The following is a 72,089-nucleotide window of genomic DNA, read 5'->3' as shown; positions in this document are numbered from 1 at the left end:
TGATGAATTAGGGCTAAAAAACGATTGAAAACGAATAAGCAAATAAGAAGACAAAGGTTTAACGTGGTTCGGAAAGTGTTGCCTACATCCACGGTGGAACGGAGATATGTTTTATTGATTATGATGATACAAAGGATTTTCTTCGGGTTAGCTAACCTAAATTCCATATCCTCTTAGGGTTTAGGATACATGTATTTATAGTGTTATGTAACCCTGATTCTGATGTAAACTTGATATGTAAGCAACTTTGGAAACAAGACTTCTGGAATCTTCTTTACGGGCTTGATTAGCGGGCTTGATTAATGGGCCTTCTGTGTATTTTATACACGGTACAAACATCGCCCCCTCTTAACCTCCAACTTGTTGGGGGTTAAGAAGTTTGGTTTTCCTTCTGCGTCGATCGTTGATGATGAAACTCGCCCCCAAGCATGAGTAGAAATATTACAAAGACGCCCCAACTGTAATTACCTGCAAAAAATTTGCTCACGTGCTAGGCGAGACCTTTTGCCACGTAGTGGACTTGTGATGCTCGAGATCTAGTCGGGTCTTTAGGAGAATGTAGTGTGCTTGCGGCTGGGGCAAGGCTTTTTGCTCGCAACATAACAAGGCTGAAGAGCTCTCTGATTGGGCAAGCTGGTTGTTGCTTGTGTTGAGTACGAGTCTTTGGACCCATATCGGGTATTGGGCTCGTGGTTTGACGAGACTTTGGACCAACATCGGGCATTGGGCTCGTGGTTGAGACGAGACTTTATGCTTGCCAAAGTGCAAGTCTTTCATACTTGCGTGCAAGACGAGATTTTACACTTGCGTTAAAAGCAAGGCTTAAGTGCTCACGTGCAAGGTGAGGCTTTAGATGCTTGCGATGTGATGCAAGGCTAAATATGGAAGAGTCTAAGAAATCCTCATCTCGAACTCGATCACGTCGCCATTCACGAACCTCGAACTCGATCATGTCGATATCCATGAACCTCGAACTTGATCATGTTGTTTCCAAAGTGCATATAAAAGTTTCTTTAACACTAGAATCTTTGCTTCCATGTTGTAGGGAATTGAAAGACGATTCCAACTAGCCAAAAATCACTCAATTCGGACTTAAAACGAAGAAGTTATTGAGGAAACAAGGTTTGAACGAAGCGCGCGTTGTTGCATACGTGGAAGTGCTGACTGGATCAGAAGGATGACGTGGCACTGCTAACAGGGACGACTTTGCTGACGTTGCATCATCAGTATCAAATAGCTACTGTACTGTTGCTGACGTGGCAGCCATGCTGACTGGACACTGTTGATGACGTGGCCCTCCTCATTGTTGACATGGCGCTGCTGACTGGATGGTGTTGCTGGTGTGTTAGTTAATGACTAGATCCTGCAGCCGATGTGGCAACGCTAACTGTACCCCCACTAGCTGATGTGGAAACTGGTTTGAACCGACCGATCTGAACCAAACAACACAATCTGAACCGGGTTGGATAGGAAGCTGGATTGAGGCTGGCGAGATCCTATGGTCCAGATTCCATTCATCTGACGGACTGGACTCTTTGGATGAAGAGTCATACAAGAGGCTGGATCAATATGGCTGTACAGGATAGATGTTGTTGTAACGCTTTACTGCAACGTTTATTTCTTTTACTGGTTCTCTGGATTTCACAACAATTTATGCTACTGTTTTCGCCACGCTTTTTTCAATATTTTGCAACGGTTTCTTCATCTTTCTAACGATTTCCGTACGACCCTTCTTTTTTTTTGGTTTGCTTGGAATTCGTGCAGGGCTTCTTCCACACTTTTCTCACTGATAAAACACGATTCTTTCACTCGAATCCCCTTAGTCGGCGCCAAAAGATGTTGGTGCAACAATTAATCACCCCAACAATCTTCGAGATATGTGTATGATGATCGAGTCGCCGCCGTTGATTAGATTCTCCAAGAATTGTTGATGGAAAGTGGAGGGGGTACCTGCAAAGACACTTCGATGCTAAAATCAACAAGAGTTCTATGCAAGTAAATTGTGGAGAAAAGGAATAGAAATTGTGTACCTTTTGAGTTGGATTTTAGCCTCTATTTATAGGCATAAAACCCTAATTTGGCTTCGTAATAACCCTAAATTTGTAGTTATCCAGAATAACCACCAATATTTGTACTTTTCCTTGAAGATTCTTGTCTATCCTGAAAGATCCTTATATATCTTGTCAAGATTTGAGTTTATCTTGGAAGATCCTTGTCTATCTTCACAAGATTTGAATATATCCTAGAAGATCCTTGTCTATCTTCATAGGATTTGAGTACATCTTGGAAGATCCTTATTATCTTCTCAAGATTTGTGTATATCCCCACAACATTTGAATCCATCTTGAAAGATCCATATTTATCTCTTCAAGATTTATAACTATCTTGGAAGATCCTTGTCTATCTTCCAAGATTTGTGTCTATCTCAAAATGACTTCTAAAATAAGTCAAGGGCTTCTAAATAAGTCATTTGGGCTTCTATAATAAGCTATACTGGGCTTCTATATTAAGCCCTTGGTTTCTACAATAAACCGAACCGTGCTTCTATAATAAGCCATGCAGGTTTCCTCAATAAACCCACGGGTTTCCATGAAAAACCAACTGGGCTTTTATAATAAGCCATGTGGGTTTCCTCAATAAACCCACGGGTTTCCACAATATATCGAACCGGGCTTCTATAATAAGCCATGTGGGTTTCCTCAATAAACCCATGGGTTTCCATAATAAACCAACTGGGATTCTATAATAAGCCATGTGGGTTTCCTCAATAAACCCACAGGTTCCACAATAAACCGAATCGGGCTTCTATAATAAGCCATGTGGGTTTCCTCAATAAACCCACGGGTTTCCTTAATAAACCGAACCGGGCTTCTATAATAAGCCATGTCGGTTTTCACAATAAACCCACGGGTTTCCATAATAAACCGAACCGGGCTTCTATAATAAGCCATGTCGGTTTTCACAATAAACCCACGGGTTTCCATAATAAACCGAACCGGGCTTCTATAATAATCCATGTCGGTCTTCACATAAACCCACGGGTTTCCATAATAAACCGAACCGGGCTTCTACAATAAGCCATGTGGGTTTCCTAAATAAACCAACTGGGCTTCTATAATAAGCCATGTAGGTTTCCTCAATAAACCCACGGGTTTCCCCAATAAACCGAACCATGCTTCTATAATAAGCCATGTGGGTTTCCTCAATAAACCCACGGGTTTCTTTAACAAACCGATGGGTTTCCATAATAAACCCAATGGGTTTCTTTGTCAAAATGTACTTTACCGATATCAAATAGCTTGTGCGGTACGCACGTACACTATTTTAATAGGGTACAAACACACTGCTCGGTCGAACTCGCAAGCGTTCCTATCTCAAGCTTGTTTGTCAATGTTAGTGATCAAAACTATAAGTTTTGATTTCTAGTTTACTTATAGATGTCTCGAACTAGGATAGATTGTGTAGTTGAGCATTAGACTTCATAGTGTTAATCATTGAAGACGAAGAACTACTAAGGAGAGCTTGTGGAACTTCATAAACAAAAAGGTATGTGGAGACTGAAACTCATCTATCACTTGGAAAGTTTATTGAAAAAGTGGGGGTCTAACAACACCACCCAATATTTCGATTAGCAATCTGTATGAACTAACTCCGAAACACTTTGCTAGAGAATCAACTAGACAGTCAGACTCAATCTAGATAGAAAGTATCTCAAGGACTTATCATCTCAATCTCTCGATTTGATCTTTAATCAAGCAAATAGAAATTTGCGAGTCTTTATCAAAGAGAGATAACTTGTACGGTACCAAAGACCAATGTCCAAGGATGAATCAACTACAATCAACAACCAAAGGTTGGATTAGAGAAGTTGATGATCACGAACGCACAACCTGTATTATTTCAATTATATAAAATATAATGCGGAAAAGAAATAACACAAACACCAGAAGTTTTGTTAACGAGGAAACAGCAAATGCAGAAAAACCCCGGGACCTAGTCAGATTGAATACACACTGTATTAAGCCGCTACAGACACTAGCCTACTGCAAACTAACTTCGGACTGGACTATAGTTTAACCCCTATCAATCTCCCACTGATACAAGGTACAGTTGCACTCCTACGCCTATGATCCCAGCAGGATACTGCGCACTTGATTCCCTTAGCTGATCTCACCCACAACCAAGAGTTGTTGTAACCCAAAATCACAGACTTGATAATAAACAGATCTGTCTCACACAGAAAAGTCTATAAAAGGATAAATATGTCTCCCACAGATAAACCCTAGGTTTTGTTCCGTATTTAGATATAAAATCAAGGTAACAATAACCAATTGATAACCGGTCTTATATTCCCGAAGAACAGCCTAGATTAATCAATCACCTCTCTACAATCCTTCCTGACTAGACAAGCGGATTGTCGAGGAATCACAAATAGTGAGACGAAGATGTTTGTGACTTCTTTATCTTGCCTATCATAGAAATCTCACGATCTCAAGCCAATCAATCGATTGTACTCGTACGATAGAAGATGCAAGATCGGATCACACAACTACGATAAAGTAGTATCGGTCTGGATTCACAATCCCAATGAAGTCTTTAAGTCGTTAACCTGATTTTGGAGAAGAAAATCAAAGGTTAATGGAGATCGACTCTAGCGGGCGCACTAGTAGCACACAGACGTGTGGGGATTAGTTTTGCACAATGCTAGATGTCTCCTTTATATAGCCTTCAAATCAGGGTTTTGCCTTAGTTACAAAGCAATCCTTATTCACCGTTAGATGAAAACCTGATTTAGATTCAAGCTAATATTTCTCAACCGTTAGATCGAAAACTTAGCTTGTCACACATACTTGGGTAGATATTTACTGGGTTCGTGAAAACCATGCCCAAACGTGTACGTGTATGTTGGTTCAACATAGTAACCCAAAAGGTTAACCATATGAGCATTTCATATTAACCTTGTTCTTCTTCACCATAACTAGTTCAATTGACTCAAATGGACTAGTTACACAGTTGTTCAATTGCTATGAGATCTTATGTAACTACACAAGACACAATTGAAGCAAAGATGATTCGATTCGATTGAATCGGCTCATGATCATTATAGCCACGGTTTGCATAAAGCATTCCTTAGTAATTTAATGTTTCATGTTCAGAGAACATCTTTAGATCATAACCTCTTAAGTTCACAAACAAGTTCGCGGACTTAAGTTAATCGGTTGAGTTTTTCAAACTCAGCAGAAATTCTCGGAAAGAGAACTTCCGCCAGTTCGCGGACTAAGAACACAAACGAGTTTTGGAAAATCCAGCAAAATTCTCGGTCAAGAACTTCCGACAGTTCCCGGACTGCGGGCTTGGCAATCCAATTCCACAATCCTTCCGATTTCTCTTGATCAACAAAGTTCGAAAACTTCGGTTCAAGGAATACATGGTTATGTAATCTAAAATCTCATTTCAATCATTGAGACATTCTCAGAGGACGTTATGTAGACGTTATTCACAGACCGATTCACGTTAGAGAAATTCTCAAAGTGATTGAAACTTTTCATGACTTTCGTCACTAGGTGAAGATAAACTTGATCAAAGCGAAACGCTTTACCAACTAACGATTTCGAGATAAAAGATAAGCAATGAATGCTCAGCTCGAAATGTCAAATGTGTATGATCTAGTCTATATAGCATACGACTTTTGTGTCATAAGAAGTAGGAGATAGAAGAGATAGACTTTTGAGTGATATATAAGTTCAAGTCTCCACATACCTTTTTGTTGATGAAGTTCCACGGTTCTTTGTATAGATCTTCGTCGTTGTATGATGAATCGCCATGAAGTCCTTGAGCTCAACTACACTTTTCTATCCTAGTCCGAGACTTATCTATGTAGGCTAGAAATCAAGACTTATAGTTTTGATCACTAACATTGAAAAACATGATTGAGATAGCAACGCATGCGAGGTTGACCGAGCTATGCTCTAACAATCTTCCCCTTTGTCAATTTTAGTGACAAAACTATTAATACATGTGGAATACAAAAAAGATAAACTTTAGTGGCTCCAATTCCATAGTCTAATATTCAACGTTCCTTGAAATCTTCGTCCTTCCAAGTACTCCAATGATCCCAAAGGTTGTAAGTTTAGCACCATCGTTGTTGAAAATCCGTAGCTATAACAATGAGAGAAATCGAGATTCTCGATCATTATTATACCGTGTCATAGTATTATTATATAACATCAAAGTCCAATTGTATCACGACTTTAACAATAATACTACGGTGATATGTATCACTCCCCCTTAGTCAATACTCCATCTCGATCATGGAAACCACTCCCCCTTACACAATGATCCGAAAACCATATGTATTTGTAGTGTGAACTACAATATTTCTCCCCCTTTTTGTCAATAAAATCGGCAAAGGTACAAGAATGGGATCATAATGAAATTTCCACAAGAGACATTTCATGACCAAAAGAAAAATACATACCAACTTAATTTAGATGCAATCTAATAGCCGAAGCTAACATCATTCATCAAGGAGTTTTAAGATACAAGATAACCCCTATAAAATTCCACAGCCGCACTCCCTGCAAGATATTACCATTAAGCACAAGTTCAAAAGAACTCTCCCCCGTTTGATGTCATTCCCGAGAGAACAACAAGAGCGACCTTAATTTCAAAAGAAAAGAAGGATTTTTTATTGGACACCAAAAACCATAAGAATGATTTTCTATATCCAAAGCTCAACCAATTTAATCACAAGTAAACCCATGATTAATTCAATTGGAATACGCAACTAAATCAAACCACAAAAGTGATCAATTTAATTGATTGTTCTCAACATAAGTAAACTTACGGAGCTACGACTAAGGTAATCATACGGAGATGACTAACTTAATCGTTCACATACTCAACATAAGGAAAAACTTACGGAATATACGACTGCATCAACCAATAGAACATAGTTAGTATAGCCGTTCATATACTCAACACAAGAACTTGTGGAATATATGAAAACTCAACTAAACTAATTACAAGAGAACCCATAATTAATCTAATTGGAATACAAACAACCAAACTAATCACGAAGGTAATCAATTTAATCTTCAAAAGTTTTGCTCGAAAAAAGAAGACTTTCGGAGCAAATAACTAAATAACCAACCAAGATGATTAATTTAGTTCATAGTGCTCAACAAATAACATCTTATGGAACAACCAACAAAGCCAATAAGAATAATCGACTTAGTTGTATCGTGCTCAACATAAGACACACAATGGAGCCTTCACGGTAATACAAAAAGAATGGATCAATGAAGATCAATACCGTGGAATACATACAAGGATCTATTCTATCTTTCCATCACTATATGCATAATGACATAATAGACTTTATCCTTGTCACACAAAAGATTCTATCCTATTTTCCATCAAATAAATGACTGCATAGGCATAACTTTTGTATCTGTCAAAAGTCCATTCGTCCTTTCACCAATACGAATACCAATTTATGAACGTCTTTACTTTTGACAGCATATGGGACCTTCAAGTTCACGGATGCAAACAATACATATCCCATAAACAATTGCAATATCACAAAATCATAAAGATTAATACTGTAATAACAATCTTTGCCATTAGAAGGTAGAATCAATCTTTTTCACACGTATTTATACCAGTAGTGGTTACCAAAAGCGTATAAAAATATTTCCTTAACAAAGAAGAACATACAAAGTCATTGACGACTATGCACCATAGTTCACATGAGATGATTGTGAACACTCAAGAATATATAGCAATGTGAACTACTATCCATTATTGAACTTCCTTCTTTATGATTCACCAACATCACTCTTGTAACAGCCACAAAATATCTTAGAATAGGATTTCTCCAAGAATCCCAGTGTCCAAGTCCAAGAGAATAGAACAAGTGCAACGAAACGGAGAAAACACTAAAACACAAGAGACAAGACAAAGACAAATATTAACTCATCCAAATTCAACAATTCTCATCTCCATTTTGAAAGTAATTCAATAAGTAAGAGAATGCAAAAAGAATGAGGTAAATCCGAGTTCGAACGAAGAAGTTACGACCAAAACAAGTTTACCGAATATCGACGTCAAGTATGCATACGGGTTTGCGAACTTAAACCCCTGGATTTTGATTTTGAATGTTGTTATGCATACTTGGTATGTGTACCATGTAGTCCAAACATCCCGAACTATTATTTTCAAACCTAAACATTTAAGAACCTTAAACACAGATCAAGTTAGGTAGAAATGAACGATAAGCAAGATTATTATAAGTATTCTAAGCAAATAAAAGTACAAATCTTTCTCAAGTTTATAGACATACCTTTTTATATGAATCCAATCGAATTCTACCGCCTTACCGAACATAATATGTATGCCCCAATTCTTGTGCTTCCATCACCGTATACAAAGAAGAGCATTCCTTGGTGAGGATGCACTTCCAACACAATCAAGTTGTGTTGGGGTGAACAAAGTCTTGCTCACCACAAGTGACCTTTGAATTATCATGAAATAGATCACTTTTAGAACCTTTCACATCCAATTCCATTTTTTCAAAAAACTTGTTAAGTTCCAACATCATGGATACTGCCTTTTCCATAGTCATGGAGTTTTCTGGAAGATCATTCCTTTTCACACTCAAAACATCATTGTCTTTCTTCGGTATCCACTTCTGAGTGCGTTTAGGAATGACCAAAACCTTCTTCCCATTACTCTCTTCAAGATTTTCCGGAAGAGAATTAGATTGACTATTCTTAAGCAAGTTAGTCTTTTTCCAATTGGGAGCATCGGATCTTGTCTTCGTCTTTACGAAGTTATCCTTTTGATAACCATTACGATTGTGAAAAGGCTTCGTATGACGTTTATAGGCAAATCTAGGATTATCACAGCACTGAAACCGTTGCCTAAAGGTTGGACGTTTACAACCCGTAATGTCAAGAGTGTTAGCCTTAACATATGGTCCCGGTTTAACAACTTCTTTCGACACCCAAACAAGAATATCATGAAGTTTTTCATTCCTTATACAAAAACGACATCTCCTTTCCAGGTGACCTTTGTTTCCACAATAATGAAAAATATAAGGAACGTTCTTACCCGGATTCATGTGTGTTGGTTTTGGAGGTTGATATACTTTGCTCTTTTGAACCTTAACTATCGGTGGAGGTATTTCACTTTTGCCATCAGTAGAAACCTTTTGTTGAGAAGAATCAGTACCCTTGACAAATTTTACCTCTTTACTAATACTTGGAGCATCTATTCCCTTATATCCCAATCCTCGTGTGTCACGATGATTTTTACTTGCTCCTAGCATAGTGGTTAATTTGCTTGAACTAGTATTGAACTTTTTCAAGTCATCTTCCAACGTCTTGATTTTATCAAGAGCAGAAGCTAAATCAGCCTCAAGGCGTTTTTCTCGAGCGAGATAAGCGCTTTCTCTGTCATCAAAACTTGTTTGCTGAGAGTTAAACCTTACTTCAGATTCTGCAAGTTTCTCTTCCAACAAAAATTACTTTTGATAAAGATTATCACATTCAAGTGACTTCATACGTAGGTTTTCCTCAGAATCCTTGAGGATCGATTTGTCAGAACAGTTCAAAACATAAACACCTGCGTAACATCTTCTCAATTTCCTATTTTCACGACAGAGAGGAGTCAGAAGAGGAGTGACATGAGAAGTTGTCATCTTCTTCTTTTCTAACGAGTTCAAAGCCTTCACACTCAGAGACTTCCTCATCAACATCTCTATCAATATCTGAATCACCTTCATCAGAAAGTTCATCCGACTGTTCTTCTAGGTGTGTTTCCCATACTTCAACAGGTTTTACATTAAGAGAATATTTAGATACTGACCTAGATGTGATAGTCCTCTTCGGTGAATCCAAGCTTTTAAAATCATCTGGTAATTTATGAACAGGTACGTCAGTAGAGATAGACTCGTCCATAATCAGATCGCTACAAACACAGACTTATGAGGTCTTAAACGTGTTTACCTGCTCTGATATCAATTGAAAAATCGGGGGTCTAACAACAACAACCAATATTTCGATTAGCAATCTGTATGGACTAACTCTGAAACACTTCTAGAGAATCAATTAGACAGTCAGACTCAATCTAGATAGAAAGTATCTCAAGGACTTATTATCTCAATCTCTCGATTTGATCTTTACTCAAGCAAATAGAAATCTGCGAGTCTTTATCAAAGAGAGATAACTTGGACGGTACCAAAGACCAATGTCCAAGGATCAATCAACTACAATCAACAACCAAAGGTTGGATTAGAGAAGTTGATGATCACGAACTCACAACCTGTATTATTTCAATTATATAAAATATAATGCGGAAAAGAAATAACACAGACACTAGAAGTTTTGTTAACGAGGAAACCACAAATGCAGAAAAACCCCAGGACCTAGTCCAGATTGAATACACATTGTATTAAGCCGCTACAGACACTAGCCTACTGCAAGCTAACTTCGGACTGGACTATAGTTGAACCCCTATCAATCTCCCACTGATACAAGGTACAGTTGTACTCCTACGCCTCTGATCCCAACAGGATACTGCGCACTTGATTCCCTTAGATGATCTCACCCACAACCAAGAGTTGTTGTAACCCAAAATCACAGACTTGATAATAAACAGATCTGTCTCACACAGAAAAGTCTATAAAAGGATAAATCTGTCCCCCACAGATAAACCCTAGGTTTTGTTCCGTGTTTAGATATAAAATCAAGGTAACAGGAACCAATTGATGACCCGGTCTTATATTCCCGAAGAACAACCTAGATTAATCAATCACCTATCTACAATCCTTCCTGACTACACAAGCGGATTGTTGAGGAATCACAAACAGTGAGACGAAGATGTTTGTGACTTCTTTATCTTGCCTATCGGAGGACTCTCACGATCTCAAGCCAATCAATCGATTGTACTCGTACGATAGAAGATGCAAGATCAGACCACACAACTACGATAAAGTAGTATCGGTCTGGCTTCACAATCCCAATGAAGTCTTTAAGTCGTTAACATGATTTTAGAGAAAAAAATCAAAGGTTAATGGAGATCGACTCTAGCGGGCGCACTAGTAGCACACAGACATGTGGGGATTAGTTTTGTACAATGCTAGATGTCTCCTTTATATAGCCTTCAAATCAGGGTTTTGCCTTAGTTACAAAGCAATCCTTATTCACCGTTAGATGAAAACCTGATTTAGATTCAAGCTAATATTTCTCAACCGTTAGATCGAACACTTAGCTTGTCACACACACTTGGGTATACGTTTACTGGGTTCGTGAAAACCATGCCCAAATGTGTACGTGTATGTTGGTTCAACATAGTAACCTAAAAGGTTAACCATATGAGCATTTCATATTAACCTTGTTCTTATTCACCATTACTAGTTCAATTGACTCAAATGAACTAGTTACAGAGTTGTTCAATTGTTATGAGATCTTATGTAACTACACAAGACACAATTGAAGCAAAGATGATTCGATTCGATAGTATCGGCTTATGAAAATTATAACCACGGTTTGCATAAAGCATTCCTTAGTAATTTAATGTTTCATGTTCAGAGCACATCTTTAGATCATAACCTCTTAAGTTCACAAACAAGTTCGCGGACTTAAGTTAATCGGTTGAGTTTTCCAAACTCAGCAGAAATTCTCGGAAAGAGAACTTCCGCCAGTTCGCGGACTGAGTTCGCGGACTAAGCACAAAAACGAGTTTTGGAAAATCCAGCAGAAATTCTCGGTCGAGAACTTCCGACAGTTCGCGGACTTGGCAAGCCTATTCCACAATCCTCCCGATTTCTCTTGATCAACAAAGTTTGAAAACTTCGGTTCAAGGAATACATGGTTATGTAATCTAAACTCTCATTTCAATCACTGAGACATTCTCAGAGGATGCTATGTAGCCGTTATTCACAGACCGATTCACGTCAGAGCAATTCTCAAAGTGATTGAAACTTTTCATGACTTTCGTCACTAGGTGAAGATAAACTTGATCAAAGTGAAACGCTTTACCAACACACAATTTCGAGATAAAAGATAAGCAATGAATGCTCAACTCGAAATGTCAAATGTGTATGATCTAGTCTATTTAGCATACGACTTTTATCTCATAAGAAGTAGGAGATAGAAGAGATAGAATTTTGAGTGATAGATAAGTTCAAGTCTCCACATACCTTTTTGTTGATGAAGTTCCACGGTTCCTTGTATAGATCTTCGTCGTTGTATGATGAATCGCCAAGAATTCCTTGAGCTCAACTACACTTTTCTATCCTAGTCCGAGACTTAGCTATGTAGGATAGAAATCAAGACTTACAGTTTTGATCACTAACATTGACAAACATGCTTGAGATAGCAAACATGCGAGGTTGACCGATCTATGCTCTAACATTTATTTCTACTTTATCTCCTATATTGAGTCATAAGTCGTATTACGATATAGTTTTCTATTATACACATTTGAGATTTCCAGATGAGTTTAACTCGCTTACATATTTCTCGGAATATGTGTTGGAAAGCTTTCGCTTCGACCAAGTTCATCTTATATTCTTGACGAAAGTCAAAAGATAATCATTTGAAAATTGCTGAGTAACATCTTACATGGTTTGTGTGATACAATCATTTGGCGTAGACTTGGAATGCTTCGTTATGATTATTTCAATAACTTGAAAATTACTTTGATGCTAATAGTGTGTGAGAACGGCTATTGTCATCCTCTAAGAAAGTTTCAATGATTGAAATAAGAGTTTAGAACACTTAACTATTATTGGATTGTGACATTGTGTGCACTCTTGCACATATGTAATCCATGTCTGGGAACCATAGTATGCGTACCCATATGCGTACCTGTTGGTTTGAGAAGTCCGGGAACCTAAGTATGTGCACCCTATGCGTACTGGCGTAAGGTTCATGTCCAATATTTTCTGTTGGGATTGGAGGTATGCGTACCCATTCGCGTACTGGCGAAACCCAATTTCAGTCCGGGTATTTCAAGTATGTGTACCCGTTTGGGTACTTGAAGGTTAAAGTTCTAAAATCGGTTATGTACATGAACTAATACATTTATATAATAAGGAATGCATTCTTTGCAAACCGTGACTATAATGTTCATGAATTGATTCGAGTGAATCAAACCGATTTTGCTTCAATTGTGTTCTTGTATACTTCTATGAGAATATAGCAATTTAACAACTCTTTAACTAGTTTCATTTGAGTCATTTGAACTAGTTATGGTTAAGATGAATAAGGTTGATATGAGAGTGTTCATATAGCTAACCTTGGTTAACTACAGTTGAGCCAACATGGTGTACACGTTTAGGTACGGCTACATAAACCTAAATGAAGGTGTTTGAGGGTGAAAACGGTTTCTGCTGATTTTGGTAATTTCGCGTGAGTGGGTGAGAAACGAGTCTAAACCCTAAACAATGTACTGCAAGGGAGTACTTTAGATTCGAGAGATCAATCTGTACAAATCCGGCCTAAACCAAGAAATGTCTGTTCCAGACTTGCTTCGGTCACAAAGTGAAGGAGAAGGGTTGGTTTTAGGGAGGGAAGAGAAGAAAGTGTTGAGAACTGAATAGTTGATTCTCGAAGAGTAGTTGTTTGACTTGTATCAAAAAGTGAAAGCTAACATATGGGAAAGCTAGCAAGTGATTTCTGAGTGTTGTATGCTCCTGACCAAAACTTGTTGTTTTGTGGAAATAGGTAAGACCTATTTATACAAGTCGTAATCCAAACGTACTCTGGTCTCGTAAGAAATAGAAACGGCTGAGTAAAGTGGAAGGAGGTGGTAACGGGTAACGTCTGGAATTGATGTTCCATAATGAAAGAAATGTTTCACCATTATTCCTTGCATTTACTAACCGACTCATTCTTATGACACTTTCTTGTAACGGGTGTAGTGTACGCCGCACGCTGTAAACCGCCAAACCAAAACCCTAATGAGCATCCCCCATTTTGTGACATGTGTTGATGTCTCGAGTGTTTTTGTGGAAAACGTGTAGCATGTTGTTGTTGTTTGGAAAGTTGAGCTTGGGAGATTTGTCGGCTCGGTGGTGACCCTCGATGGTCGAGATTTTTCATCTTTAGAGGAAGGGTAGTCGTTGATTATTGCAACCCTTCGCTTTGTAGCTAGCATCATGAAAGCATGGCCGGCATGACTTTGACAGAGTTAGGCGTGGCCAAGCTAGGATTTTGGAGTGGTTTAGGCGTGGCCAAAAGTCAGGCTTTGGCATAGTTTGGGCGCGACCAAAATTGGGGCTTGGTGTTGGGCCAAAGGTTGTTGCGTGTTAGCTAGTGACTTTGGACGGCTAAGATCTGTGTCCCAGATGGTAGGATGGCCGTTGATTTTTGCGGCCCTTCGTTTTGGTAGCTAGCGGTACGAAGAAAAGGCTGACATGGTTTTGGCATAGAGTAGGCGCGGCCAAAATTAGGGTTTTGGGAAAACCGTGGTGTTTGGCCTCGGGCCGCAAGTTGCCATGCGTTGGTCGTTGATTTTTGCGGCCCTTCGTTTTGGTAGCTAGCGGTACGAAGGAAAGGCTGACATGGTTTTGGCATAGAGTAGGCGCGGCCAAAATTAGGGTTTTGGGAAAACCGTGGTGTTTGGCCTCGGGCCGCAAGTTGCCATGCGTTTGGTGGCGAACTTGGAGGGCCGAGATCTGCATCTCAGATGGAAGGGTGATCGTTGATCGTTGCAACCCTTCGTTTGGCAGCCAGCGGCATAGTTTAAGGCCGGCATGGCTTTGGCATAGAGTAAGCGTGGCCAAAATTAGGGTTTTGGGAAAACCGTGGTGTTTGGCCTCGGGCCGCAAGTTTCCATGCGTTTAGTGGCGAACTTGGAGGGCCGAGATCTGCATCTCAGATGGAAGGATGGTCGTTGATCATCGCAACCCTTTGTTTGGAAGCCATCGGCATAGTTTAAAGCCGGCATGGCTTTGGCATAGAGTAGGCGCAGCCAAAATTAGGGTTTTGGGAAAACCATGGTGTTTGGCCTCGGGCCGCAAGTTTCCATACGTTTGGTGGCGAACTTGGAGGGCCGAGATCTGCATCTCATATGGAAGGGTGGTCGTTGATCGTTGCAACCCTTCGTTTGGTAGCCAGCGGCATAGTTTAAGTCCGGCATGGCTTTGGCATAAAGTAGGCGCGGCCAAAATTAGGGTTTGGTGCAAACCGTGATGTTTGGCTTTAGGCCGCAAGTTGCCATACATTAGGTGGCGAACTTGTGTGGCTGAGATTTGCATCCCAGAAGGAAGGGCAGCCGTTGATTATTGCAACCCTTCGTTTTAGCATGGAAATGTAGCTGGTACGGCATGCCATTTGCACATGTGATGCGACAGGCATAGTTGGCATGCCTTGGCGCGGAGACGTGGCTGGCATGGTTTGCTATTGGCACGGTGGTGCGGCCGGCATGGTTGGCATGCCTTGGCGCGGAGACGTGGCTGGCACGGCATGCCATTGGTACATGTGATGCAGCAGGCATGGTTGGCATGCCTTGGCGCGGAGACGTGGCTATCATGGTTTGCCATTGGCACGGTGGTGCAGCTGGCATGGTTGGAATGCCTTGGCGCAGAGACGTGGCTGGCATGGTTTTCCATTGGCACGGTGGTGCGGCTGGCATGGTTGGCATTCCTTGGCGCAGAGACGTGGCTGGCATGGTTTGCCATTGGAACGACGGTGCAGCTGGCATGGTTGGCATGCCTTGGCGCAGAGACGTGGCTGGCATGGTTTGTCATTGGCTCGGTGGTGCGGCTGGCATGGTTGGCATGCCTTGGCTCTAGACGTGGCTGGCATGGTTTGCCATTGGCACGGTGGTGCGGCTGGCATGGTTTGCATGCCTTGGCGCAGAGATGTGGCTGGCACGGTTTTCCATTGGCACGGTGGGAGAATTAGGGTTAGGCATATACCGAGGTGATGTCAGTTAATACTGAAGGGTTCTTCCGTGGAACATGACACATGCATATAAAAAAAAGGTACCCTGGTAATTCTTACGCAAGCACGTTGATTGATTCAATAAATTTGCTATTGGTCATAGTGATGTCATGTCAGATATACGGTTTTACGATTTTAACCCTAAGCTAAAAACCACCATCAACAGAAGGTACATTTCATTTGTGCGTAACAAGCTAAGTTCGATCTAACGGTTGAAAGATATTAGCTTGAAACTAATCAGGTTTTCATCTAACGGTGAATATTGAATGCCTTGTTACCAAGGTAATTTAGATTGCAAACTATATAAAGGAGAACTCTAGCAACTGGGAAACCTAATCCCCACACCTCATGTGTGATGCTAGTTGCATAAGCTAGAGTCGATTCTCCTTTAACCTTAGGTTTTTCACGAAATCCTGTAGGTTAACGACTTGAAGACTTTATTGGGATTGTGAAGCCAGGCCCAACTATTTTCTCTGTAGTTGTGTGATCTGATCTTGTTGTTTCTATCGTATTGAGTATTATCACTACAAGAAAAGTCGTTTTTAGTGGAAAAATATTGTGTCACGAAAGTCAATTTCTTCGTTGCAAAAAGAATTCAGCGATGCAAAAAATTTCATCACCTATAGCGAGTCGTTGAAAGTGTTCTGTGACGTCCTTAAGAAAGCGTCTCCGAATTTTTTTAATTAGCGACATAAAACTTTTTGCCACCAAAACTATCTTTTTGTGAGCAAATAAAATTGACACTGTTCACTAATTTTGTGACGAAGAATTTTGTCACTCTAGGTATGTTTGGTGAGGAAAATATTTTGTCACTTAAAATAACTTTAGCCGTGAAATTTGGTCGTCTCGAAATATACTTATTGTGAAGAAACAAATTCGTCACATAAAATAGTTTTAGACGCGAAATTTTTTCGTCTCAAAAATATACTTATAGTGAAGAAACAAATTCGTCACATAAAATAGTTTTAGCCGCGAAATTTTTTCGTCTCAAAAATATACTTATAGTGAAGAAACAAATTTGTCACATAAATAGTTTTAGCTACAAAATTGTTCATCTTAGAAAATATAATGCTTTAGCAGCGAACTAACTTTCATCTCAAAATAAAAATTCAATAGCAAAATTTAGTCGTCTTCAAAAGTACATATAATGACCAATTATGATTGTCTCTTCGTCTCCAAACAACTTTACTTACAAATATAGTTGTCTCCAAAACTATTTTTCCGACGAAGTCATTCGTCTCAAAAATTTATTAGAGACGCAACACCAACCTCACCACAACTATTTCCTAGCAAAATTATTTGTCCCTAACTATTTTCTTTACATGCCAAATTAGTCACCAAATTTTCTTTGGTGACTAGCATATATTATCATCCATCATTCCAAAGAGATTTATTACACAATAATTAAATAATATTAGTTGAATAAAAAATAATTAACCGTTAAAATAAATTATTAAAACAATATCCAAACTGAAAAACATCTGATAAATAAACTCTACCACTAAATAAATAAACACTTTCACCAGTAAAAATCAAATACCAGACTATACCCCGAGTCTACGCATCAGATGTTGTTTTCAGATCATGTTTAGTGTGAGCTTTTCATTGTCTTCCTTCAACCTTTTGATAGCCTCATTTTGCGCGCATAGTTGGTCATCTTGAGCTTGAATTCAGTCAGCTTGCGCTTCTATCATTCATGAAGTGCTTCACTGTTATAATCAGCAGTGGTTATAGCACGTCGTCGTCGCCTTCGCATTCTCTTCAAAACTTCAGCACATACTTTTGATCTCAGTGGGTGGTGTATCTCCCTCTTTATTGCCTTGCTGCAATAGCTCACTAATCTTGTCCTATATATATATACAGTAAAGAATAATTAACACATTATGATGTGTACCAGAATGTCAAAAAAGTAGGTAATTCAATTCCAATGATGTCATAGATTAACCAAGAAAAGACAACAAATATTGATTGGATGGGTTTGTGAATCATATTAGTTTAGAGACACACAACAAACGAACATTAATACCGTCTACTTGCCCATCTGATGGGAGCTTCATCAGAAATCAAAGCCATCGTGCCTAGTCCTTCAGTGATATATGTACGGGTGTCGTTTGAATCTCAATTTCTTCTGACCAACACATCAGTTCAACATTAGATTAACTCTACAAAGAAAGGCATGTCTAAGGAAATGAGAAAGGCATAGGACCCAACTCACATGAAGCATAAATTTTAAATATAAACAATTTCCACACATGAGTAACATGATAATTAATTAGCTAAAAGCATAACCAAGCTTGAGTACAAAAAATATTAGAAGGGGAAAAGTGAAAGGTATCCTTTGTGTCATTCAGTCAGCAGATATGCTTCTTCTCAGTGCATATATGATTTGAACCCACCACTCCATAAAGTTATCATAATATAGTTGTCTACATAATCATGGATTGAAGATGATATTTAAGATTGCACGAACTGACTCTTTACTTAGGGAATTGTGTGACATAATATTTTACGAAGCCATCTGAAGTAATGATCTTAGAAAAAAATTATATCAAAATCACAGGGGGAAATTAGGCTAAGGCAAAGGTTTGTGCCAGCTAAAATAACATTCCTTCCATTTGCAAAAGTGTGTGCTAAAATTCAAGATAGCAAGTTAATACTCTATGCTACAGTACACTGGAGTTAAAACGGCATTCTAGAGAACATTTTATGCTTACCATGAAGGAAAACAAAAAGTAAAAATACAATAAGGTGGACTAAGAATTTAATCACAAAAGTTTGAAACAAAACACCATAAAGGAGTTAGAGCATGGTTTTCACGAAGTTTGAAACAAAACACCAAGGATAAAAATGGAAGAAAATCCCATACATGTGCAATAATATAACTTGTAATCTTAGAAAACAATTAGGGTGGTTTTCACAAAGAAGAACCCATTATGAATAGACTTTCTTATTTTGTTTACCACCAACATACTTAGCTGACTTTGAAGATGGTGGTGGAGCTTTCATCCTTTTGGTGCCTGAATTAAAAAATACACAAAATCAGTATATCAATCTGAAATAGACATCTCGAAGAATTATTAACAGCCTGCAACATGGTTTTCCCTGCAAACTACACCATTAAAACGAGTCGATAAAAGTTTTTTTACAAACAGGTGGCGGCGAGAATCAATTGATATACATAAACACTTGAAAATTTCATATCTATAATGGGCCATAAGGTGTATAATGCTTTCATTTAACACCAACGAACTGAAAACATTTCTTGCACTATCGTTGCAGAGCAGTAGTACAGGAAATCACAATCAAATGCTCTAAATACAACCAATTATTGTTACACTATTATAACTAGAGTATGGTTTCTACCATGCAAATCAAATACTTCTGTCAAAACTAAGGTATTCGCATTGAGAACTAAAAGAGCCAAACCCCAAATTCAAGACTATATTTAAAGACTCAACCCGATAAAAGCCTTTAGGTTCTTATAAATTAGAATATGGTTTCTACCACGCAGATAAAATACTTATGAGTTATGTCAACAATAAGGTATTCGCACTGAAAACTAAAAGAACCAAAAACCCCAAGTTAAAGACTACAACTACATTTAAAGACTCAACCTGATGAAACCATTGAGGTTCTTATGAACTGAAGCTGTCTGGGTACACCCACGTATAACGCCGAGCTCGCAGCAAGTTCAGTACAATCTCTTCGTATGCTTCCAGGTGGTAGCACAACACGCAAACACAATATAAAAGATCAGGGTTACGGAAAATAATTAGAATAAAACACAAGGGTTTAGGTGGTTTGATTTCATAATAAAACCAGTAAAACAAACAAATTGAAAAGATGAACAAATGCACAACACCAACCATCGAATTGAAGTGATGAAGAAAAACTCCGAGGGAGAAATCAAAACCCTTCTTAAAAATCGGCATCCTAATTAGAAATCAAAACCCTAATTGGACATTAAAACCCTAACGAAGAAATCGACAGAAAATGAGACGAAAGATAGAAATCAAAATCCTAATTAGAGATCTGACAAAATTTGTAAAAAAATTACCATTGACTTGTTAACTTGAACACATTAATCATCTAATAAAGGTGGTGCATCATCTGTAGATGTAGGATTTGCTATTGGTATTGCTCTACTAAAACTCTTCCCTCTTCTTCCGCTTTGAGTAGTTGAAGGAGTTGGGATTGCATCGAATCGTGGTGTTGCGATTAAAATGATGTGTTTTACGAATTTCATTCTCTCCTTCCTCTCTGGGCATCTCCAGGGGATGAGTTGAATTTGCGATTGGGCTTGAAGTTGGTCAACTTGTATAGACGGGCCTTTAATTTGCTGGCTGGAGAAAAAGAAAGAGATGCGAGACGAGAGATAGGAAAAGTGAAGTGAGAGAAGAAAAAAAAAGGTTTTGATAAATGTTATGGACGACGGATCTCCGTCTAATGGTGTAGGTATCGGATTATGAAATTGATTGAGAGAGGATATTTATCTTGGAGTACTCATACGGATCAAGCACGGAAGCACCAATTTGGGTGTCGTGTCCGCGTTAGACGCACAGAGGACGCAGGACGTACTCAGGACGCTGACACGACGCGTGTAAGACTTGCCCACGTGCGCATCCCACATGTTTCTTTCGTGGACGCTAGTTGGACACACCAATGACACAGCTAGGACGTAAATGGGCCTGGTTAAATGAGATCATGAATCAGATTTGCTCTTGAAATTGATTTATATAAATCACCAAGCGTATCCAATGAAATTGGCGTATCTCAAAGTCGGATGAGCACAATGAACAAAGTAGATAGATAAAATTTAAAAACTTGTCCAATCAGAATGAACACAATGAACCTTTATCGGCGTTCTCCACAATGAATCACACATATGTTTATGAATGGGAATGAATTTAAAGAATGATAATAAACATACAATTATTATTAACCCGAAAACAATTTATGAAATTATAAGACTGAAAATTAATTCGAAGAATGAATATTAATCGAAATAATGATAAAGAATCCGACAAATGAAAACAAGTACGAATAATGAGAAGGAATCTGATAATTGTTATCGATCTTTCCGGATCGAGATAACTCTGGACGGTAAAAAAACAAATAATAAGAAACAAAATTTGAGAACTGTATGTGCGAAAACTAATGAACTCGCCATTGATGGAAACGACTTAGCTTGAGATTTAAACAAAGCCTTCACATGCATGCTACCATGTATAAGGGGACCTTCAGCAGCTCTACAGAGTATTGGTTGTTTGCACTTATTTACTTAAAAATATTTGTTTAGTTTGATAATAATTTTGATTAGAATAATAACTCTTTATCTTTCGGTGATTTCATGTCGGTAGAATTTTTCATATATGTGGTTAATTATTTTTTTCTTGTTGATTGGTTGGATTTCAACATTCTTCGATCTTTATCTCAAGTTCATTTTTACGTTTGGCTTTCCCTTCACAGGTCTGTTTTTTTTTATCTTATTTATTTGTCGTCATGGGAATTTACTTTTAAAACTATTCAGGTGATTTTGTGTCTTTTCTGTCCTCTATAAAGCAATGCTCTAGCACCAATTCTATAGAGCATTGTTTTAACAAAATCCATAGTGAAAGATCACTATAAAATGTGTTATTTTGGATTAATTTCACTTTTATTAAAAATGGATTTATTTGTAGATATACCATGGGTGCGTATCCTCGTCCTTCCCAACCAGACTTCATCTATTTTAATTTTTGGATTCTTTGTGTTAGAAGGAATTTTTTTCTATCTATGTTGGTTTAATTTCTTTTCCCCATATGATGTAAACAAATGATGACTTGTATTTTTCCCTTTATGAAAATTACTTCGACAAATGAATTGTTTTTCTCTAATTTATAAGTTATAGTTAAATATTATATTTCACGTGATAAAATATATTGTTACCTAAAAAAATAATATTTAACAACTATTTTTTATTTTATCACCATAGAGAATTCTTTGTGACGACATTTTAGTAATCAATAGAATCATGACTTGCGATGAAATTATAGTGTCACTAAAATGACAAAAGCAACAAAATTTACTTCGTTGCAGATGTTCTTTCTTGTAACGATTAGAAATTGTTACTATACAAATATTAGCAATGAAAAAAGTTGATGGTCGCTAAAAATAAATATAGCGTCAAACTTTTAGTTTCTTTACTGTAAAATTAGTTAGTGACGAATTAACTTGGTCAGTATAAGCTTTTTTTTTTTGCAACGAAAGTTATAAATTATCACTAAAAAGATTTTGTCCCAATTTTTTAGCAACATCACAATATAATTAAATGGTGACAAAAATATATAATCACAAAAAACTTATTAATGATTAGACATTATTTTGTCTCTAAACGAGGTCACTAAAAACTTATGAGTGATGAAACCCGAGTCCCATCGCAGAAAACCTAACAATAGTGACAAAAATTATTTTGGTCACAACAATTAAGCTTTAGCAATGAAATATTCTTTGCCGCAAAAATTATTGTCACCAAAGCCATGTTTTCTTGTAGTGTATCTTCTTTAAGATTGGCTCGAGATTTAATCTCCGATAGGAAAGATAAAAAGTAGTCCCAAACATCATCATCTCATCGTTTGTGATTCCACAATATTTTGTTTCGCTACCATACGATTAAGAATATTGTGAGGTGATTGATAATACTAGGTTGTTCTTCGGGAATATAAGTCCGGGTTATCAATTAGTTCATGTTCACCTTGATTTATCAAAAGACGAAACAAAACTTGTAGGTATTTCTGTGGGAGACAAATTTATCTATTCCTATAGACTTTTTTGTGTGAGACAGATTTGTTTATCAAGTCTTCGACTTTGGGTCGTAACAACTCTTAGTTGTGGTTGAGATCAGGTAAGGGAATCAAGTGCGTAGTATCCTCCTGGGATCAGAGACGTAAGGAGCGCAACTGTACCTTGAATCAGTGTGAGATTGATTAGGGTTAAACTACAGTCCAATCCGAAGTTCATTGGTACTAGGCTAGTGTCTGTAGCGGCTTAATACAGTGTGGTGTTCAAATCTGGACTAGGTCCCGGGGTTTTTCTGCATTTACGGCTTTCCTCGTTAACAAAATTCTGGTGTCTGTGTTATTCCTTTTCCGCATTATATTTTGTTATATAATTGAAATATCACAGGTTAAGCGTTGAATCGATCAATTGGAAAATCCAACCCTTGGTTGTTGATTGAAATTGATTGATCCTTGAACATTGGTCTTTGGTACCGTTCAAGTTAATTTTCTTATATTCAATCGAGCTCGCAAATTTCTATTTTCTGATTGTAGATTAAATTAAGAAAGAGAGATACAAAACTCTTTGATATATTTTTTCTAGATTGAGTCTAACTGTCTAGTTGATTCTCTTGAAAGTATATTGGAGTTTTTCTATTCAGACTGCCAAACGAAATATTGGGTGTGGTTGTTGTACCCCCGCTTTTTCAAAGGGTATTCGTCAAGGCGATCCAATATCCCCTTTCATGTTTATCATGGTTGCTGAAATCCTCTCAAAGATGATTAAAAAGGATGCTTATTTGGATCTTATTTCTAGATTTCAAGTTGCGGATAATGGTACGGTTATTAATACCCTACATTTTGCGGATGATTTGATGGTCTTTCTTGATGATTCGGAAGAACAAATTGCAGCTTTGAAAAATAATTCATTTTGATTTCAGTTAGTGACTAGTTTGAAAGTGAACTTTAGGAAAAGTGTTATCGTTGGTATTGGAGACCGTAATGGCTTAGACTGTGCTAATTAATGCTTTTGGTTGTCAATTGGTAGCATTTCCTATCAACTATTTAGGCATACCTCTCGGCAGTAAATCAAAGAACGGAGCTATATGGGATGTGATCATTCAAAAGTGCCAGCAAAAACTTAGTACTTGGAAGAGAAGATATCTAAGGGTCAAAGACTAATTATGATTAATAGCTTTCTAACCAGCCTTCCAATTTCCTATCTTTCATTATTTCAAATTCCTATGTTCGTAGTGAAGAAGATTGAGAAGATTATGAGAAATTTTTTATGGGGGTATTTCGACAACTACAAAGAAGAGAAGTTGGGTGAAGTGGTCCAAGGCTAATGTACCAAAGTCGCGTGGTGGTATCGATATTAAAAAGATCAGTTTGGTTAATAAAGAATTACACTGCAAATGGATATGGAGATACCGCAAAAAGAAATGTGCTTTGTGGAGAAAAATCATCCATGAGAAGTTTGGAGGTAACTCAAATGCTTTATTCCCTAATGCTTATTCTAAATCTGTTGATAATAGTTTATGGGCGGGAATTCTTAAATTCAAAAACTATGTTCAAGATAATACTACTCTCGTTTTAAGGAATAAATCTAATATTCTTTTTTGGAATGACATTTGGATATGTGAGAATACTTTCAAGGACAGATTTCCTAAATGTTCAAGCTTTCTAAAACCAAAAACTCTACTGTTAAGGATATGATTTCTGATCATGGGGCATGGAATTTTGAATTTAAGAGAAACCTAAGGGATCAGGAATTAGGTGAAGTGGTTGAGATGCTTCAGGTGCTGGAAAATTTTGGGACTATGTTACACAACAGTGTAGAGGATGATTATAGAAAGTGGAATTTAGCAACAGATTTCTCCGTGGCCGACTGTTACGCTTCGCTGGATGTTGACAGGTTTTTGGTTTTTCCTCATAGACAGGTATGAAACCCCAAAATCCCTTTGAAGGTTTCCTTTTTTTAGTTTGGTGTTTTTGTTACAAAGGTGCGCCAACCCTGGATTATTTATAAAAAGCGGCTAAGGTGAATTCGAGTACTTGCTTATTGTGTAATGTGGATCAGGAAACTCGGAATCATCTTTTCCTGCACTGCCCAGAGACTAGGAAAATTTGGCAATATTTCTTGGAAAGTTTTGGAGTAATATGAGTTTTTTTCTGAGAGTATAAAGTCTAACATATGGGAATGGTCTAATAAAAAGAGTAGCAGAATGTTAAAAAAGATTTGGGGATTTCTCCCCTTCGCAATTTGGTGGAACATTTGGAGGAAGCGAAAGTACATGCTTTATAATAGCAAGAGAAGGAATATCAACCAGTTGATAGATCGGTAAAATGTATTCTATATAGCTGGGGTTTGAACACTAAGATTTTTGAAGGTTTTCTTTAAGTACTTTTCGGTAAAATGTGCAGATTTTATTTATTTATTTTCGCAGAAAATATGTGGGAAATATGTGGATTATTTTTTCCTCCTTACTATATTAATTTGGAAAAAAGAGTCATAATATAATATAGTAGGTAATTGATTTCCAAATTGAATTTTGACTTTCATAAAATCCCATGCACGGTAAGTTAGGTTTTTCTTTTGAGTTTGTAATATTTAAACCAATCATACGTTGCCAAGTGTCCTCACCTAGATATTGTCACGTCATGAATTTCGAATTTGGTTTCCTTTTTTATCTTTTTCCTATCTTCGTAAACCAATCATATGTTGTCAAATGTCCTCACCAAAATGCTTGTTTCACAAAACTCAAAAAAAAAGTCTATTTCGGCCAATAAAAAGCGAGTCCAATTTTGTGCACACTCCTTTAAAGAGTGTGCACAAAACAAAACAAAACAAAACAATTCTATTGGTTGCTCAAAGACAACCGTTTGCTATTTAATAAAATTGATTTTTCTTTTAAATAAATGTAATCTTATTCTTTAAAAAAGCAAGGAAAATATATATCACATTTAACATCCCCTAAAATCATGCATGATTTGTTATCTCTTTCTTGTATGCAACTGTACATTTTTTTAATGCATATTTCATATCTCTCTGACTGATTCTGTATCTATATGCAAATTGCAAAGTGTTCTTTATGATGGCCGAGTTCTAACAATCTTGTTTGGTTTTTAGGGGAGGATCACCAGTTGTAGAATAAGGAGATGAAAGATCAAGTTTGAATAATCAGTACAATCAACACGTTGGGAATAGGAAGTTAGAGAACTGGGATTCTGGGAAGAACAAATTTTGTATCCATCTGAAATAAATGATAATAATAGTTCTATAGTTGATCATGTGAATCAAGATCACAAGAGGTATCTGAAAGCTCAGGGTCTTTGCTAGTAGTGGAGAATTTTAGACATCAAATGGAAGAGCAGTATCTAATTGGAATCGACAACAACATGATTTATACCCTTGAAGCAACATCAAATGAAAAACGAAATAGAAATAAAAAATTGATTAAGAGAACAGACTTTCAATTCCTAAAACCCTACTTAGAAAATCTGAATAATTTTTGGCGCTTATATTTGATCGACAACAACATACTCCATCAAACCGAAACCACTTGTACTATTATTTCAATTGGGATAAATACGATGCACTTAATGTAGTACTTCATTAAGATTTTTATAGCATGATGATCAACTCATCATCATGTTTGTGGTCAAAATAAAATATACATGAATATGATCAGTTGAAATTTTCAAATATACATGAATAGAGCTGGCAAACAAGCCAAAACCCGCGGGTTTGCCCGGCCCAGCCCGTAAAAAACCCGTATCCGGCTCGGCTGGTGTCTAAACAAGTCGGGTTAAGGTTGGAGAAATGCCGGCTTGTGAGAGAGCGGGTTAACCCGTCCCGGCCCGTAAAACCGCGGGTACAACCCGTGAGCCCGTTAACCCCCCCACACACACGTGTCCCTCCAAAGTCCAAATATCCCCACTTGTCTCTTCGTCTCTTATTTTCTTTCATTACAGTACCAGTCAAATATTTAATGAAATAAGAAAGGAGAAAGAGACGAGTTTGTTCAGAGATTTTGAGAAAAAGAAGAAAGGTGCAACTGTGTAACTTATTTCTCACAAGTTTAGGTCTTCTCTATGTGAACCAAGTCTCAATACCGGCGAAAGCAATGGGTCTGTTTGAATTGATTTTCACCTGATGCAATTATTGATCTGAGAGAAGGGTTACAGGGAAGAAGAGGAGAGAGTTGTATATACTCAAAACAAGTTACAGGGAATTGATTTCATCTGATGCTACTCAAAACAAGCAAGTAAAATCGAACCCACCTTGTTTTTGCCAAAATTACATGTTTAATTGTGTTAATTTTGATATCGGAATGCAATTTTATTTCTAGGGTTCATAAGATATAGGGGTTTTTCTGTTTTGTATATTAATTAGGGTTTATAATCCAAATTGAAGATTTTGAATGATTAATTTGATGTGACAATGGTTCAATTAGGGTATACCGAGATTGGGTATTTCTTCCTGATTGAGTGAAATTGAATGAGTTAACATGATATGAATTATAATTACATCATGAATGAACGAAAATTGATGCCTCTGTATGAACTCAGGTGTTGGTGGCGGTGGTTTGCAGTGATGTTTGTGTACTTGTGTTGTTGGTGTTTGAACTCAGGATTTGATGGATGATGGTTGATGTTGAAGAAGATATGAGAGAAATAGATGAGTTGTTCAGAGAAGAAGAGATGGGGGTTTGATTTGAATGGGTTTATGTCGTTGTTACCATCCAGAAATGGAGGAGGAAATAAAGGTTAAGATTGGGTTTGTGCTGGATTGGAATTTGGCAACAAAGTGTATGGTGGTTCTTGTAAGGGTTTAGAATGAAAGATATTGTCGAGATTTGGATGATTGGTGGAGGTGGAGGTGGAGATGGCTATGTATTCCGGTGGTGTGTGTAGCCGAGATTACCAAGGGGTTTTGGTGACGTGAATCTGAGAAGCCGAGATGGGAAAATGGTGGTGTTGCAGGTGATTATTGTTGGTTAAAGTTTAAACAGGAGTCCTTGTAAATTTATCATAAATTAAGTAATTTTATTTTTAATTAAACAAGTCGGGTAACCCGTAATCCAGCAAGCTTTACCCGTTACGGGCGCGGGTTGAAGAAATGACGACCCGTCAAGAAAATCAACCCGCAAGCTTTGGCCCGTGTTAACCCGTACCCGTGTAACCCGTAACAAGCCAGCCCCGGCCCGCCCGTTTGCCAGCTCTATACATGAATATGATCAGTTGAAATTTTCAAAATAAATCGCTATATTTTAAAAATAAAAATATTCAGTAATATTTTGTTGGCATGATCCCTTTCCTCTTCTTTCTCTTCTTTTTGTTTTTTTAAAAAAGAACCTTACCCTTAACTAATTTCTTGCTCAGATTTGGTCCTTTTTGGACCAGATCTGAGCAAGATTCCTTTTTCTTTTTAAGTTTTAATCGAATAAAAGTAGTTTCCTTTTGTTTTTGATGTCATTTGGCATATTTCTTCGCTATTTGGAACGATTTTTCTTCGTCATTCGGGCCAAGTAGAGCTGGCAAACGGGCAGGTCGGGGCTAGCTTGTTACGGGTTAACACGGGTCAAAGCTTGCGGGTCGTCATTTCTTCAACCCGCGCCCGTAACGGGTAAAGCTTGCGGGCTTACGGGTTACCCGGCTTGTTTAATTAAAAATTAATTTACTTAATTTATGATAAATTTACAAGGACTCATGTTTAAGATTTAACCAACAATAATCACCTGCAACACCACCATTTTCCCATCTCGGCTTCTCAGATTCACATCACCAACACACACCACCGGAATACATAGCCATCTCCACCTCCACCTCCACCAATCATCCAAATCTCGACAATATCTTTCATTCTAAACCCTTACAAGAACCACCATACACTTTGTTGCCAAATTCCAATCCAGCACAAACCCAATCTTAACCTTTGTTTCCTCCTCCATTTCTGGCTGGTAACACCGACATAAACCCATTCAAATCAAACCCCCATCTCTTCTTATCTGAACAACTCATCTATTTCTCTCCTATCTTCTTCAACATCAACCATCATCCATCAAATCCTGAGTTCAAACACCAACAACACAAGTACACAAACATCACTGTAAACCACCGCCACCAACAACTGAGTTCATACAGAGGCATCAATTTTGGTTCATTCATGATGTAATTATAATTCATATCATGTTAACTCATCAATTTCACTCAATCAAGAAGAAATACCCAATCTCGGTATACCCTAATTGAACCATTGTCACATCAAATTAATCATTCAAAATCTTCAATTTGGATTATAAACCCTAATTAATATACAAAACAGAAAAACCCCTATATCTTATGAACCCTAGAAATAAAATTGCCTTCCGATATCAAAATTAACACAATTAAACATGTAATTTTGGCAAAAACAAGGTGGGTTCGATTTTACTTTCTTGTTTTGAGTAGCATCAGATGAAATCAGTTCCCTGTAACTTGTTTTGAGTATATACAGCTCTCTCATCTTCTTCCCTGTAACCCTTTTCTCAGATCAACAATTGCATCAGGTGAAAATCAATTCAAACAGACCCATTGCTTTCGCCGGTATTGAGACTTGGTTCACATAGAGAAGACCTAAACTTGTGAGAAATAAATTACACAGTTGCACCTTTCTTCTTTTTCTTAAAATCTCTGAACAAACTCGTCTCTTTCTCCTTTCTTATTTCATTAAATATTTGACTGGTACTGTAATGAAAGAAAATAAGAGACGAAGAGACAAGTGGGGGTATTTGGACTTTGGAGGGACATGTGTGGGGGGTTAACGGGATCACGGGTTGTACCCGCGGTTTTACGGGACGGGACGGGTTAACCCGTTTACTCACAAGCCGGCATTTCTCCAACCCTAACTCGGCTTGTTTAGACACCAGTCGAGCCAGGTGAGGGTTTTTTACGGCCCGGGACGGGCAAACCCGCGGATTTTGGCTTGTTTGCCATCTCTAGGGCCAAGTTTCTCTTCGCTTTGAGGGCGATCCATTCAAACCTTGATCGCTGGTTCGTGACTTGCTATTCTCGATTCAAGAACATCGACAATCTAACACGGATTGTTTAGAATCCATATTCAATCCGAAGGATTTAAGGCATCCGGGTTCGTTTGTATCTACAAGATTTTGGGCAAATAACTCCTTTCTTATAAGAGTATCTCTTATTGAAGAAGAAGAAAATCAGATTAAATGGTCGGAATCGATTCCGGATTACACCATCATCCTTCCCTACTACATTTACAAAAATTGTGTATCTTTACGGTATATGGCTCTTTGTCTTCGCGATTTACTTGTAATTGATATCTTCATTTGTATTAGGGTTCTTATTATCTTGTATTTTGATGTTTTTGTTACTCTTGTAAGCGATCATGTAATCACATTTTGATTTGAATAAATTGAAATTGTTGATTGACCAAAAAAAAAGAGAAAATTTGACAAATATTTTCTTCGATTTATAAGACAAAAATTGAATTTATTTAAAAGAAAAAACAATTTTATTAATTAGAAAACGGTTATTGTTAGACAACCAATAGCATTGTTTTGTTTTGTGCACACTCTTTAAAGGAGTGTGCACAAAATTGGACTCATAAAAAATTAGGATTTCCTCACCGTTCAACATGAAAACTTTATTTGTCTAGGCCTTTAAGTCGTATGTATTCGACATTGTCACCGAATACCGCTACTCAAATATTGCCCTAATAAAGGAGGGCCAAGAGTCTAGGACTTCCCACAAAACCCTACAGCGCGAAGCACGCCATCACCCAACACTAAACACACAAACCAAAAGTAAATACAAAAGAAGAGGATAATGTTACCTTCCCATTGCTGTTTCCCTCTGTCTGCTCTAACAACACCATGGCTTCTTCTTCTACTGTTTCTACTACTCTTGATCTTCATTTCACCATTTCTCAACACCCGAACATAAAGCCCTCAGTTTATTTTCATCATTCTTCTCTTAATAATCTCAGAAACCCAATCAAAAAGAGATTTACAATTCTGTGTACCAATTCCCCGACGAAATCTGTAGAATCTCAACAAAACCCTTCACTTTCCGATCAATTAAAACCCTTATCTGAAAACTTTTTATCTGATAATCCAAACCCAGAACCACATCTTCTTAGTAAACCTAAATCAAACTGGGTTAATCCATCTAAACCCAAACGTTCTGTACTTAACTTACAACGTCATAAACGTCCTTCATACTCTTATAATCCTCAGCTCAAAGACCTCAGAGAGTATTGCAGAAAATTAAATGACGTTATACCATTTTCTGAGTCTAAATTCTTGGCTATTTTTGAAGAAAACCCACAACCATTAACTAAAGAAAATGCGCTTTCAATTCTTAATTATTTAAAACCATGGCCAAAATCTTACTTCTTCTTCAACTGGTTAAAAACTCAAGAAGATTTTATTCCAATGGATACAATCTTTTATAATGTTACTATGAAATCTTTAAGATTTGGTAAACAATTTCAGCTTATTGAAGATCTTGCTTATGAAATGATTGAGAAAGAAATTGAGCTTGATAATATTACTTACTCCACTATTATTACTTGTGCTAAGAGATGTGAGCTCTTTGATAAAGCTGTTGAATGGTTTGAGAAGATGTATAAAACTGGTTTGATTCCTGATGAGGTTACTTATTCAGCTATTTTAGATGTTTATGCAAAGTTAAAGAAAGTTGAAGAAGTTTTGAGTTTATATGAAAGGGGAAGAGCTAGTGGTTGGAAGCCTGATGCAATTGCTTTTTCAATACTAGGTAAAATGTTTGGTGAAGCAGGTGACTATGATGGGATTAGGTATGTTTTGCAGGAAATGAAGTCACTTGAAGTTGAGCCAAATTTGGTTGTTTATAATACATTGTTAGAAGCAATGGGGAAAGCTGGAAAACCTGGTTTAGCAAGAACCCTTTTTGAAGAAATGGTGGAATCTGGTGTTACACCAAATGAGAAAACTTTGACAGCTTTGATAAAGATATATGGTAAAGCAAGGTGGGGGAAGGATGCTTTAGAGCTTTGGGAGAGAATGAAGACTAATGAGTGGAAAATGGATTTCATGCTTTACAATACTTTGCTTAGCATGTGTGCTGATCTTGGTTTGGAAAAAGAAGCAGAAGAACTGTTTGATGAAATGAAGGGTTCGAAGAGATGTAGGCCAGATAGTTGGAGTTATACAGCTATGCTTAATATTCATGGTAGAGGAGGGAAAGTAGATAATGCAATGGAATTGTTTGGTGAAATGCGTGAGACGGGAGTCAAGCTTAATGTTATGGGTTGTACTTGTTTGATTCAATGTTTAGGTAGAGCTAAGAGGGTTGAGGAACTGGTGAAGGTTTTTAAGTACGCAGTTGAAAGAGGAATTCAACCCGATGATCGATTGTGTGGTTGTTTGTTGTCTGTTGTTACGTTTTGCGAAAAAGAGGAGGAAGTTGAGATGGTCTTAGGTTGTTTGGAGAAAGGTAACCTGAAGTTGGTTGCATTTGTTAAAATGCTTGGTGACAAAGAAGTTAATTTCGATCAAATCAAAGAGGAATTCAAACAGATATTAAATAAAGCTGCAGTAGAAGTTAGGAGGCCATACTGCAATTGCTTAATTGATATCTGTCGGAACGCAAATCTCCATGACAGAGGGCATGAGTTGCTTTACCTGGGAACTCTTTATGGACTGTACCCAGGTTTACATTCAAAGACAACAGAGGAATGGACATTAAATCTTAGGTCGTTGTCTGTTGGTGCAGCTCATACCGCATTTGAAGAGTGGATGGGAACTCTGACAAAAATTATGAATCAGAAAGAGGAATTGCCAGAGGTATTTTCCGCGTACACTGGTGCAGGAACACACAAATTCTCTCAAGGATTGGCTCAGTCTCTTGATTCCCATTTGAAGAGGTTAGGTGTTCCCTTTAGGCAAAGTGACGAAAAAGCTGGTTGTTTCACTGCAACCAGAGAAGATTTGTTGTCATGGGTGCAGTCCAGTGTTCAACCCACTGCTGTTGTCCAGTGAGAGGAAGCTTTGCAGTGCTCATCGGCAATCAAATTTTGAACGATAGAAGGATTTCTCCAGTCTTCACCAAGAATCAGTTCTTGAAACCTTTTTGTTTCCTCGGCTTAGGAATGCAGTATGCACCTAGTAGAGGTGGTTTAAAGTGATCTTGGGATTGCATGAAACAAGGGTGCGGCAAAATTTCCATCAACTGTGCGTCAGTCAGTCGTTGCTTCGCAAAACCTTTTTCTTGGGTTTGCAATCCTTGTATCCATATGAGAATTTAGTGTAACGTTTGTTAGAGAGCTATTCATAACTACCTTTCAGGCTTTCACAATCAATGTTTCGAGCTAGTAAAATCTTGGCTACGGTAACAAAAGAACGGTTTTTGGGGACCATGGTTATTTTGGGGGACCATGGTTTTATTTTGGGTAAAAACATTAGAAGTAAATCTAGGTCACCCCTTATCTAGATATTTATATTAATACCTAAATTACTCTCTTGATTAATTTTTTGATAATGATTAGTTAGTGTTAATAATAGTTAGTGTAGTGATTACTAAAATGATTAAGTTAAAGATAATTAATGAGATTAAAAAATCAGATGGCTTTTTTTTTTTAAAAGAAGCGGAATTATTGAGAGAGTAAAGTTGGAGAAGATGAAGAAGGAAAACATGAAAAACAAAGGATTTTACCAACCACAACTGGAGGAAGAGTATTTGGGTACCCAGGTACGTTTCAAACTTAGATAATGTTGGTTGAATTGCTCCAAATTTTCAAAAAACTGTAAATTTTTAGGGTAGTTTTGGGCTTGTTCGGTTACCTCATGTGAAGAACAGGTTACCGAACTCATCTGAAAGTATAATTCGGTTACCTTTTCCATATACGCAGGTTACCGAACTCGTTCTTTAATGGAGGTTTTTAGTTGTTCAGTTACCTTTTCCATACACACAGGTTACCGAACTTTGTTTATAGGACTTACAGAGTAATGTTCGGTTGGTTCGCAAACTTTAACCCAACAACATAACTAACCGAACTCCACATGTATGCAATTAGTTGAAGAGTTCGGTTTGTCAAGAATTTTTGCGAACAAACCGAACATAGTGGAACAAGTTCGGTTAAATTGAAACTCAACACAGTAGGCAAAATAACACAGTTCGGTTACATTGGAAAAAAAAAATTCTTTTTGGAATATGAGTAGAGTTCGGTTACTAGATAGTTTTAGAAATTTTTGCGAACCAACCGAACAAGATAGGTAAAGTTCGGTTATATCATAACTCAACATAGTAGGAAAAATAACACAGTTCGGTTACATTTGTTTTTTTGTATTATGGGTAGAGTTCGGTTACTAACTAGTTTTAGAATTTTTTGCGGAGTTCGGTTATGAAAAATTAAATTCGTGATAACCGAAGTGTTCTTCGTGTTCTTGGTTTCAGAATGTTCGGTTACAAAACTAATTTTTTTTAAAACTATTCCTAACCGAACATGTCACTTTAACATCCATTTAAACCATATTTTGATGATTACTACTCAATTTTCCTATCCAAAAACGAATTAAAAAGATTGATGGGTTTTTCAGTCGAACGAGGAACGTCAAGGAAAGAGAAAAGAAGAAGAGAACAAACTTTTTTTCAAAACTAAAATTTTTCGATTGCTCTTTTGATTTTGATTTTGATTTTGGTTAATAAATTCATTTAGATTAGATGTATATTATTAGATTAATATAGTTATTAAGTTAGTTTTAATTAAAATGAAAGTAAAGAATAAATGGATATTTACCTAACTTTGGGACATCCCTTATAAATATAGGGAGGTTAGCCTAATAAGACCATGGTCCCCCAAAAAGACCATGATCCCTAAAAAATCGTTCTAACAAAATGTTGGAAGTCTTCGTGTTGGGTTTTTATTTATTTGTTGGGCTCTATTTTTGGTAGTCTCATGTCATTTTTTTTTTAAATTGGGCATTCTATTATCTTTACTCGTTTGGTAGCTACAAGTATCAAGAAAATTTCCATTTTTTCTTCATATAAACCGCAATGCTGAAAACCCACCACCAAGATTACAATAATCACTTTTGACAACCCCCCTCTAGACACAGAATTGCCTCTGATTACCTCCGAGGAGGAGGAAAAAGACGGAAAAAAAGGAAAGAGAGACCAAAAAAAGAAAAGGAAAACCAGGATTTTCTACCGACGACTAAATATCTAACATGAAGACTTCCAATCCAAATTCCAATCTCCAAGTTCCTGCGCTTCGTCTTGAAACCAACTCTGCAACTGATTGAGTAATTAAGAGCTTTCATGAACATCAAAAAATTGCCTGGGCAATCACCATGAAGTTACCGCTTGGATAACACCAACGAGGGAAAGGAATTCTCATTGAAACCCATGGAAAATGGGCCAATGCCCATTAACTGTACTACCCACATCACTAAAGATTATTCCCTGAAAATGCTGAAGCTACTTGAGAAACCACAAAAAGGTATGATGTTACAAATACTTTCCTGACGACTTCCAAATTCTTCCTTCAAGTGATATCACCATAACAGTAACATCATCATGGTACTTTCTGCGATCTCCTTGTGGGATGTCAAGTAATTCATGGAAATCCATGCCTACAAGCAGAAGCTCAACCATTCAGATCTCAGAATTGCAAAAGTCTGTGTCTTAAATTTTAGTCATTAGACTAATACAAAATCTTACATAAATGAAAGTTGTCCAACTGAACTTTGAGAAATTTTCTCAAAATCCCATGCATGTCTGAAAATATGGAAATTGGTTGAAGAGCGCAAAGGCCCAAGGATAACATGATTGCACCACACAGAGGTATCATTGGAAGTTTCTTACCAGCTTTTCTTGCTGCACGGAAAAGAAGCTCCTCGATTAAGTGCTGTGCAGGGTCGCCATCAGGAAACTTCTCCATGAATGATTCAACATGAGTAACTACTTCCTGATTGCTAAAATACTGGTATAGACCATCTGAAGAGAGAACTAGAAACTGGTCACTAGGACCGAGTTTATGGTGACAGAGAGAAGGAGAACATGATATGTACGGCGCGGTACCAATATATTCGTTCCGAAACATTTCAAATAAAGCATTGTTCAACTTGGGCTGCAGTGCAGGTAAACACCACGAGTCAGGCAAACAACCAAAACTATCAAGGATGAAAGCATCAGATGTACTTCTTAGTTATACCCCACATGCAGGAAGTCACCAATCAAACACAAATACTGAGAATGACTATCTCACATTGATAATCGATGATGCTAGATGGCGCGCAAGGAAACTGCATGGAAGTTTTGAGCTAAGATTTTAAATCTGCCTGCTATGAGGCCAGTGGATCCCAGTTCAATGGCCAAGACACCTTGTGGTGGGTCCTAGAGGACAAGGGATCCGCAGGCCATTTAGCAACTTTCTTTTCATCTGATTTTGCGCATAGAAAAGGGTCGTTTAAGCAGGAGACACAGAACAGTATATCCTAAAGATCCTAAATTCCTAGCCGTCGTCATTCAGGTGAATTTTTCATATTCAGATAGACAGCCATTAGAAATTTTAAAACAGTAAAAGGGTGGATCTTGGGATAAGAGTGAAAAAAGTTAACCTTTTTAAGAAACCCAGCCCCAAAGGCTCGGGTGACCTTCAGACGACCTTTCACCCTATCGTTGACAATGCACTGGCTGTCATCGGGGTGTTCTTGCTTTATTCTGAGGACTTCCTGCATTTTTTTAGCATGCATTAGAATGTGCAGAAAGTAGGTTAATGAAAGAATAAGATACATTATTAAAGAAGACTTATACGTACATCATGCGGATCACAAAGACTATCTAGCAATGAGTAACACATACAAAAGATATGATTCACCAGGACCTCAAGGGAAATTCACCTGATATACAACATTGACAACAGTGTAGCAAAACAGGAAATTTAAGCCATAATGCATAGGAAATCCTAATTTTAAATGTCCACTCATTCAAGAGGGTGAAGTCTAAAAACACTAACAAGGGCTTTAATCCTATACCTGATGTATTACTGCTAGGCCAGTGTGAATAATGACCTACCACTTAACCTTTGAACAGTGCCTAAATGTCTGTCATGAACCCTGAAATTTACTTGATAGATCATATCCACAGGTTACAAAACATACCACTAACTAAATGTTGGTAAATTTCTAGGAGTTCTCATTTACAGCATCTCAGTCCCCAAGAAATTCCTACAAGCACTAGTCAGTTGAGCATCTATTCCAACAGAATAGAAAACCACCAAGGATTCCTGGTAATTTTATAGTCAATGTTTGGGAGAAAGATAGAAAAAACAACTTTTAGATACTGCAAGTGGGTTCTCAAACCAGAACATGCTGTTTTGAAATTGAAACTTACTTCTTCAATGCTTGTACTGTGATCAGTTGATAACTGCAATGCACTTAAGTTCATTGTGTGACTAGTTTTAATCACTACAGGAGTAGCTCCTTCACCAACAACACTGGAATCTTCAACAATTCCCTCCACATCTGATTGACTTTTACCTCGTGTAATAGTTTTCGTACTAGAAGGAATTTCTTCTTGTTTATATTGACCAATTACAGCACGACTATCACCAAGATTCATCACATACACATCCTCATCTCTCATCAACACAACCAACAAACACGAACCCATCAACGCCAACTCCGGATTTTTGTCAAGCACCTTATCCGTCATATCCAAATAGGCAAGCTCGGCAACTTCCAGAGCTTTCGACAAAGCCCTCAAAACCAATTCATGATCCACGGGACCAACTCGGCGTTTCCTATAGCTTCTACAACTATTTTCTTCAACTCTATTATCAATTTCAGTTTTCTCCTTATCCTCCATATCATATCTCCAAGGGAAAAACCTCCTACTGTGACTCTGATTATCTTTGCTTTTCAAGAACCCATGTTTCAATTTAGATAACAGTAGCGATCTCCTACTCACGATGGGACTAGAATTGCTTACTCGTAGAGCATCGTCAACAGAAAATGCAAACCTATCAGAACCCGATAAATCAAGCCCTTCTTCTGCATAATCTTCAGCAAGAAGTTCCCAAAGAGATCTCCCTCTTCTTACTCCTGTTGGCACAGCTTCATCAGATTGAAATGTTACTTTCTTCGCAGACCCACAATTGGCATTCTCAGAATTCAAATTGTCGCCACCACAGTCCGCTACTCCACCATCGTTCCCCCCTTCTCCAACACAATTTCTCAATGCTGGTTCAGTTACCACCTCTCTCTCTAAATTCAATTCAGTTTTAGTAGTACCCATTGGCTGCTCATTTGATTCAACATCCCAAAACAAACCTTCAAGTTCATGAAAAACGGCCCTATAAAGATTACCCATTAAAAATTCAGGTGCATCTGGACCATTAAAACCATCATAAATCCCAAAAAAAAGCCAACCATGTTCTTCTGATACCACAACATGAACTCTATCTTCACCAGCTTTACCATGTGCCCACTGAACATTACTGCTTTCGTTCTTCATCGTCATCTCAGAATCATTTCCATGACTATGGTTATGGTTAATATTGTTATTATGATTATCATCATCTTTTTTACTAAAAATATTCAAAACAGGAACAACCCAAGGTCTCTTTTTCTCGGAAGATAAATTTCTAATAAACGCTTTTGGAATTCCTGATAATGCTTTCTTCCTTCTTCTTCTTTTAACATAAATCCCATTAAGAGGAGCTGAAAAATGAATTTGTCCAGAAGAATCATTATTACTTACGGTAGTAGAATCTAAAGGTCCAGAAAGAGCACCTCGTTCAATCGGTCCTGACATCAAAAACCCACTTCGTTCAAGTGGTCCAGAAGCATCTCCTCCTCCTCCACCGCGAGGTATTGGTTGTAACGGAAGTGCAGAAAAAGATGAAGAACTTTCAAAACCATCAATGAATGTTGGTTTATTAGTATCAATGGCATCTTCGTAATTATGATCATTCTGAAGAAGTATAGTAGTAGGAGTATATGTATTAGCACTTACAGTAGCACCAGATATAGATTTAAAAAAAGAATTCGGTTCACCACCATTATAACAACTACTAGGTTTAGTTTTCAAAGTAATATTTTGGGGTTCATGAGAAGGAGAAAGACGAAGTGATTGAGAATTAGGTGAAATACGATCTGAATTTGTTGGTGAAAGAAAACGAGCTGATGAACGTACATAACAAAATGAATGACCTAGGGTTTCATCCAATGGTTCTGTACCTGTATAAATCAAATCTTGATGATGATTTTGATTTTGATTTCCATTTAAACATGGGAATAGGCGCGATAATCCACTTCCCATCACATTTGATTCTTCAAAGTTTTAGTACTCCTCACAATCCTTTCAACAAAACCAAAACGGGGTTTTTTTTGAAAGAAAATTGAAAATTTTAAGAGAGAGAAAAGAATTAGTTCGTAGTAGTAACTTAATTTCTTGTTTGTTTGTTTTTTTCTCTTTCTAAAACTCTGTGTTTTTTCGTTGTTTGCTACTGTTGGGTTACCTATATGGACGGTCACATCTGATTGTTTTGGTTGAAGATATCCATGTCATTCTTATGCCACGTTGACTTTCCAGGTCCAGTGTGGAAAGTATCTATTACTTTTCTTAACTTTTTGTAATTGTGTCCCCCGTCGTCTCTAGGCTCTACAATCCAGTCCGGAATTTGAAGCTGACTAAAAATTCTCTTCGTTATATCAGTGTGTTTCAACAACTTGATGCACACAACATACTACGCCGCAGCGTCCTATCTAGTCGGTCTAAATAGATAGGACCGAAGATTTTTATCCATGTGTCGTCTCTCTGCGAGGTGAGTGTAATTATTTTAGATGTATTTAGCTGCAGCTAGCAAACATCTTAGTTGGTAACGTTTTCTCATGTTTTCCCACTAAAATCTAAGGAGGTATAGTCGTTTTTGTTATTTTAGGAGGATCGTTTCAGAGTCTCCAGACATGCATTTTTTAGATGAGAAACTCCATTTCCACCTCTTTCTTACTAATGTTACACTACTACCAAAATAAATAAATTGTTAAGGTCGACTTATAGACCGTCGCGGTTCAATATGGGTTACGAAGACAAGTTGAATCCACATGTGTTGTACGTCGAATTCACGCCTTCGCTCTAGCTAGACCAATTGCTTAGCATAATTTGCAAGCATATGCTAGTTCAGAATTAGTCACGCCTTCACCCAGCTATACCTGTGAACACAGAAGTAATGATGATACCTTCGTGCCCACAAACACTAACATAGTCAAAATTATATAAAATGGAAGGAATGCAAGTAAAACTGTACGTTCACAGAGGAGACTCTGAGCCGTTGGGCTCGTCCTCGTTTTTCTTCGTAAGATGGACCATATAGAATATAAATGATGCATAATAATTGAGTGCTAAGATTAAAGTGCAGAATGTAAATGAGACGGCGATTTACGTGGTTCAGCACTAAGGCCTACGTCCACGGGGTTGGTGTTTCACTATGTTATATATGATTACAAAGATAGTCGGATGACTTTAAGTAAGGGACGAAGATAGAAGGCTTCTTCGTAGACTCATACTTACACTATTTCTCTCTCCTGAACTATCTCTCTTCTCCTTACAAATGGTCGACCCCCTCTCTCTTAGTGGAGTGGGGTATTTATAGGGATCATGTGTGGGGTCTATAAGATAACAGTTGTATCCTTATCGTCTTGATCTCTGTGCCGATACCGTTGATGCCTTCGTTTTGTACCGATGATCCTAACGGTAGCATATTGTGACGATGGGTCGCCGCTTACTCCACCACATAATATTTGACACGTATCATGTGCACGTAGCATTTAAGGCGGGTGGTTGGACAGTCCACACGCGTCAGACAGCTGTCTGATGCCCCTGTCACATCCTTATCGGTCAGATTAATTTCTACCCTCGATTTTGGATCAATCTCAGGATAAAGTAAAGTATGCCCTTGGGTCTTCTAGGGTGTTTCGCAGTTGCTTATTCCCTTGGTAGTCCTTGATCTGTCACCCTCGGATCTGCATGATGATGGATTCATGGCAGAAGATGATGATCTTGTTCTTCTAATGTTGCGATGTGGCATCATCGTCTTGATGCTCCTAATACTGATTTAGCACATGCGTCCACTTTTTGACACGTGGTCGGTCACATATTATGTGTATACAATTTGCCCCTTTTCTTCTTGGTTTGAAATTGGTCAAAGTATGAAGAAAATTCTCTTCACAGTCTCCTCAACTTATCGCAATAACTCCCCCTAATTTTTTGGGCACGTTTCCCACATCTAGTAATAACTTCTCCTTGAATCACGAGACAATTTTATCCTTTTTTGCTATAAATATGAGAGAAGTTGTCATTGAAATAACTTTTATTCCCTCTTTCATTCTTTTGTCAGTTCAAAAACTCTTTATTCTCTTCTCTGAGCCTCTTCATTCTTTCTTGTTCTTAACTTCTACTGATTTTTCTCTGAATTCGTTCTGACAAGTTCTTCAGAAACTAGTAGTTGTCGTTGTTCGTTGGTTGTTCATCGATCATCCTCGCTTGTTGATAATACCCTTGCTTCAGGTATGATGTTTTTCTTATCGTTATTTCATTTTTGATTGATTTCCTTTCTGTTGTTGTTTCTGGGTTTTGTGATGAACATGATATACGAAAGTATATATACTTTCCCCTGTTCTTTATCACAAAACCTAGAACTTCTCTGTTGAATGCTATAATAAGGTTCTTTCATGCTCTTGTGATCATAGTTGAACTAGGGTTTTTCGTGGAGTTCATCAAAACTGGTTATTTCCGTGGATCTTCGTTACTTCCATCTTCTGACCTTTGTTCTTTTTTTTTGCCCCTGGCAGACATGGGCGATCGTCCTAGTGTTCCTTATACTACTCCCTCATCGAGCCCTTATAGACATCCTTCGTCTAGAAGTCCTGATAAATCTCCGCCGGGGGGGGGGGGGGGGGGGGGTTCTAGATCTTCTCAACCTGATCCTCGTCCCCTCAAGACTTCATCTTCGTCGGGTCCTAGGGTTTCTTCTCAGAAGAGAGGAGATTCGCCTAGAGGTTCTCAGTATGCGGTTAATCGTCATTCGCCTAATCCATCTCCTCAGCGTTCGGAACCGATGAATGTTCAACCTCTTCGTTCTATTGCCCCTTCTGCTGTGACGCTTTCTCAGAAACCCAAAGCTTCGCAAACCACCGTTTTGGTGAATGATCCTTCTTTAAAGGGGGTTGCACCGAAAGTGGATTTGACTAGGAATGTCTCGACCAAGAGGAATGCTTCGGATATGAGCCCTCCGAAGAAGACGTCGTTGGGCAAGGCCGTGTCTTCTGATGCTGCCCCAGTTATCCGAAGTATTCTAGTTTCGAAGAAGAAGAAGAAAGTCACTTATAGTCACGTTGATCTCGAAGTTTTTAAGGAGAAGCATGGTCTTGAAGCTTTTGATGTTAAATTCTATAATCAAGGGGACGATCTTACTTATGATATGATCGTGAACTACAAAAACGATGCTTTCCATCTGCTAACGACCGTGGGGGCCTTCGAGGCAGGTCTTATATTGCCCTTGTATAAATCAGGTGACTCTTTCTAGTATGATGCCTTGGCCAACCGCGAGTGTTCTATTTCTGATACCCACCGCCGCTCAATAGTCCAGTTGAGTGGGAACTACCTTCGGACACATAAAGAGTGTTATCTTCAGAGCCATGGTGAAACGGCGATGACCTGCTATGCACTTAATCCTGCGGAGAAGGATTGGTATACCCCTGAGAACTTCAATGCTTATTTTGGGGATTATGTCAATGGTAGGAATCGGAAGCCATGGAGCGTCGGTCTTCGTACGATGGCAGCCTCCCAAGGTGAGGTTCGTCTTTTGAGTGAAGTGAGTGACTCGAAGCTTCGATATGTCCCTGGTACTAAAGAAAATGGAAATCCGAAGCCTTTTCCAAAAAATAAACGTCTCAAACTTGACCATCACTATGAGTGGCATGCTACCCCCCTCGAGATCATCGGCCCCTTGGCTCACGGTTGGGTGCCTGGTCCACATGGATGGCGCCCTACTGCTGACAGCCAGCCTCGAGATGGTGCTCCGTTTCGCTATGGTGATTTCTGTCCTTGGCAGCTAAATTTTTCCGGTATGAACTTTGATTATGTTGTTGACGTCGCTTATGCAGATGAAGAGGAGAGTTCTGATGCAGTTCTTCCTTCGAAGAGTACTACCACTGTCAAGATATGATTCCATATACTAATGTGTAGTTTACATATGCTTGCCCTTGGAATCAAAGATTGACCACGTGTTTGTTGCAGGCTTTGAAGAAGAAAAGGATTGGTCCCGTTCAGTCTTCTACTGTTGGTGAAGAAGAGACAGAGATTCCCGAGGTTAATAGTCTTGTGAACGATGAAGAGAATTCCGATGAGGATGTTACCGATGATGATTAACGTACTGATACTTCTCCTCCTAGTCACGAAGATGACGAAAATGTTGATGATAAGAGCGGTGGCGAGAACCTGATCTCTAAGGATGGGGTGAACGATCTTCCGACCGAGCCCGCGCATGTTCAAGGGAACGAGGATGCTGACCTTCAAGAGACGAATCCCAACCAAAAGTCTTCCCTTGGTAAGATTTATTTCGCTGGGGGTCCGGTAGATATTAACGCTGCCATGGGGATAACATCGGATTTTTCTCTGCTTTCACCAAACGATGAATGGGACGTTCTGGCGGAGGGTGAGTGTGAGAAGGTAGCTGAGGAAGAGGATAGTTTTGATGGGAGGATGTCGAAGCTCTTGCCTCTAAGGAGGCTGAAGCCAAGAAAAATCCCGCTGGCCAAGGGTCTGTTGCTGGTGATGAAGCTCATGTTGGTGTATCTTCTGATAGCTTTGAGAAGGTCGTGATGCACGACGGAGATGATGCAACCTTCGGATGGTTAAGAAAGGCCTGATGTGCGTGCCCGATCCTTCCCCCATAGTGCCTGGTGAGAAAGGTTCTGACGCCTTCACCCGTCAGAAAATGCAGCTGGCGTCCCATGATGATGTTGCTGAAGTCTGGGAAAAAGATTTGGGAGCTACTTCGTCTAGTCTCCTGGTCGATCCACCTTATTCCATTGCTCATATGATGGCCATAACTAATGGGTATCAGTATGGTTATCCTCAACAACGTGTTCTCGAGGTAGGCAATCGTAGATACTTAGTTGAGGGGTACGATGTCCTTTTCTTAATGATTTTCATGTGGTCATTCCTTATGCAGCTAGTGAGGAGCGAGCACTGCAACCATACCTTGTACCAGTTCTTCAAGGAGAAGGCTCTTAAGCTGGAGGCAAAGTTACGTCACAGGGAAGAGGAACTGAATTCCGCTAAAGAACTTCTTGGTGCTAAGGACAAGGAGATACTAGAGCTGAAGGAAAAGTTGAAAGGGAAGCAACAACTTGGGGCTACAGAAGCGGAGCTTCGTCAAGAAGTTGCTTCTCTTAAGGCTGAGTTGGAGAAAGCTCGGACAGAAGCATCGTCTGCTGGTTCTTCGTCTAAAGGTTTGTCCCTTCGCTTTTTTTTTTTCTTTGATTTTTTACTGTTCGTTCTGAGTTGGGAGGCCCTGTCTTCAGCGGGCGATGCCAAAGAATTTATATGGCTTCATGGTGAGAGAAATCGTCAAGCTTCCCGGATTAAAGAGTTGGTATCAAAAATTAAGGATGAAGCTGAAAAATGGAATGGCCTGGCCGATGAACATAATGAACTGGCGGCGCGGTATCGAGAAAGACGGGAGCAAATGGTTGATATGAAGAATAGTATGAATTTCGATCGTCGTCAGTTCAATGGTGCTTTATTGTGGACTCGTGAGAATCTAAGGGAGGCGCGTGAAGATATTTCTCGTCTAGAAACCAAAGTAGAAAACTTGGAAGAAGAGCTTCGCCAGGATCGTTCATCCCACGACCTGAAATTAGGGGTTACATCCAACGGCTCGTTCGGGAGAGGGACGATGCTAGGGCAGAGTCCTGTTCCCTTAGTAACGCTTTAAGTGATTCTCGAGCCGATGTTGCTCATTTAGTGGAATATGATAAGGACCTAGAGGTTAATATGTACAGACTCACAAAGGGAATCAAAGGGATGACTAACGAAGTTAACCGCCTTCAACACTTAGATTCTATGAAGCGGGCAAAGTTAGATGAGTGTCAATATGCTCTCGAGAATCTTCAGCTTGATTATAAGAAACTTTCTGGTGAATACGATTTCCTTGACGAAGCCCGGGACGCCGTAGTAAATGAATATGAAATAGCTTCGGCTAATGTCGAAGGTATACATTTGTTTGGTCGTGGACGGGTTTATAATTCTTTTCTTTTAACCATTTTGTTTCTTCTTTTCCAGATCTCGAGGGACAACTTGACCTTGCAAATGAAAAGCTTAAATAGACTCAATCTTCCTTAGTGCATCAGCAGGGTCAGGCCAAGTATTATGAAGGGCTGGCGGGATCTCGGGACGAAGCAGCGAAGGAGGCATCCAAGGAAGTAACCCGATTGAAATCTTCGTATTGCGCATAAGGCTCGTTTACAGCTTATCGAGGAGGTTAACAAGACCTTAACCAAGATTGAGCAGAGCCTTTTGAAAGATCATGGCATTGTTAAGAAGTACCCACGTCGTCCTATTCCTGAGTCTTTGACCCACTCCTCCGATCCTTCTTCGGGAGGAAGTGTCCCTTCGTCTCAGAAAAAGAACCCAGCTGATCGTGTCGAGTCTTCCCAGGGGAAGTAGGTCTCTATGTTCATTTTAGAAAGTTGATCTTTGTTGATTACTTGGGTTTGGGCCATTTTTTGTGTATCTTCTGTATTTCTTGTTTAATTCCCCAAGCTTGTAATCAATTTTCGTGGAATGGATCATCGCTTGTCTAGATATGTACACCTCTGATTTATCTGCATTGTTAGTTCATTTATCTTTTAGACAGCGAGTAAATCTAACCATTGAGAAATGAATAAGTAAAGCAATAAAAAGTGTTTGACGGCAATAACGAAGATAAGTACCTTCGTTATCGACTTTGGACCTGTCACCCCGCTGGCTAACCCTGGGCCAGAGGATTACCAAACGGTGGGGGTTGATGTAGCGTTCCCGGATATGTGATGCGTTATTGAAATATTTACATGCATCCATTCTATTGAACCGCTGCTTTATTAATCGGTTGGGTATCTCTTTCTACTGGAATCCTTCCCCATGGTCCTATACTTATAGACGCTGACAGGGCATTCCTGGGAGATCGTATATAATTACTTTCCCCAATAGAGTTATTGCCAAAGATTTGTTTGATTGATACGATGAGGTCTGCTACTCCTCGTCCAGAGATAGAAACATGTCAAGCGGATGTGTCATCTTCTTCTTCTTCTTCTGGTACTCTTCATGCAGGTGCAGAACTGCATTGCTTCATGGATAGTATGGCTTGAGGTATTTTGCGTTCCAGGGGTGCCTGAGGACTTCTCCTTAGCTGATCTCACCCACAACTAAGAGTTGCTACGACCCAAAGTCGAAGACTTTAATAAACAAATCTGTATCACACAGAAAAGTCTACGGTAATAGATAAATTCGTCTCCCACGAATATACCTACGAGTTTTGTTCCGTCTTTTGATATATCAAGGTGAATAGGAACCAATTGATAAACCGGACTTATATTTCGAAGAACAACCTAGTATTATCAATCACCTCACAATAATCTTAATCGACGCAACGAAAAAAGATATTGCGGAATCACAAACGATGAGACGAAGTGTTTGTGTTTTCTTTTATATCTTGCCTATCGGAGATATCAATATCAAGCCAATTATTACAATTGTACTCGTACGATAGAGACCGCAAGATCAGATCACACAACTACAAGAAAGTAGTATCGGTCTGGCTTCACAATCTCAATGAAGTCTTTAAGTCGTTAACCTGGTTTAGAAGAAGAAACCAAAGGTCAAAGGAGAATCGACTCTAGCTTAGCACAACTAGTATCACACATAAGGTGTGGGGATTAGGTTTGTTTCTAGAGTTCTCCCTTATATAGTCTTTCAAATAAGGGTTTGCAATTAATGTTAGCTTGGTAACAAAGCATTCAATATTCATCGTTAGATGAAAAACTGATTATACTCAAGTTAATATCTTTTAACCGTTAGATCGAAAACTAGCTTGTTACACACAAATGAAATGCACGTTTCTAGGCTTGTGTAACCGTACCCAAACTTGTATATTTGTTGGTTCAACAATAGTCAACCAAATGGTTAGCCATATGATCACTTTCATATCAACCATATTCTTCTTCACCATAACTAGTTCAAGTGACTCAAATGAACTAGTTAGAGAGTTGTTCAATTGCAAGGCAATCTTATGTAACTACACAAGACACAATCGAAGCAAAAACGATTTGATTCACTCGAATCGGTTCATGAACTATATATCCACAGTTTGCAATTTGCATTCCTTAGTTTATATAAGAATAAGTTCACAAACATCGTTTTTAGATATAACCTACTCAAGTTCGCGGACTGGGTTCGCGGACTTAAGTTCTTGGACGGAGTTCACAAACCCCAGCAGAATTTCTCGGGTCGAGAACTTCCTCCAGTTCGCAGACTGGGTTCGCGGACTTAGCTCACGCCACTATTCCGGTTCTCTTGATCAACAAAGTTCGCAAACTTCGGTTCAAGGAATAAGGACTTATACATATATGTGTTTCCACAACAATGCTTATATCATCCAATGGTTATATAATCTAAACTCTCATTTCAATCATTGAAACATTCTTAGAGGACGTTGATATTCTATAGTTGTTATTCATAAACTATTTTTCGTCAAAGTAAGAAATTTTCAAAGTGATTGAAACTTGTCATGACTTTCGTCACTAGGTAAAGATGAGCTTGGCTAAAGCAAAAGCTTACCAACACATATTTCGAGAAATAGATAGGCGAGATAAACTCGGCTCGAAATATCAAATGTGTATAATCTAAGTCTATATAGAAAAACGACTTTTGTCTCAAGATAAGAGATAAATAGACTTTTGAGTGATAGATAAGTTCAAGTCTCCACGTACCTTTTAGTCGATGAAGATCCACCGGTTCCTTGAGTAGTCCTTCGTCTTATGTGATGATTGCCATGGAGTTCTTGAGCTCAACTACACTTTCTATCCTAGTCCGAGACCTTATCTATACTAGACTAGAAATCAAGACTTATAGTTTTGATCACTAACATTGACAAACATGCTTGAGATAGCAACCCATGCGAGTTCGACCGAGCAATGCTCTAACAATCCCCCACTTTGTCAATTTTAGTGACAAAACTATCAATACATATGGAATACAAAAAATAACTAAATTAACTTTTGTAGCTCCTATTCCACATGTCTAATCTTCAACATTACTTGAAATCTTCGTCACTTCCAAGTACTCCAATGATCCCAAAGGTTGTAAGTTCAGCATCATCGTTGCTGAAAATCCGTAGCTATAACAACGAGAAAACAAGAGTTTTCAATCATTGTTATACAGTGTCATAGTATCATTACACAGCGTGAAAGTTCAATTGTATCACAACTTCAACAACAATACTATAGTGATATGTATCACTCCCCCTTAGTCAATACTCCATCTCACATGGAAACCACTCTCCCTTACATAATGATCCGAAAACCATATGTATTTGTAGTGTGAACTACATATTAATTCTCCCCCTTTTTGTCAATAAAATTGGCAAAGGTAAAAGAATGGGATCCTAATGAAATTTCCGAAAGAGACATTTCATGACCAAAAGAAAGAAACACATATCATCTTATTTAGATGCAATCATAAAGCCGAAGCTAAATGCATTCATCAAGGAGTTTATAAAGATACAAGATAACCCCTATAATATTCCACAGCCGCACTCCCCACAAAGATTTGGCAATTAAGCACAAGTTCAATTAAGAACTCTCCCCCCATAATATGTCATTCCCGAAAGAACAACAAGAGCGACTTTAATTTCGAAAGAAAAGAAGGATTTATTTGGACATAACAAATCTCATACAAGTATGAATTTGAATCCAAAATATTCAATTAAATTAACCACAAGAGAACCCATGATTAATACAATCGAAAATGCTCAACATAAGTGAACTTATGAAGACTCAAAAAATATACAATTAGATTAATCACAAGAGAACCCATAATTAATCTAATCGAAATACACAACCAAACTAATCACAAAAGTAATCAATTTAATTAGTCATGCTCGTCATAAGAAAACTTACGGAGCAACAACTAAATAACCAAACAAGATGATTAATTTAGTTGAATATGCTCGACATAAAGTATCTCGCAGAACAACAACTAAGTTAATCATAAAAATAATCAACTTGGCCGTTTAGTGCTCAACATAAGACATTTTACGGAGCCTCACAGTAATACATAAAATATGGATCAGAGAAGATCAATACTGCGGAATACACAAGGATTCATTCTATTTTCCATCACTATTCGCATAACGACATTCAATAGACATAATCCTTGCAAACAAAAGATTTTAACCTATCTTCCATCAATAATTGACATAATAGGATTAACTTTTGTATTTGTCAAAAGTCTATTCATTCTTTTATCAATACATGCACATCGACATACGAAAGATTTTACTTTTGACAAGGTATGGCATAGTCATAGTTCACGGACGCAAACACACATATCCCATAACAATATTGCAATATATAAAACCATAAAGATTAATACTGCAAAAATCATCTTCCAAACAAATTTATAATTTAAACCAATAAATCTAAAAACATGAAGATAAAAACGTTGGACATAGCTCTGTGTAATCACAATAATGGCTATTCCAAACTCTAGTTATTCTTCTAACAAAAACAAGAAAACAGAATTCTTATTCAAAGACTTACTAGTCGTTGTAGATCTTTCTCAGAGCCGCTAAAGAGAATTCCTTATCATTATTGAAAAACCCATTGATTATGGGATCGTTCAATTCCTCCAAATCTTCAGAAATATCAGTCAACTCACTAAGTTCTCTCTTTAGCTCACGCAAGGTGTTCTTTGAAAGAGACAACATTTGTTCATAGTGAGCTATCTCTTCTAAAGACGAAACAATTTGAGATTTTAAATTGTTTCTTCTGTTGATGAAGTCTTTTACCAAACCCCTGAAGTTATCATCAAGCTGATAAAAAGACAAGAGGTAGTTAGAGGAAGAACCTTCTCCAAAATTTGTAGTCTTCACTTTCTTCACCCTTGAGGAAGAGATTCCCTTACAAAGATACACATTGATTGCTTCGACTGCATCTCTGCTTGTGATGCCTCTAGTTACAGGAGCCATGAAACTGTATCTTTTTAGGGAAGAAAGGAAAAAGTCTACAAATGAAATAAATATACTAGTGAGCGTCTAGACCCTAGAAGAACAAGTCTTCCGTAATTTAGAGAATCAATATCTATATTGTTAGGAGAATATTTTCTTAACAACAATAAATACACTACTTGAGACACAAAGATGCAGAATCCCATTTTCTCAAGTTAAAGATGAGGATGCGAACGTCTCTAGCATTAGATAGAGACGTTGTGAGACAAACGCTCTCCTTGTTTACCACATAGTGATTTACCAAGGTTAGTCGTGTAAACAGAATTCCTACCTCTTTTGATTCTGGAAACACTGGGAGCCACGATGATTATCCAGACTCATCTTTTGCATGTTCTTCTGCAGTTTAGAGAGATTCTTATTGCTCCTTCTGAATCTCCAGCATATACTTTGAACATGATTTGCGTGTCCACAAAACGAACAGATCAGGGCTCCTTTGTCTTGTTGAGGTACCTTCAGTTTAACACAACAGTCAACCTTTATTTTTCTCTGATCAATAGAAGCAACGAGATTAACAATGCCTGTACACTTGCTTTTAAATCCTAAATCATTAGTGTTTCCAAAGGACTTCTGACCAAATAACATTGCTGAGATTTTGTCAGAGCTTCCAGAAAATCTTTGTAGATCATCTTTAAGAGTATGAATCTCTTTCTCCTTTAGAGCAATGGTTCTGGTGAGTTTATCATTAAGACAATCTATCTCAATATTTTTCACCTGGATTAATGATTCTACTTTCTTCAATAAAGCTTTTAATTGAAGATTTTCTTGAAGAACCTCTTTATTCAAGAATTCGAAAATCTCCGTGTCAGACTCAAACTCTGAATCAAAACTTGAGTATGTGGATGTTTCTGCTGTAAGCGTCGAGGGTTCATCACATCCATCAATCGTATTCAACCGGTTGACACTAAGAGATCTTTCTTTCACGGAATCATTAGCAGTGAAGGCTGACAAAAGATGTTTGTCACGTCTAATGCTTCTTTTTACAAATTCTTTGATCTTTTCTGTTATCAATGGTTTTTCAAACCAGATACCATCTGAACAACATTTATCAGCCCAAGACAAGGTAGAGGATTCACTTGTGTCGGAAACAACATTGAATGCAACAGTTTGAACATAATTTTGATCAGGAATTCTTACCTTTCCAAAAGAATTATTTTCGGAAAGGGTGTTGAGGTTATTTCCTCCATTGATGGTATACTTCTTAGAAACATATATGTTGACTTCAAAAGTAGTTTCTAAGATATCCCAGGCATCTTTAGACTTAGTGCAAGTAGACACATAGTGCTGAAGTTCTGGGGTAATAGCCTGTTTTATAGCATTTAAGCCTTCAGAATTTTGCTTTGCAACAAGGATTTCTTCTGGACTATAACTTCCAACATCCTTAGGTATAGATACATCGCCTTCTGTATTAACCGTAGGATCATAACCATTAATAACATGTACACACATTCGAAAATCACGAGCTTGAAGAAAAGCGCGCATAACAACTTTCCACCATGGGTAGTTTGAACCATCGAAGACTGGTGGTACGTTAATTGAGATAGCACCTCTGTCCATAGAGTCAGATCGCTACAAACACAGACTTGTAAGGTCTTGAACGTGTTTGCCTGCTCTGATACCAATTGAAAAAGCGGGGGTACAACAACCACACCCAATATTTCGCTTAGCAATCTGTATGGATAAACTCCAATATACTTTCTAGAGAATCAACTAGACAGTCAGGCTCAATCTAGATAAAAAGTATATCAAAGATTTTATATCTCAATCTCTTGATTTGATATATACTCAAGCAAATAGAAATCTGCGAGTCTTTATCAAATACTAGAGAGATAACTTGGATGGTACCAAAGACCAATATCCAAGTGTCGATCAATTTAAATCAACAACCAAAAGGTCGGATATTCTAATTGATTGAACAACGCACAACCTGTGATATTTCAATTATATAGAAAATATAATGCGGAAAAGAAATAACACAGACACCAGAATTTTGTTAATGAGGAAACCGCAAATGCAGAAAAACCCCAGGATCTAGTCCAGTTTGAACACACACTGTATTAAGCCGCTACAGACACTAGCCTACTCCAAATTATCTTCGGTCTGGACTGTAGTTGAACCCCAATTAATCTCACACTGATCCAAGGTACAGTTATGCTCCTACGTCTCTGATTCCAGCAGGATGCTACGTACTTGATTCCCTTAGCTGATCTCACCCACAACTAAGAGTTGCTACAACCCAAAGTCGAAGACTTTAATAAACAAATCTGTATCACACAGAAAAGTCTACGGTAATAGATAAATCCGTCTCCCACGAATATACCTACGAGTTTTGTTCCGTCTTTTGATAAATCAAGGTGAACATGAACCAATTGATAAACCGGACTTATATTCCCGAAGAACAACCTAGTATTATCAATCACCACACAATAATCTTAATCGATGCAGAGAAAAAAATATTGCGGAATCACAAACGATGAGACGAAGTGTTTGTGATTTCTTTTATATCTTGCTTATCGGAGATATCAATCTCAAGCCAATTATTACATTTGTACTCGTACGTTAGAAACAGCAAGAGCAGATCACACAACTACAAGAAAGTAGTATTGGTATGGCTTCACAATCCCAATGAAGTCTTTAAGTCTCTAACCTGGTTTAGAAGAAGAAACCAAAGGTTAAAGGAGAATCGAGTCTAGCTTAACACGAAAGGTGTGGGGATTAGGTTTCCCATTTGCTAGAGTTCACACAGAAGGTGTGGGGATTAGGTTTCCCAGTTGCTAGAGTTCTCCCTTATATAGTCTTTAAAATCAGGGTTTGCAATTAATGTTAGCTTGGTAACAAAGCATTCAATATTCACTGTTAGATGAAAAACTGATTAGATTCAAGGTAATATCTTTCAACCGTTAGATCGAAAACTAGCTTGTTACACACAAATGAAATGCACGTTTCTAGGCTTGTGTAACCGTACCCAAACTAGTACATTTGTTGGTTCAACAATAGTCAACCAAATGGTTAGCCATATGATCACTTTCATATCAACCATATTCTTCTTCACCATAACTAGTTCAAGTGACTCAAATGAACTAGTTAGAGAGTTGTTCAATTGCAAGGAAAGCTTATGTAACTACACAAGACACAATCGAAGCAAAAAACGGTTTGATTCACTCGAATCGGTTCATGAACTATATAGCCACGGTTTGCAATTTGCATTCCTTAGTTTATATAAGAATAAGTTCACAAACATCGTTTTTAGATATAACCTACTCAAGTTCGCGGACTGGGTTCGCGGACTTAAGTTCCCGGACGGAGTTCACAAACTCCAGCAGAATTTCTCGGGTCGAGAACTTCCGCCAGTTCGCGGACTTAGCTCACGCCACTATTCCGGTTCTCTTTGATCAACAAAGTTCGCAAACTTCGGTTCAAGGAATATGGACTTATACATCTATGTGTTTCTACAACAATGCTTATACCATCCGATGGTTATATAATCTAAACTTTCATTTCAACCATTGAAACATTCTTAGAGGACGTTGATATTCTATAGTTGTTATTCACAAACTATTTTTCGTCAAAGTAAGCAATTTTCAAAGTGATTGAAACTTGTCATGACTTTCGTCACTAGGTAAAGATGAACTTGGCTAAAGCGAAAGCTTACCAACACATATTTCGAGAAATAGATAGGCGAGATAAACTCGGCTCGAAATAGCAAATGTGTATAATCTAAGTCTATATAGCAAAACGACTTTTGTCTCAAGATATGAGATAAATATACTTTTGAGTGATAGATAAGTTCAAGTCTCCACATACCTTTTAGTCGATGAAGATCTACCAGTTCCTTGAGTAGTCCTTCGTCTTGTATGATGATTGTCATGGAGTTCTTGAGAACAACTACACTTTTTATCCTAGTCCGAGACCTTAGTTATAGTAGACTAGAAATCAAGACTTATAGTTTTGATCACTAACATTGACAAACATGCTTGAGATAGCAACGCATGCGAGTTCGACCAAGCAATGCTCTAACAAAGGCATTGACTGAGCTTCCTCCGTCGATTAGAACCTTCTTGATGTTGCATCCTGCAACCGATGAGGTAAGAACCAAAGGATCGTTGTGGTCCTCCATATCTTCCTCAATATCTTCAGTTTCGAATGTTATTGGTGCGTTCATCCATTATTCATGCTCATCAACTTCGACTCCATCAATTTTGTACAGCTCGCAATAGTCCTCAAACTGCTTTCTCAATCTTTTCCCTATCTGCGCTGTCAACGAGGGACCATTAGGTTAGGAGCATGAGATAAAATTGAGTGTTCGATTGCCTTCAGGTAGTTGGACTTGCTTGCTTCTTTTAGCCCTATCTTCGGTCTCTGCCTTCTGTACATACTGCTTGAGGTCTCCAGCATCGATCAACTTTTGGATCATTATCTTGAGGTTCTTGCATTTTTCGGTCTGATGTCCGTTGAAGCAGTAGTACTCATAGTAATCTCTTGATTTTTCGGACCTTGGGGGTTGCTTTCTTTTGGCCCAGGGCCATTCTAGGTTTTCTCGATCCTTAATCTCCCTTAGGATTCGAGTGTAGTTGGTGTTCAGCTTTGTGAAAACTTGATCTTCGAATTTCCGGTCGTTACGCCGACGATCATCCCTTTGTCATCTCTTGTCTTTGCTAGGTCGTTCGTTTGAGCCACCTCTTTTGGAACCGCTGGCTTGCTCTATTGAATTAGTCCGATGAGACCTCTGCGTTTGGGCTCTGGGATTTTCCCGCTGGATTTCTTCCAACCTGGCGTGCTTTTCTATGATCACCTGAAGGTCTCCTTCAGTTGTGGGGACACTCCCATGGATCTCGACAAATAGCGGGCTCATCCTGTCCAGTCCCCATTTATAGCAGTTGATGCTGACCACTGGGTCTATATTCCCTATTGCTTGACAAATCATGTGCCATCTGTCGGTATATTCCTTGATCGTCTCTTTGTAAGCGGTTGCCAACGAGAAGAGCTTGTCCATTCCGGCTTTGACAACCTTGTTGTACATGTAAGTTCCTAAGAACTTCTCAGTGAGTTGGCCGTAGGAATCGATGGAATTGGGTGGTAGGTTGTCGAACCAAGATAGTACTGATCCCTTTAGACTTGAAGGAAAATATCTGCAAAGGACTGCATCGTCTTGATCCCATCGGGCTAAAATACGATTACAATACCGAAGATGAGCTGCGGGATTACTGGATCCGTCGTAACATTCGAACGCTGGGAAGAGACACTATTGAGGAATAAGTGATTTAGCCAAGTGCGGAGTCAACGGTGTGGTGTTGGCTTCTCTCATCACTTCCTCTAGTCTTCCTCCCCCTGTCTAGCTTTCAAATGCTTGATTTCAGCACGAAGGTTTTCCATCGCAAGCTGGTGATCATCTTTGATTGTGGATCGTCCCGATCTTCGGCTCTCACTATCAAAATAGTCTGAGTCCCCGGGAGTGTAGTCTGGGTCGGATAATCGATTTCCTATGGCAACTCTTCGGTTTAACGGTTCGGGATTGTTGACGTTGGCCACTACCATCCTTCAGTCCTGATTAGGTGGTGGTGCCTTGGAGTTAGCCTCATCGTGTAGGTTTTCTACCTCAGCGCTGCAAGCGATCCTATCTTTGAGTTGCTGATTTTCTTGTGCGAGTAGGGCCACGGCATCCGCGTATACCTTCTGGTTCTTCCTCAACTCTTCGAGCTCTTCCATCATCTGGATGGATTGGTTCGATCCCTGATTCGGAGTTCCTATTTGTCCTTGTACACCGGCTTCTACAGTGTGATCTTCATCAACAGTCTGTATCAAGGGGACCGGTGGATCGGTGAGTGGGGTCGGGAGCTCCATTGGTTGTTGTGCTGGCTGATTTGCTATCAGAAGAGGTTGGTTAATTAGTAGCGGTTGATTCTGCTTGTTGGTGAGTGGCATCCCGTTGAGATTACTGATTATGTCATTCCTTCATGTTGTTCGTTTGCTCGGGTTGTCACTGCCACTTTGGAGGCACCTACTTTGGTTGCTGCTGCTTTCAACACTGTTGTTGCTATTGCGCTGGCGTGCATCGGCATCGTGCTTTTCGCTCCATCCTTTTTCTTGTTCGCTGATTTAAGCTTTTCACCCTTCTGTTTACTACGTGTCATAACGGGAGTTTTCCTTGGCGTTCTTTTGACGATGCCTTGGCTTTTCCCACATCCTTTGCTTTTTCCATCTTCGATTTTTTCTGCATAAACAAAACATTATCGAAGAAACAACATCCGCGTGGGCTTTGTTAGTAAGGTTAATCCGAAGGAAAAGGAAGAACACACAACATTCGTATAAAGGTTTTTGAGCGATCATTTGAAAGAAAGAAAAACTTGAAAAGGCAGATCCAATAATCATAAACATAGATCTGCTCATGGATCTAAAAAATATTCTCGGAAATGCACAAATCTATGGGTTTAAATATGAAAAACTTGAAAACGTAGATCTGGTATTCATTCGTCAGTAAACACACGATATAAATATTTCAAAATTGATTTTAAAGATATACTATCTCAAATCCGCAATATAAGAGGGTTTTGGATCCTGAAAATGATTTCAAAAGCGTATGCAGATCCAAAGAGAGTTTGCAATGGAAAACACAGACATAAAGGAGTTTTTTGAAAAGAAGAAAAAAATGACAAGTTGCTCATAACACTATTATTTAGGGAATAGCGCTGGGAACCAAAAAATAGGTAGAATCATAGGATAAGATAAATCTTTTACCGGGACAAAGTCCCTATTTCTAGCTCCAGATTGTGAACACAGAAGTAACGATGATACCTTCGTGCCCACAAACAATATTCGCAACATAGTCAAAATTATATAAATGGAAGGAATGCAAGTAAACCGTACGTTCACAGAGGAGACTCTGAGCCGTTGCGCTCGTCCTCGTCTTTCTTCGTAAGATGGACCATATAGAATATAAATGATGCATAATAATTGAGTGCTAAGATTAAAGTGCAGAATGTAAATGAGACAGCGATTTACGTGGTTCAGCACTAAGGCCTACGTCCACGGGGGTTGGTGTTTCACTATGTTATAGATGATTACAATGATAGTCTAATGACTTTAAGTAAGGGACGAAGATAGAAGGCTTCTTCTTAGACTCATACTTACATTATTTCTCTCTCCTGAACTATCTCTCTTCTCCTTACAAATGGTCGACCCCCTCTCTCTTAGTGGAGTGGGGTATTTATAGGGATCCTGTCTGGGGTCTACAAGATAACAGTTGTATCCTTATCGTCTTGATCTCTGTGCTGATACCGCTGATGCGTTCATTTTGTACCGATGATCCTAACGGTAGCATATTGTAACGATGGGTCGCCGCTTACTCCACCACAGAATATTTGACACGTATCATCTGCATGTAGCATTTAAGGCGGGTGGTTGGACAGTCCGCACGCGTCAGACAGCTGTCTAATGCCCCTGTCACATCCTTCTCGGTCAGATTAATTTCACCACTCGATTTTGGATCATTCTCGGGATAGAGTAAAGTATGCCCTTGGGTCTTCTAGGGTGTTTCGCAGTTGCTTATTCCCTTGGTAGTCTTTGATCTGTCACCCTCGGATCTGCATGATGATGGATTCGAGGCAGAAGATGGTGATCTTGTTCTTCTAATATTGCGACGTGGCATCATCGTCTTGATGCTCCTAATACTGATTTAGCACACGCGTCCACTTTTTGACACGTGGTCGATCACAGATTATGTGTATACAATACCAATTATTTAGCATGATTTTCAAGCATGCACCAGGTCGGGATTAGTATTCCTTGTACAGTGAAGTACCATGTACATACGTGTCGCTTGAATCTAAGGATTTGAATAAAAAAAGCACTTGCCTAACACTATGAAAAGCACAATACTGATAGTAACTTATTTTATTTGGTGATCGATTACAAAATGCTTTCAAGGGTGATTTTAAACGAAGAAGTTTTATTCACTAAGAACACTAACCTCGTTACAATAACACAAAGAAACGCAAGCAAACATTTGGCTAGCCCTGATTTGCAGTTAAACAGAATACTGATGCAGCATGCCCTGCATCAAATTGAGATATGATGTTTCCCACAAAAGCAAGGAAGCTACCAAGTTGTTTATACGTGCATCACGAAATCTTGGATGTAGTACTATGTGTATCCTAAGTAGCAAGTTTTGAAATACACAAGTGACGCTTAGTAAAATTTTTCAGAATGGTTAGTGTAATCTAGAGCCTCTAATTCATGTGGCTTCTATTTTTTAGTCTCTAGTATGCTTTTAGTAACTATATTAGCAGTAGTAACATCAGTCTTCTCTGGTAAACACCACCTGCAGCGCATGTAAACACCACCTGATCATCGACAAATAGGTATGTGAAGACTGAACCATCTTATTTACTCATGACATTTATCATTCTATCTTACGAGACTATGTCGTATGATTTTATTAGACTTAACGTTGGAAATAAGAAATTTCGAGTCAAGCTTGTCTTGATAAATCTCTCGAAATATGATCTAATCAACGGATGCTCATAGATTCTTAACAATCTTGGTTAAGAACAATTAACTGTTGATGAACTATTTTTGTTTCAAGTTGATCATTTGGAAATTGCCCAAGCAGTGATTTATTATCTATGGCAATTAAGAATGTTTCGAATTATTTAAAGAGAGCTTTTAGAACTTACTAAAATTCTGGACACATGGTAGGTGCACATACATAGTACGTGTTCCCTAGTGATCTGTGTTCCGAAATGGATAGATACGCATAGGTATAATACCCCTATGCATACCTACCCAGTATGGAACTAAGTATGTGCTTATAAACTATTTTTACAAATATATTTGATATTGCTACAACTCACATAAACACTCATAAGATAACTTAGTTCACTAAATCACTTTGTGTTTTTCAATCATAAGTCATGAGTATTAATGAACACCACTTACGCTTGAAATCTTAAAAGTTATATTTGCAAATACGAACTATTATTGTATACGGTTTCAGAACCCTGGACCATAGTGTATATTCTTTTGTGTAATTTCAAGGCGGGCTTCTCACATGCTTACATGAATTCCTAATAAGAATTTCATCTAAACTGAAAGTGTTTGCTTGGATCTCAAGTTATCTTAGATTGAATTCAAAACTACTTAGAGCCTTGAAAATCTATAAATAGAGAGACTCGTGCAACATGATTTCTCAACCCATGGAACTTCGGTGTCCTAGTTGCTTGATAAAGTCATCCTATAACAACCTAAATTTCCTCTGAGAAACATAATTAGGTTACGACTTAAAGACTTCACTTAGGGATTCATAAAGTCAGGCCCGAATATATTTTACCTAATAGTTCGTGTATCCTGATCGTGTTCTTATTGATCTTCGAGGTTCTTGTTATCTCATATCAGAAATTAGACAAATGTAAATCGAAAAGTTTTCTTCGTCTCAGACTTTGTGATACCTCGAGATAGATATCTAAACTCTTATATGATTTGTTTAGATTTTTCTTGAGAGGTGGTTGGAAATCTAGGCTTCTTAGATAACTGAGTGTAAGTGCTACGAATTCGTGAGGTTTGATGGAATTTGTTTATTGCAAACATATTTCCAAACCTAGATCTAAAGATCAAAAATGAAATCAAATGGGCATGTTAGAGCATAGCTCGGTCGACCTCGCATGAAACTATCTCAAGCATGTTTGTCAATGTTAGTGATCAAAACTATAAGTCTTGATTTCTAGCCTATATAGCTAAGTCTCGGACTAGGATAGAAAAGTGTAGTTGAGCTCAAGGACTTCATGGAGATTCATCATACAACGACGAAGATCAACTCAAGGAACCGTGGAACTTCATCAACAAAAAGGTATGTGGAGACTTGAACTTATCTATCACTTAAAAGTCTATCTCTTCTATCTCCTACTTCTTATGAGACAAAAGTCGTATGCTATATAGACTGGATCATACACATTTAATATTTTGAGCTGAGTATATCTCGCCTATCTATATTTCGAAATCATGTGTTGGTAAAGAGTTTCGCTTTGATCAATTTTATCTTCACCTAGTGACGAAAGTCATGAAAAGTTTCAATTACTTTGAGAATTGCTATGACGCGAACCGGTCTGTGAATAACGGCTATATAACGTCCTCTGAGAATTTCTCAATGATTGGAATGAGAGTTTAGATTACATAACCATGTATTCCTTAATCCGAAGTTTTCGAACCTTGTTGATAGAGAGAAACCAGAGGAATTGGCTTTGCCACGTCCGCGAACCCAGTCCGAGAACTCAGTCCACGAACTGACGGAAGTTCTTGTACCGAGAATTTATGCTGGGATTTTCCAAAAAATCGTTTGCGTATAAGTCCGCGAACCTAGTACGCGAACTGGCGAAAGTCTCTTTGCCGAGATTTTCTGCTGAGTTTGGAAAACTCCACCGGTTGCCTTAAGTCCGCGAACTTGTTTGTGAGCTTAAGAGGTTATGATCTAAATATGTGCTCTGAACATGAAACTTAAATTACTAAGGAATGCTTTATGCAAACCGTGGCTATAAAGTTCATGAGCCGATTCCATCGAATCGAATCATCTTTGTTTTAATTGTGTCTTGTGTAGTTACATAAGATCTCATAGCAATTTAAAAACTCTTTAACTAGTTCATTTGAGTCAATTGAAATAGTTATAGTGAAGAAGAACAAGGTTAATATGAAATGCTCATATGGTTAACCTTTTGGGTTACTATGTTGAACCAACATACACGTACACGTTTGGGCATGGTTTTCACAAACCCAGTAAATGTCTGCCAAAGTGTGTGTGACAAGCTAAGTTTTCAATCTAACAGTTGAGATATTATCTTGAATCTAAATCAGGTTTTCATCTAACGGTGAATATGGATTGCTTTGTAACTAAGGCAAAACCCTAATTTGAAGGCTATATAAAGGAGACATCTAGCATTGTGCAAAACTAATCCCCACACGTCTGTGTGATACTAGTGCGTTCGCTAGAGTCGATTCTCCTTTAACTTTTGGTTTTCTTCTCTAAAACTAGGTTAACGACTTAAAGACTTCATTGGGATTGTGAAGCCAGACCGATACTACTTTTATCATAGTTGTGTGATCTAATCTTGCATATTCTATCGTACGAGTACAATATTTGATTGGATTGAGATCGTGAGAGTTCTCCGATAGGCAAGATAAAGAAGTAACAAACATCTTCGTCTCACTGTTTGTGATTCCTCGACGAACCGCCTGTGTAGTCAGGAAGGATTGTAGAGAGGTGATTGATTAATCTAGGCTGTTCTTTGGGAATATAAGACCGGATTATCAATTGGTTCCTGTTCACCTTGATTTCATATCTTAAGACGGAACAAAACCTAGGGTTTATTTGTGGGAGACAGATTTATCCTTTGATAGACTTTTCTGTGTGAGACAGATTTGTTTATTATCAAGTCTGCGATTTTGGTTTGAAGCAACTCTTGGTTGTAGGTGAGATCAGCTACGAGAATCAAGTGCGCAGTATCCTGCTGGGATCAGAGGCGTAGGAGTACAACTGTACCTTGGATCGGTGGGAGACTGATTGGGGTTCAACTATAGCCCAGTCTGAAGTTAGCTTGTAGTAGGCTAGTGTCTGTAGCGGCTTAATACAGTGTGTATTCAATCTGGACTAGGTCCCGGGGTTTTTCTGCATTTGCGGTTTCCTCGTTAACAAAACTTCTAGTGTCTGTGTTATTTCTTTTCCGCATTATATTTTATATAATTGAATGTGCGTTCGTGATCATCAATTGGAAATCCAACCTTTGGTTGTTGATTGATATTGATTGATCCTTGGACATTGGTCTTTGGTACCGTCCAAGTTTATCCTTGTATTTGATAAATACTCGCTATTGATTTTAGCTTTAGTAAAAATCAAATCAAGAGAGAGATATTAACTCCTTGAGATACTTTTATCTAGATTGAGTCTGACTGTCTAGTTGATTCTCTAGCAAAGTATTTCGGAGTTAGTTCATACAGATTGCTAAACGAAATATTCGGTGGTGTTGTTAGACCCCCGTTTTTTTAGGGCATATCTATTAGAGGCAGATTGGTATCAAAATTCTTCACTTAGGTTGAAGCAACTCTTAGGATGTAAAGGACGTCAACTAACGAAATCAATTGCGTAGATCCCTGCGAGGTTCAAGAGACGTTAGGAGCACGACTGCAACTGAATTGCTTGGAGGGTTAATTCGGTCTCAACTGTATTAATTCCAATCCGAAATCTTATAGCTAGTGTCTGTAGAGGCTTAATACAGTTTGGTGTTCAAATCTGGATGAAGTCCTGGGGTTTTTCTGCAGGTGCAGTTTTTCTCGTTAACAAAACTTCTTGTAATACCCCGATTCGGCAGGTAGGGTTCGCCGAAGGAATACAAGTCAGATAGTAATCAACGACAGGATGTTGAGAAAATTGATATGACAAGGAACCAGTCAGACAATCTTCAAATCATAGGCTCATGTTGTGATCCATCCGATCATATAAAACAAGCATGTATGTCTTTTCAAAAGAGTCTTAACGTTGCAAGTAATCTTTGTAAGAAAGCTAGGCAACTGTATGATTCTCTAAAAGCTCATACAACACTACCAGGAAACTCTAAATCGAGAAGTACTAGTAGTATGGGTGCCTTTGCTTTAAGATCTACATCTCCCTTTCAATGGTTTCTTGATAGTGGATGTAGTCGGCACATGATATGAGACCTTACGTGGTTTCTTTCATCTGTTGACTATGAAGGAGGACCTGTAACGTTCGGAGATGGAAGTTGTTGCTACATCAGCAAAAAGGGAACGATCAAGCTACCCGGTGTTCCAGAAATCCATGATGTGGTATACGTTAAAGATATGATTGCTAATCTTCTTTCTATTAGTCAAATTTGCAACAAGGGCCATCGAGTTATATTTAATTCGAATGGATGTGACATTGTTGACAAATATGGGAAAGTGATTTTCCAAGGAACTCGTGGTAAAAACAATCGTTATCTTCTTGATACTCAGTTTAGCAACTGCTGCAATTTGACTAAGGTGGAATCTACACATCTTTGGCATGAGCGTTTTAGTCACATCAATTATCGCCTTCTAACTAAGATCATTAACAAAGAACTTGTTAGAGGCATTCCCAAAATCAGTGCAAAGATTGTAGGTGTATGTGGTGCCTGTCAAAAGGGTAAGCAAACAAAAGTTCACCACAAATCATCTCGAGATATCCTCACTAAAGCTCCACTTGATTTAATTCATATGGATCTCTTCGGACCAATTCAACAACCCACGGTTGCCGGTAAGAAGTATGTTTTATTTATGGTAGATGATTACACCAGATTTACTTGGGTTGCATTCCTATCCCATAAGAATGAAACCCTTGGTGATTTCAAGATTATTGTTAAAAGAATCCAGAACGAACAAGGTCGCAAACTAAAGAAAATTAGAAGCGATCGTGGCACTGAATTCAAAGACACCAAGGTATTTGAATTCTGTGATGAACTGGGGATCATTCAACAATACTCACCACGGATTACTCATCAAGCTAGTGGAGTTGCTGAAAGAAAGAATAGGAACATCCCGGAAATGGCAAGGGTAATGCTCCACAACAAAAACTTACCTTTAAGATTTTGGGGAGAAGCTGTCTTTACAGCATGCTACTTGATCAACCATGTGTATTTGCGGTCTAAAACCCTTAACACTCCTTACGAGTTATGGTATGGAAGGAAACCCAACCTACAATATCTCAGGGTGTTTGGAAGTAAGTGAGATACTCTGAAAGATCGAGAACAGAGAGGGAAATTCGACACCAAAAGTGATGAAGGTATCTTTCTTGGCTATGCGTCTGATAGTCGTGGTTTTCGTGTTTTTAATCTCAGAACACAAGTCATGATGGAATCTGCTAATGTTATCATCGACGACATTAGTAATTTTCGTCAAGATAGTTCTCCTGCTGAGTTACCTCCAACAGAGACAATTGATAAAGTCAAAGAAATTCCAGAATCAGTTGAAGTTATCCCAACTGTTACCGATCCTGACATTTCTAGTAACGAGGAGAAGAGCACTAATCAAACCATTCCTGATGAACAAGAACGTGTCCCTCCACGACATCTATGGGTTCAAAGGAATCATGACCCCAACAGTATCATTGGGGGAAGGGATTCTACAGCCAAAACAAGGGGTCAACTTCAAAATATATGCAATTTTGGTTGTTATCTTTCGCAAGTGGAACCAAGGAATATTGATGAGGCTCTGAAAGATCCTTTTTGGGTCAATGTGATGAAGAGTTAAATCAATTTAAAAGACAAGATGTCTGGGAACGTGTACCTTGTCCTCCAAATGTCAATATTGTCGGTACCAAATGGATATTCAAGAACAAGTCTGATGAATTTGGTACAATTGTCAGAAATAAAGCTAGACTTGTTGCTCAAGGATATTCACAGATTGAATGAATTGATTTTGACGAAACCTTTGCTCCTGTGGCACGTCTTGAGTCCATTCGACTTTTATTGGCCCATGCCTGCTTTCTCAAGGTTAAGTTGTTTCAGATGGACATAAAATCAGCGTTCCTGCATGGAATTCTGAAAGAGGAAGTCTTTGTTGCTCAACCTAAGGGATTCGAAAATCCTGATTTCCCAGATCACGTGCTGAAGCTCAAGAAGGCATTATACGGATTGAAGCAAGCACCAAGAGCCTGGTTTGAAAAACTTACTACCTCTCTTATTAGAAAAGGATTTTCAAGAGGAGAAGCTGATAAAACATTGTTTACCAAATGGAGTGGGAAAGATGTTGTAATTGCTCAAATCTATGTAGATGATATCATCTATGGATCAACTTCTGAGAAATTCGCAAAAGACTTTCAAGTCTCTCTTGCTAAAGAATTTGAAATGAGCAATGTTGGTGAATTAAGATACTTCTTAGGATTACAGATTCAACAACATAAGGAGGGGATTTACTTATCCCAGGAGAAGTATGCACGAAATCTTGTGTCAAGATTCGGTCTGGATAATTCGTCTCCTAAGCTGACTCCCATGCTTACTACTGGTAAATTACACAGGGATGAGAAAGGAACAAAAGTGGATCAAAAAATATATCGATCCATTATAGGTAGCCTTTTGTATCTTACAACTACTAGACCTGATATTTCCTTCAATGTTGGTTGTTGTGCCAGGTTTCAGGTGGATCCAAGAGAATATCATCTTGAAGCTGCAAAAAGAATCATACGATATATAAATCACACTGTTGGGTATGGTCTTTCATACACTTTTGATACTAATACTGACCTTTCTGCTTATTCTGATGTTGATTGGGCAGGATGTGTAGAAGACAGAAAAAGTACATCAGGGGGCTTCTACAATGTGGGTCTCAATCTTGTAGCGTGGCATAGCAAGAAGAAAAACTCTCAATCCCTATCTACATGTGAAGCATAATACATTTCTGCCGGATCATGTTGTACTCAACTCCTATGGATGAAACAAATGCTTGCTGATTATGGAGTTGATACTGGAATAATGAAGATCTTTTGTGATAACTCCAGTGCGATTCGAATTACTGAGAATCCTGTTGAGCACTCAAGAACAAAGCACATTGACATAAGATACCATTTTATTCGTGATCTTTATGAAAATGGTATCATTGGTATGGAATTTGTGCCTTCCGAACAACAATTGGCTGATATTCTCACCAAACCCTTAGACACTACAACTTTTCAACACTTGCGGCAGTCTATTGGTGTTGTTTTGGTTCATTAAATCGTTTCCATGACTCTTGCCCCTATACTTATTCTTATCTTTTGGGCAATTAAGTCTGAAACTCCAGTAGGTACGTTCCAAGTTCAGTTTCTGTAGGATTATTGTCATTTTTTTTTGTGCTTCAAAATCCTTCTTTTCTTTCGAAATTAAGGTCGCTCTTGTTGTTCTTTCGGGAATGACATCAAATGGGGGAGAGTTCTTTTGAACTTGTGCTTAATGGTAATATCTTGCGGGGTGTGCGGCTGTGGAATTTTATAGGGGTTATCTTGTATCTTAAAACTCCTTGATGAATGCATTTAGCTTCGGCTTTATGATTGCATCTAAATTAAGTTGGTATGTATTTTTCTTTTAGTCTATGAAATGTCTCTTGTGGAAATTTCATTATGATCCCGTTCTTGTACCTTTGCTAATTTTATTGACAAAAAGGGGAAGAAATATTGTAGTTCACACTACAAATACATACGGTTTTTGGATCATTGTGTAAGGGGTAGTGGTTTCCATGATCGAGATGGAGTATTGACTAAGGGGGAGTGATACATATCACCATAGTATTATTGTTAAAGTCGTGATACAATTGGACTTTGATGTTACATAATAATACTATGACACTGTATAATAATGATCGAGAATCTCGATTTCTCTCATTGTTATAGCTACGGATCTTCAACAAAGGTGATGCTAAACTTACAACCTTTGGGATCATTGGAGTACTTGGAATGAGGAAGATTTCAGGAACGTTGAAGATTAGACTATGGAATAGGAGCCACTAAAGTTTATATTTTTTGTACTCCATATGTATTAATAGTTTTGTCACTAAAATTGACAAAGGAGGAGATTGTTAGAGCATAGCTCGGTCGACCTCGCATGCGTTGCTATCTCAAGCCTGTTTGTCAATGTTAGTGATCAAAAGTATAAGTCCTGATTTCTAGCCTATATAGCTAAGTCTCGGACTATGATAGAAAAGTTTAGTTGAGCTCAAGGACTTCATGGCGATTCATCATACAACGATGACGATCTACTCAAGGAACCGTGTAAATTCATCAACAAAAAGGTATGTGGATACTTGAACTTATCTATCACTCAAAAGTCTATCTCTTCTATCTCATACTTCTTATGAGACAAAAGTCGTAAGCTATATAGACTGGATCATACACATTTGATATTTCGAGCCGAGTATATCTCGCCTATGTATATCTCAAAATCATGTGTTGGTAAAGCGTTTCGCTTTGATCAAGTTTATATTCACCTAGTGACGAAAGTCATGAAAAGTTTCAATTACTTTGAGAATTGCTCTGACGTGAAACGGTCTGTGAATAACGTCTATATAACGTCCTCTGAGAATGTCTCAATGATTGGAATGAGAGTTTAGATTAAATAACCATGTATTCCTTAATCCGAAGTTTTCGAACTTTGTTGATTGAAAGAAACCGGAAGAATTGGCTTTGCCAAGTCCGCCAACCCAGTCCGCGAACTCAGTCCGCTAACTAACGGAAGTTCTTGTTCCGAGAATTTCTGCTGGATTTTCCAAAAACTCGTTTGCGTGTAAGTCCGCGAACCTAGTCCGTGAACTGGTGAAAGTCTCTTTGCCGAGATTTTCTGCTGAGTTTGGAAAACTCCACCGGTTTCCTTAAGTTCGCGAACTTTTTTGTGAGCTTAAGAGGTTATGATCTAAAGATGTGCTCTGAACATGAAACTTAAATTACTAAGGAATACTTTATGCAAACCGTGGCTATAAAGTTCATGAGCCGATTCAATCGAATCGAATCATCTTTGTTTTAATTGTGTTTTGTGTAGTTACATAAGATCTCATAGCAATTGAACAACTCTTTAACTAGTTCATTTGATTCAATTGAACTAGTTATGGTGAAGAAGAACAAGGCTAATATGAAATGCTCATATGGTTAACCTTTTGGGTTACTATGTTGAACCAACATACACGTACAGGTTTGGGCATGGTTTTCACAAACCCAGTAAACGTCTACCCAAGTGTGTGTAACAAGCTAAGTTTTCGATTTAACGGCTGAGAAATATTAGCTTGAATCTTAATCAGGTTTTCATCTAACGGTGAATATGGATTGCTTTGTAACTAAGGCAAAACTCTGATTTGAAGGCTGTATAAAAGAGACATCTAGCATTGTGCAAAACTAATCCCCACACGTTTGTGTGATACTAGTGCGCTCGCTAGAGTCGATTCTCCTTTAACCTTTGGTTTTATTCTCTAAAACCAGGTTAACGACTTAAAGACTTCATTGGGATTGTGAATCCAGACTGATACTACTTTTATCATAGTTGTGTGATCTGATCTTGCATCTTCTATCGTATGAGTACAATCTTTGATAGGCTTGAGATCGTGAGAGTTCTCCGATAGGCAAGATAAAGAAGTCACAAACATCTTCGTCTCACTGTTTGTGGTTCCTCAACAAACCGCCTGTGTAGTCAGGAAGGATTGTAGAGAGGTGATTGATTAATCTAGGCTGTTCTTCAGGAATATAAGACCGAATTATCAATTGGTTCCTGTTCACCTTGATTTCATATCTTAAGACGGAACAAAACCTAGGGTTTATCTATGGGAGACAGATATATCCTTTGATAGACTTTTCTGTGTGAGATAGATTTGTCTATTATCAAGTCTGCGATTTTGGGTTGCAGCAACTCTTGGTTGTGGGTGAGATCAGTTAAGGGAATCAAGTGCGCAGTATCCTGCTGGTATCAGAGGCGTAGGAGTACAATTGTACCTTGGATCGGTGGGAGACTGATTGGGGTTCAACTATAGTCCAGTCCGAAGTTAGCTTGTAGTAGGCTAGTATGTGTAGAGGCTTAATACAGTGTGTATTCAATCTGGACTAGGTCCCGGGGTTTTTCTGCATTTGCGGTTTCCTCATTAACAAAACTTCTGGTGTCTGTGTTATTTCATTTCCGCATTATATTTTATATAATTAAAATAATACAGGTTGTGCGTTCGTGATCATCAATTGGAAATCCAACCTTTGATTGTTGATTGATATATATTGATCCTTGGACATTGGTATTTGGTACCGTCCAAGTTATTCCTTGTATTTTATAAAGACTCGCTATTGATTTTATCTTGAGTAAAAATCAAATCAAGAGAGAGAGATTAACTCCTTGAGATACTTTTATCTAGATTGAGTCTGACTGCCTAGTTGATTCTCTAGCAAAGTATTTCGGAGATAGTTCATATAGATTGCTAAGCGAAATATTGGGTGGTGTTGTTAGACCCCTGCTTTTTCAGGGCATATCTATTAGAGGCAGATTGGTATCAGAATTCTTCACTTAAGTTGAAGCAACTCTTAGGATGTAAAGGACGTCTACTAACGGAATCAATTGCGTAGATCCCTGCGAGGTTCAATAGACGTAAGGAGCACGACTTAAACTGAATTACTTGGAGGGTTAATTCGGTCTCAACTGTATTAATTCCAATCCGAAGTCTTATAGCTAGTGTATGTAGAGGCTTAATACATTTTGGTGTTCAAATCTGGATGAAGTCTTGGGGTTTTTCTGCAGGTGCAGTTTTTCTCGTTAACAAAACTTCTTGTAATACCCCGATTCGGCAGGTAGGGTTCGCCGAAGGAATATAGGTTATGGTTTTTCCTTTCCTAACACCGAAGCCTTTTCAGCACAATTGGATCCAGAGTTGGTAGAAAACTCTGCAGTTAAGCGTTCTCAGGAGGGAGCGATCCAGGGATAGGTGATCTCCTGGGAAGTTGTTGCTGGATGACCGTAGCGATAAGCGTGGAAAACCCCACACTGCCGGATAACCGCAGTGGGTAAGTGGGGACAGTATCGATAGAGGTACGGGTCATTACGAATGGTATCAGAGCCTACGACGGGTCACCTGCCGAGGGTGAAAAGGTACGCTGGACGGGGTTGGTCAAGGTTGTTATCTCATGAGGGACATGGAACGTCGTAGATCTGGGATTGTTCGTATTCCGGAGACGAGGATGGCTCCAATTTAAGGTGGTGGTATTGTAATACCCCGATTTGGCAAGTAGGGTTCGCCGAAGGAATATAGGTAATGGTTTGTCATTTCCTAACACCGAGGCCTTTTCAGCACAATTGGCTCCATAGTTGGCAGAAAATTCTGCAGTTAAGCATGATCGGGCGGGAGCAATCCAGGGATGGGTGACCTCCCGAGAAATTGCTGCTAGATGACTGCAGTGATGAGCGTTGAAAACCTCACACTGCCGGATAACCGCAGTGGCTAAGTGGGGACAATATCGGTGGAGGAACGGGTCATTACACTTCTGGTGTTTTGTGTTTTTTTTTTTTGCCGCATTATATTGCATTATCTTTATAGTAGAAATAACACAAGTAGTAAGTAATCAATCTAGATAGTTTAAGTCCTTATTAATTGAGATCAAAAACAAGATTCTCTTTTGTTGAATTCGTATCTTGAAAGATGGAATGCAAGTTTCATATTTGTTAGAATTCGGATCCTCTTGATTTGTATGAGACTAGATTGATCTTGGATATTGATTTGTAAGATCGTCCAAGAACTCTTCTGAACAATCAGGGTCAAGGACTTTACGTTTAGACATATTGATTACAGAAGAGAAGGACTTTATATACATATTGTTCAAGTATCTTTAATTTAAATCTACTTGCAATTGTATTAGGTTTTGTCCATATAAGTTGCCGAAGAAAAAAAAATGGTGGTTTACTTGGTACCCTCCCCCTTTCAATTGGTATCAGAGGCGACAAACACCGTTAGACCTAATAAGTCCGTGTTTGTATTGTTCCTAAAAGTTTTATCCTAATGGGTAATTGTTTTGGGAGGCTTGTTTTGTTCACCTGTAACATACACCTGAACAAGTAATTAGTTTATCTAAGGGATCAACTGATTATTTAGTTTATATCTATGCTCTCAACTCAACTAAGATTCCTGATCAATTAGTTGATAGGAAAAGAATTTAAAGGAAAAATAAAAATTCCCTTGGAAAGGGGAAAATTCAAGAATCTCAGTCAAGAGTACGAGGTTTCGTTATCTTAAAAGGTTGTCTTACAATCTTCTTAAGCAATATAGGACGATCTATAAGTGAAGATCTCTTCAAAGCCATTCGAGATACTCTTGAATTCTAGAAACGTTTTGCCTTAATCAAGAACAAGGTTAATACCTTGGAAAGTTCAGACTCTGGTAAATTTTGTTATCATTGTGCGCAAATTGGACATGTTAAGAAATCTTGCACAATCCTTAAACTGCAAAGATGTTGACATTGGTTATGGAACTCAATTTATTGATCACGTCTTATTGAAAGGATGATCAAGAAATCTCATTCAATTGGTCATGTTCCATGCGCGAGAGACGAAAATTATCACACTAAGATGGTTCGTGAGCATCTTCTTGCTCACCCAACTTCTTGGTAATAAAAATTTGGCGCTACCCCATCATGTAATAGCTTAATATGTGGCAAGCATTAGATAATTAGTTATTATTTATTTTGTGTGCATTTTCATTTTGTTGTGATCATTCCTGAAAAAGCGGGGGTATAACAACCACACCCAATAATTTGTTCGACAATCTATATGGACTAAACTCCAATATAATTCTGAGAGCACTAACTTAAAAGAAAGCTCAATCAAGATATATATTAAAGAGTTTTATCTCTATTTCTCAATCCAATCAGCAAATCAAACAGATAGAAATCCGTAAGCCTTGTTGATAAGAGAAATCACTTGGACGGTACCAAAGACCAATGCCCAAGTGTCAATCAAGTTATATCCAACAAACAAGGTCGGATTTATCAACTGATGGAACTGCGCACAACCTGTGATATTTCAATTATATAAACAAATATATTGCGGAAAAGAAATAACACAGACACCAGAAATTTTGTTAACGAGGAAATCGCAAATGCAGAAAAACCCCGGGACCTAGTCCATATTGAACACCACACGGTATTAAGCCGCTACAGACACTAGCCTACTACAAGTTAACTTCAGACTAGAATGTAGTTGATCCCTAACCAAGTCTCACACCGATTAAGGTACTTTCGCGTTCCTTACGCCTCTAGAACCATGTCGGATTCTGCGCACTTGATCCCCTTATATGATCTCACCCACAACTAAGAGTTGCTACGACCCAAATTCGAAGACTTGTAAACAAACATGTTGAAAAAGTGGGGGTCTAACAACCACACCCAATATTTGGCTTAGAAATCTGTATGAACTAACTCCAATATACTTTCAAGAGAATCAACTAGATAGTCATACTCAATCTTAAGAAAAGTATATCAAAGAGTTATATCTCAATCTCTCAATTCAATCTGCAATCAAACAAATAATAATTTGTGAGCCTGATTGAATATAAGAGAGATAACTTGAA

The 72,089-nt window shown here is 38.3% G+C and overlaps 2 protein-coding genes across 2 annotated transcripts; one reads left to right on the top strand and one right to left on the bottom strand.

Moving 5' to 3' along the window:
- The first annotated feature begins 30,559 nt into the window (after positions 1-30,559).
- LOC113297364 (pentatricopeptide repeat-containing protein At5g46580, chloroplastic-like) lies at positions 30,560-33,083 on the top strand. The gene has a single exon (XM_026545804.1). The coding sequence runs from the start codon at positions 30,592-30,594 to the stop codon at positions 32,737-32,739; it is 2,148 nt and encodes a 715-aa protein (XP_026401589.1). The 5' UTR covers positions 30,560-30,591; the 3' UTR covers positions 32,740-33,083.
- A 1,598-nt stretch (positions 33,084-34,681) lies between these two features.
- Positions 34,682-39,179, bottom strand: LOC113297363 (protein phosphatase 2C 29-like). The gene is made up of 4 exons (XM_026545803.1): positions 37,094-39,179; positions 36,319-36,432; positions 35,564-35,828; positions 34,682-35,331 (listed from the first exon to the last, which is right to left on the bottom strand). The coding sequence occupies exons 1-4, from the start codon at positions 39,020-39,022 to the stop codon at positions 35,207-35,209; spliced, it is 2,433 nt and encodes an 810-aa protein (XP_026401588.1). The 5' UTR covers positions 39,023-39,179; the 3' UTR covers positions 34,682-35,206.
- Positions 39,180-72,089: the final 32,910 nt, after the last annotated feature.

This window comes from Papaver somniferum, chromosome 7 (assembly GCF_003573695.1).
Source record: "Papaver somniferum cultivar HN1 chromosome 7, ASM357369v1, whole genome shotgun sequence".
Lineage (NCBI taxonomy): Eukaryota > Viridiplantae > Streptophyta > Magnoliopsida > Ranunculales > Papaveraceae > Papaver > Papaver somniferum.
The sequence above is the reverse complement of the archived record's forward strand: the minus strand, read 5'-3'. Positions and strand labels throughout refer to the sequence as shown.

Excerpts from the sequence above, each read along its gene's own strand:
- LOC113297364 (XM_026545804.1), top strand. The coding sequence starts at position 30,592 with ATGGCTTCTTCTTCTACTGTTTCTACTACTCTTGATCTTCATTTCACC.
- LOC113297363 (XM_026545803.1), bottom strand. The coding sequence starts at position 39,022 with ATGGGAAGTGGATTATCGCGCCTATTCCCATGTTTAAATGGAAATCAA. Across the intron at positions 35,829-36,318 it reads GGGCTGGGTTTCTTAAAAAG|CCCAAGTTGAACAATGCTTT; the intron begins GTTAACTTTTTT and ends CCTGCACTGCAG. Across the intron at positions 35,332-35,563 it reads CCGTGCAGCAAGAAAAGCTG|GCATGGATTTCCATGAATTA; the intron begins GTAAGAAACTTC and ends TTCTGCTTGTAG.